This window comes from Haliotis rufescens, unplaced genomic scaffold (assembly GCF_023055435.1).
Source record: "Haliotis rufescens isolate VD_foot unplaced genomic scaffold, xgHalRufe1.0.p SCAF_16, whole genome shotgun sequence".
NCBI lineage: Eukaryota > Metazoa > Mollusca > Gastropoda > Lepetellida > Haliotidae > Haliotis > Haliotis rufescens.
The window spans coordinates 34763579-34835667 of NW_025963846.1; the positions used below are offsets into that span (position 1 = coordinate 34763579).

The 72089-nt window shown below is 40.0% G+C and overlaps 4 protein-coding genes across 8 annotated transcripts; 2 read left to right on the forward strand and 2 right to left on the reverse strand.

Moving 5' to 3' along the window:
• Window positions 1–4383: 4383 nt before the first annotated feature.
• On the reverse strand, window positions 4384–6096 carry LOC124122628 (elongation factor Tu, mitochondrial-like). Its single transcript, XM_046485724.2, has one exon. The coding sequence runs from the start codon at window positions 6051–6053 to the stop codon at window positions 4653–4655; it is 1401 nt and encodes a 466-aa protein (XP_046341680.1). The 5' UTR covers window positions 6054–6096; the 3' UTR covers window positions 4384–4652.
• Window positions 6097–7667: 1571 nt separating this feature from the next.
• LOC124122629 (leucine-rich repeat and guanylate kinase domain-containing protein-like) lies at window positions 7668–32625 on the forward strand. Its single transcript, XM_046485725.2, has 16 exons — window positions 7668–7892; window positions 9871–9978; window positions 14041–14122; window positions 16857–17039; window positions 17295–17419; window positions 17751–17804; window positions 18647–18736; window positions 19105–19272; window positions 20279–20385; window positions 20871–20990; window positions 23692–23788; window positions 24897–25010; window positions 26656–26857; window positions 28525–28787; window positions 29686–29774; window positions 31478–32625. The coding sequence occupies exons 1-16, from the start codon at window positions 7674–7676 to the stop codon at window positions 31911–31913; spliced, it is 2457 nt and encodes an 818-aa protein (XP_046341681.2). The 5' UTR covers window positions 7668–7673; the 3' UTR covers window positions 31914–32625.
• A 2854-nt stretch (window positions 32626–35479) lies between these two features.
• LOC124122644 (28S ribosomal protein S33, mitochondrial-like) lies at window positions 35480–40337 on the reverse strand. 2 transcript variants are annotated; one of them, XM_046485741.2, is made up of 3 exons: window positions 40259–40337; window positions 37347–37567; window positions 35480–36047 (listed from the first exon to the last, which is right to left on the reverse strand). In XM_046485741.2, exons 2-3 carry the CDS (start codon window positions 37553–37555, stop codon window positions 35942–35944), a joined length of 315 nt encoding a protein of 104 aa, XP_046341697.1. In that variant the 5' UTR covers window positions 37556–37567; window positions 40259–40337; the 3' UTR covers window positions 35480–35941. The 2 variants fall into 2 exon arrangements, with proteins under 2 accessions (XP_046341697.1, XP_046341698.1); XM_046485742.2 differs by having other exon boundaries at window positions 40263–40328.
• A 211-nt stretch (window positions 40338–40548) lies between these two features.
• LOC124122641 (5' exonuclease Apollo-like) lies at window positions 40549–49781 on the forward strand. 4 transcript variants are annotated; one of them, XM_048397175.1, is made up of 4 exons: window positions 40560–40659; window positions 45563–45966; window positions 47224–48505; window positions 48545–49781. In XM_048397175.1, the coding sequence occupies exons 2-4, from the start codon at window positions 45602–45604 to the stop codon at window positions 49241–49243; spliced, it is 2346 nt and encodes a 781-aa protein (XP_048253132.1). In that variant the 5' UTR covers window positions 40560–40659; window positions 45563–45601; the 3' UTR covers window positions 49244–49781. The 4 variants fall into 4 exon arrangements, with proteins under 4 accessions (XP_046341695.2, XP_048253132.1, XP_046341694.2 ...); XM_046485739.2 differs by having other exon boundaries at window positions 40549–40590; window positions 47224–49781; XM_046485738.2 differs by having other exon boundaries at window positions 47224–49781.
• The last annotated feature ends 22308 nt before the right edge of the window (window positions 49782–72089 follow it).

Genomic DNA, 72089 nt, shown 5'->3' on the forward strand with positions numbered 1-72089 from the left:
GATTTTATTTATCATCCATCATCATTCTTCCAACTTTTTAAGTTTGTAGAAAGTAATAGGCAGCGTCTTACCTGTAAAGAGTACTGCTAACAGCATCAGTAGCGGAGCCATTTGTGATGTCATTTGATTGTGACGTCAGGGTAACAATGATGTCACAATGGTCTGCAAAGCATTGATAGGCAATTTCACTGCACCGATACCTACAAAGTAGATACTAATGCCTCAATGCGGGCAGAATTTGATGCTCTGCAAAAACGATTCTTGTTGCAAATCTGCGGCCGTTTTCGGTTGAGGACGGTTCAGTCATATTCCAATCTCATTAAAATAAGATCTAAGTTCTCGCTAAATCAGATTTAAGTTCTCACTAAATCAGATCTAAGTTCTCGCTAAATCAGATCTAAGTTCTCACTTAATCAGATCTAAGTTCTCGCTATCGCTAAACAAAGATCTGAGGACATCCCATTACGGGTCACGTCAGAACGACCTTTCGCGAACTTTGACTAACAAGAAGTCGACATCAGCCAATTAGAAAACAGCTTTCTCGAGTTTTACGGCACTCGTTTCCACCTGGCGACTTCCATTTCAGACTACGCTTGAAAAATATGTTGACACAGTTCTCGATTAAAATTTTGAAAACTGAACAAACGAACATTCCGTAATGTCTACTATATGATTGAGATTGTATGGCAGTGCTTCCCACGAACTGTGCAACGCCTCCTCCGTTCAAATGTTTATCCCACGGAAGAGAGAGGTAGACGATAATTTTGACGCAATCAGTCGTACAGGCCGTAACTGTCGTTCGGAATACATCGTGTAACGCGTTCCGAGGTTGCATGATGAGAAAACGCTTTCCGACTGTCACTTTCATGATCTGGTAAGCGACGCTTTGATTGGTCGGATGAAAGGTTGTTCTGACGTAACCCGTAATGGGATGTGCTGAGATATTTATTCAGCGACAGCGAGAACTCAGACCTGATTTTAATTAGATTGAGTCATAATCCATTTCGAAATTCCCCATAGCAGTCAAAGGGAGATAACCAAAAAGGCAACATCGTCCTTTCTGATGTCGTGCAAGCGCCATACCTCTCTTTGAAATCCATAATAAATTATTAAAAAAAATTTTATCCAAATAATTTGAAAATTTAAGGGAAGAATTTTATTTTCTGTTTTAGTTTGTTCAAAGGGATACCCTTCTCCTCATAAAAGAACCCACAACAGTCTTTGTCCAGACGTCCCAAGAAGATCCCTCTTAGAATAGGTCTTCAGCAAAACATGCTTCTCGTAAGAGGCGACGAACGGGATCGGGTAGTCAGGCTCGCTGACTTGTTTGATCCATGTCATCGCATCCCAATTGCGTAGATCAATGTTCATGTCAATCACTGGATTGTCTGGTGCAGACTCAGTTATTTACAGACCGCCGTCATATTGCTGGAATATTGCTGAGTGCGGCGTTAGACAACAAACTTTGACTTTGTCCAGACCATTGTAATAAGGGTAGTGTGTAAAATTAGACATTGCCTTTGTAATTAGGTAAATCATTAAATGTCACAGTGACATGCATCATACAACTTGTGTAAGTAGACACACAAAGTGTGTTTTAACGACTTGAATTAAGTTAACTTCTTTAAGTGGCATTTAGAAGTTGGAATGGTAACTAAGACAAAATTGTTATGGATGTTATCATCATTTGCTTGATAACAGTGTTAGAATCTACACCGAAACGTCGCCCAATTGTAATAAAGAAGTTGCTCATCCATAACAATTTTGTCTTAGTTGAATTAAGTTAATGACAGTGAATTTGCCTGAACCTGGACCCCCGTTAAACAAACAGTGATTCACACAAGCATAAATGTATATGGCAGGTCCAGGAATATGCTCTTTCATCAAGCAAATAACCAATGAAACAGTTATTTTCTATTTCTGTAGGTACTGGGACAATATCATCATGTAAAGAGCCATGAAAATCCAGGGTGGAATAGGTCTTCAGCAAACCATGCTTGCCGACAATGCTTGTCGTAAGCGGTGACTATAGGACCCGGGTGGTCAGGCTTGCTGACTTGGTTGATGCATGTTGCAAGAGCCTGTCTACACAACAACAGCGTTGATGTTCTCCCCTGGCCCTCCCTTTTAACCTGATAGGGCACCTGTAGAATGAACGTCAACCACAACCCCATGCTCACGATGTCAGTCACTGGATTGTCTGGTCCAGACTTGATTATTTACAGATCTCTGTTATACAGCTGGAATATTGCTGAGTGCAGCTTTTATTAAATAACAAACAAACAAAACAAATGTGAGGCAGGGTTTGGTGGTGAGCAAATGGTGAAGCAGAGGGGGCTGACAATCTGTAATTAACAAAGCAAACCTAATGCTAATAGCTATTTATCAACTGGTCATTTGTAACTGACCGCCTCGTGGGTCCAGTGGTAAAGCCTTCGCCCGGATCCCTAGCAGCATCATACCAAAAGATGTTAAAAGACGGTACTTGTTGTTACCCTGTCTGGCGCTCGACATTAAGAGGCTGAAACAAGGACTGGTCGGCTCGGAGCCAGTATACTGTGTCTGAGTAGTGTATTCATGTTAAACTGCGGCATGGTATCTCAGTGAGCTAGCACTATAAATCGGTATCAGTACTAGTAGAAGCAGCCACACACACACAAACACACGTGCAGGCTATATAAGTGCAATAATATTGGACGTCACATTAAACCTCATCTCATATGTGACTGTGCTATATACATGGAAGTACAATCGAAATAAAAAGAATCATGTATTTTGGTTTTAATTTGCTTGCTAAGTTCAGTATTATTATCGAAGACATTTTATTCATGCAAATTAGTGTCAGTGAAACACATTGAACATGTTGAACCCTGTTTATCCAAACAGTAGGTGGGGGTGAGGTTGGATGTTGTTTAACACCACAATCAAGATTGTTGTACTTATATGGTGGCATGCATGTGTGGCTGCTTGTACTTATATATTGCTTGCCCACTGAATTACCATACTCATTGTTTGTTTGTTTGTTGTTTAACGCCGCACTCATCAATATTCCAGCTATATGACAGCGGTCTGTAAAATAATTGAGTCTTGACCAGACAATCCAGTGATCGACATCATGAGCATCAACCAAGTCTCACTGGTCAAGATATCAATCAGGGTATGACACTACTTTGTACTTCCTTGTTACTGGTTGCCACCTACGACCATGCGTAAAAGTACTCACAGGGTTAGAACTTAACACCAGCCTGGAAATAGTTCAAATTCCTGTGGGCTAGTATAAATTTCCTCAGGGCATATAATCTATACCTAGATAGTACAGCTTTTGAGTTTAGTTCAAACCCTGACTCAGACATGAGGATTTTACACAGATCTTCAGAATAATGCAGATTTTGTTACATCAAGGGTTGCTTTTGGATACATCATTACAATACATGCATAAATCATAGCCCCCCAGATCCCCCTCCAACTTAGTGTTTTTCTTATCCCAGAGTACTTGCCTTACAGTGAACGAATCAGATGCTGTCTTAAACAACAGTACAGCAAAATCATGTGCCAGCTTTATGTTGAAAGAAAGATAGAACATGCAGCAGGTATAAAGCTTACAAGGGGAATCTAGGATTCAAACCCGCATTTTTTCATAGATACGAGACCCGTGAAGATGCGGGGTAGAATAGGTCTTTAGCAACCCATTCTTGCCTTAACAGGCGACCATGCTTATCGTAAGAGGCGACTAACGGGATCAGGTGGTCAGGGTCGTTGACTTGGTTGATGCATGTCATCATATCCCAAATGCGTGGATCGATACTCAATCACCAGATTCTCTGGTCCAGACTCGATTATTTACAGACCGCCTTCACATAGCTGGAATATGCCGAGAGTGGCGTTAAACAATAAATAAACAAACAATCATAGATAGGATACTGGTAAACCTAAGGGATGCAACTCTGAACAGCTAACTGTGGTACATAAGACATCTTGGCCACCTTGATCCCATTTTTTACACTACAGTCCAGGGCCCCGTTCCACAAAGCCATCTTAGCGCTAAGGTGATCGTAACTCCCATACTTTAACACTGGCTTACGATAGTCGTGGCGCTAAGATCGCTTTGTGGAATGGGGCCCTGGAATCCTTGTCATGATTCTCAAGTAAAAATTGCAGCATTAGGGCCTTAGTTTATACTACAACTGACTCCTTTACATTTCTCAATAATCCACATTGCAATCACTTTAGTTCCTAATTCGCACAATGAACAAAATAATGGTAGACACTGAAGACTCAGTAAAACTGTATAAACAGATTTAAGTTTTTCTCAGCTTAATCAACAAAACATCTCCATGATTACTTCCTACCATGGTTACTGAATTGATAACATGAAACATTCAGTTCACATTTTCAGACACTTCTGGTTTATTTAGCACAGTTTTCATCAAGGAATAATAATGAAATGTTGACTTATTCATACACAATATAAAGAAAGCTCTTCAAACTATCATTGTAACATATGATGGCATCTTTTCAACAAAGTGATGCACAATAGTTTTTCCAAGGTCCTTTGCTCAAAGTTTTAACACATAATTGGCACACAACTGTTCTGCACATAATGCACTACAAATTTCTCAACATGATCGATAATGATATCTCTACACAAGGAGCTATGTTGTCTTCGTCTTCTTCTGTTCCTTTCTCTTAAGCACGCGCTCCTGTTCATAGGCTTCAACATCACCATCAGGCAAGATGTTTGTAACGACACCGTATCCCAGGGTTCCTCGTCCATCTCTGATGGTAAAGCGTTGACCCTTTTCCATAACCATCTTTTTCTTCAGGTTAAAAATGACTTTAGCATCCTCCCCTGGCATAACCATATCTTTGTCTGGGATTTTCAATGAAGCAGGAGCATCCCATGTTGTACAAAACATTTGGGCTTGGAAGAAATCAGTAAACGGTTTTGCACGCCCTCCTTCATCTTTGCTCAACAGGTAGATTTGTGACTCAAATCTGTTATGTTGTTTAATTGTCCCTGGTTTGGCTAACACATATCCTCTCTTCAGGTCATCCCTTTTGATGCTTCTTATCAAAGCTCCAACTTGGTCTCCGGCTTCAGAACGATCCAAGTTCTTGTGAAACATCTCAATGCCAGTGACTGTTGTTTTCAGGACTTTATCAAAGCCAATTAACTCACACTCATCACCCTTCTTGATGACGCCCCTTTCAAGCTTTCCTGAAACAACTGTTCCTCTACCAGGAATAGAAAACACAGAGTCTATGGGCAGAAAGAAGGGTTTTTCAAGCTCCCTAGAAGGGTTAGGGATGTAACTGTCAACATTTTCAAGAAGCTCTTTGATCTTCACAGCTCCAATTTCAGGCTTAACTCCATCTAGGGCACATAAAGCAGACCCAATGACAACAGGAGTGCCGTCCCCATCATACCCCATCTCTGTGAGTAGTTCTCGTACCTCCATTTCAACAAGCTCCAGCATCTCCTGGTCGGCAGCATCAGCCTTATTGATGAAGACAACAACCTTTTGTATACCAATCTGTTTAGCAAGCAACATATGTTCTCTAGTTTGTGGCATGGTTCCGTCAGTGGCTGCGACAACAAGAATGGCGCCGTCCATTTGAGCTGTTCCTGTGATCATGTTCTTTATGTAATCGGCGTGCCCCGGGCAGTCGACATGACCGTAATGACGATTCTCGGTTTCGTATTCCACCAATGCTGCATTGATTGTAATACCTCTGGCCTTTTCTTCTGGGGCATTATCGATGTCTTCATATCGTTTCAAGTCTGCTTTGGCTTCCTCGGACAGGACTCTTGTAATCGCTGCTGTCAAGGTTGTTTTCCCGTGGTCCACATGGCCGATTGTCCCAATATTTATGTGAGGTTTCTCTCGCGAAAATGTTTTTTTCTGGCCTGCCGGTTGTGCAAACCTCGCAAGGGAGAAGGAAAATGATCTCCGATTGCAATACAGCAGTTCTTTGGATATGTTAACGAACAGTTTGGAAGTGCCCGGCCCATTCTTAGGGGCAAGTACCTGACGAAACAGGAGCGACGCCATTTTGGAGCATGCGTGTTGTCATTCGGAATATCTCGGCGTTTTGCGTGGTACAGCGCAGTCAGTAATGATTTCCGAGTTAGCGAAGATTCCAAAATGAGATTCCGAATGATGTTTCTGCCGATGAAACCCGAGGGCGAAGTTGTCTCCCTTTTCATTGGTAGCGTGGACGTCCACCATCCTTCAAACACGTTTCATAAGTATCTTTTTTTACTCGAATTCATATTCATACGAGACTTGTACACACTACGCATATTCCCACTGCAATTTTCTGACTGTGACTTGTCATAATTTCAAGCTCCAAGAAACGTACAGCACGATCAGAATTCAAGTAGATCTATACCTCTCCTTTCATATATGTTATTCAGACATTATTAATTGGAAGTGTGTATATAACGATCACACGTGACATCTATATACCAAAATATTTTTTTTTAAACATGACGTAGATTTCACTAATTTAAAAAGTCTATTATATACCACTGAGCTCCAATTACACATATTATACTCAGTCTAACATTGGACTAACATCTCATGGATTTTTCAGATAAGTAGTTTAGGACCACGATCATAGGATTATGCAACTCTGCAGTGGGACTCGCCACTCGGCTCGGCTCAAGCTAATAGTGATAATACATAGGTGACGAAATTAGCCGAGTGGAGCCGAGTGAGCGACTTGAGGTTCACGAGACGCCTGTGCCCTCTGTCTGAGACTGTTGCAGATTATCGAATGTCGGACTTTATTCTCTAACTGGGCCTCCTGATAAACTCATAGAACATGTCCACGGTGTCTGGCAAACTAGAAACATAACCGAATAATTTTATTTACAAAATGTAATGGATATATGATTTAAATACGTTTTAAGTTGTTTCCTATAAGTGATAATGGAAAAACATAACTTAAATATTTGGAATAATGCTTAAAATTTTTAATAACGATTTTCTATTTCAAACATTTGACTCATTGAGAGGTAAGGTGAAATGGGGTTTAACGTCGCGTCCAAGATTATTGCACTTATATAGCGACGTGCATGTACGTGTGTGTGTTTGTGTGACTGCTTGTACTAGTCCGGACGGATGCCGATTTATAGTACTAGATGACTGAGATACCATGCCGCAGTTTAACATGAAACCCCTCTCAGACACAGTATACTGACTCCGAGCCGACCAGTCCTTGTTTTAGCCCCTAAATGCCGAGCGCCAGACAGGGTAACAACAAGTACCATATTTTAACGTCTTTTGGTATGACGCGGTCTGGGATCGAACTCCGGACCTTCCGCTCTCCGGGCGGACGCTCTACCACTTGACCACGGAGGCGGTCGACTCATTGAGAAATGAAAGGTAACTTTGATCCTAAATTGTTGTGAAACTTATATTCAACTCGATTACTCCAAACAATCAACAAAGTCGACCCATTTGTAATGGTCAGTGTGTTATTAAAATGAATTAAGGCTTTGTTCTATCCTTGTTCTATCTATATATTTTTAATATGTTTCTCATGCCATGTAACGCTACGTAAGTCCATTTCAATGTGAAACTGAGCAGAATCGATGCGGTTGAGAAAAGCGCACATAAAATTTCATTTGGTGCGGGCTTGCTGGTATCCATAGACACGCATTCAAAATGGCGGACCTAGCTGACAACATCCCCGATGCGGAATATTATTCCAATGTTGATGGTGAATATGTTGTTGTCAATGGAGAATCACATCTTATTAACACTGATACAGATATTCTGAAGCTAGACGATAACCCAGATCAACTAGACGAGCCGCTTGGTGATGAAATGGACGATAATATCGGAGTCGGACCTGCGGGCACTGACGACGAAGACGATGTCGAAGTAAGAATTCATCGTAATTTTTATGTGTTTCAGACTAACTGTCATTTCTTTTAGGTACGACTATGAGTTGAATCCCTGCTTTTTTCAATAATATGGAAACAGGGAAAATAAAATACATAAATCTGTCGGGAGTTTTCTGTTTGGATGATCTACAAAATGTTTAAAAACATTCGTATAAAAACTAACTTCAACAAACATTCTTGTATATAAGTCCATTCTATGAACTGCATCTTAAAACCTCTGCTCAGAGACAATCTATAGTGGAAATATATATAAAAAAATACTAAGGCATTTGAATATAGCAACTAACTACATAAACAGTCACCAACTACATAACAGGAAAGATTTACAAGTGCAGAACTATTAACAAACTCTACAATGTGTGTCCTGTCATACACTATTTTCGAACAGTTAAGATGGCATTGCTGATATTTCGAGAGATGAGTGAATCCAAACTCAAATTCTGCTTAAAACCAGTAGGTGATGTCTTCCAGAATAGAATTTAGCTACATTTCGAAAGAAAAAACCCCTTGATAAAAGGCGTCTCGTCTGTAAACTTCCGCTGCACTCGAGTGACATCACCTATTTTCAAAGACCTGATTGGTTTGGTACTTTAGCAGGGTTTTCATGAATGAACAGACGTGCTTTGGCACACAGTTCTCAACATGATTCAGCATTAAAACTTAAAAAATAAATGAAAGTTTGAAACTGATGAACAAAATATGAATATTTGTCAAATTAGAGTGGTCACACTATTTCACTCTTCCTCTTCATCATGACACGAACACCAAAATTCTGAATGATAATGGAATCTTCTGACAGGTGTACAGTAATTCACATGACTACAATGTTGACAGTCCAGACGCATGCATTCTCAAGTCGCCATCTTTGATGACATCACACCTCTCGTAATAATACGACAAGTTGATATCATATACGGCTGTTCGAAAATAGGCGTCGTTCGAAAATAGGGTACTCAACGATAATACCGCGAATCGATAGTGATGCCAGTATAGCAGGACACGGAACAATCATAGATGACATCCTTACCTTGTCAGCTTGCTGATGAGGTTAACCTCACTGGTCATGCGGACAAGGCGTTCCACCGCAGATTCAAATCCTGTTACGGGACTCAAAAGGTTTGTCACTGTTACACTAGGATTACAGGATCATGGGTTACTCAAAGATTTGCCTTGTTTATGACCCATGGTTTGTCTGGTACTACGGCTGCAACGAATACACTATGCGGCGAATATGATTCATATCACGAATATAGGTAAATGAATACGAATATTAATTCACGAATACAATAACAAGTCAGCAGCTGATGTATTATTTGTTATATTCAGTGAAACAATATCAACATAAATTATTTGACATGTTTTGTTTATTATTAATGTATTATACATTTATATACTGCACTTATCCAGGTACTAGTATCTGCTCAAATGCGACAATGACCAGTTACCACAATACTGTCAAAGTAAATAGTATAAGAGTGTTGTCTTTTGAAGAAATCTATGCATATATGTTCTTATGGGTATTTTTATGTAAATGCACATGCTTGCAGTTGCATATTCATTAATATTCAATTCTAGTGGCCATGAATAACGAATTCAATTCATGAATGCATACGGTTCGATTCACCGAATACACAAGTGAATCGTAACAGCCCTATCTGGTACCATTGTGCTTTCCTCCAAAACTTAGCTGACACACTGTGATTTATCTAAACAATGACTTCAGTACAGTTTCATGTGGCAATCTGAAGTCTGCGAATGACGTTGAAAATTTTCAAACTTGTATTGATAAATAATAATTATTATTCTTTTTAAGTCCATTACTCAGTCTAATTATATCCTCAAGTGAAATGCAATGTTTATATAAAAAATGTTATTATGTGCAACAATATCCTAATTTTATGCCAATTATCTTTTTCAAATTTGTTAGGGTAACTGTACAATGCTTCTTCTTTCAGCTTTCACCTGATGGTATCCTGGACGAGGAGACAGTTGGCCGTGGCTTGTCCAACCTTGGTCGATCCGCAGAAGGGGCTTATCAAGTGTATTTACACTGTACAGTGCCTGTAAGTATATAAATGGCCATCATATCTGTTGACAGTCTCATTCTGTCAGTACAATAAAAAATGGGGTCAGTGAAGAAGCGTAGGGGCACGGGTGGCCCAGTCGTCTAAGGCGCTGCGGTTCGCCAGAACCCTATGGTTGAGGGTTTGAATCCCGGTTCGCCTTGATTATGTTTCTAGGTTTGTCACCACCATACCCATGCTCATTGTTTTCACCGAAGTGGTAAACGTCTGAGACCTGCATCACTTCAGGCTATTCAAGACTCAGTTATTCATTCCATCTACACATACCAGTTCATGGATGGACATATGGTTGTTATAACCACAAGCACTCCCTCACCCAGGTCTGCCACTGGGTTGACTGCACAGTCTCACATATACCATATTTTCTTGAGTATAGTGCGCACCCAAGTATAATGCACAACCCCTCTAGTGGATTCAGTATTTCGGAAAAAAATTTGTTTTTGTTTTAATATTATGGGGGGCACGGGTGGCCCAGTCGTCTAGGGCGCCACGGTTCGCTGTGCAGAGTTGTGTCCTCTGGGCACGCCAGAACACTATGATTGAGGGTTTGAATCCCGGTTCGCCCTGATTATGTTTATAGGTTTGTCATCCCCATACCCGTGCTCGTGGGTTTCATCGAAGTGGTAAACGTCTGAGACCTGCATCACTTTGGGCTTTCCTCCCACATTAAGCTGACATGTTGCGATTTAACTGGAATACTGTTAAAAGCGGCATTAAACCCAACTCACTCTCTCACTTGTCACTCAGAAGGCCTGGCTTTGATTCACTCACTCAACAATGACATTTAAATTTAGTGCCTTTATCAATTATGAATATATGGTGAAACAGTTGCATTTAATGTGATTAACTGTACATATAAAATCTATGATATTTAAACCTGTGTCCAAATTAAATGCTTTGTGGGGCTTTAAGTGTGGTTAATAAATTGATAAATAAAGTTGCAACGACATCATCATGCCATCTTCTGGTTTTGGATTTACCAACTGCAGTGGAATTCTCAGCGCTCCAAGCTCCAGATAAGCTGCGTATCTGCGTAAAATACGCATCAGAAATGCAGAAATACGCAGTAAAATAAAATCCAAGCGTATCAAATACGCAACGAACATTACAGATACGCTACAAAAATAAAACTTGTGCATTTCATCAAAATATTGTGAAGTAACCCTGCGTATTCGATTAGCAAACCAGCAACTTATTTTGAAATTATAAACGGGCATTCCGTCAACCTTGCCCAACTCCACGATGTCAGTTACATCATGATCATTTGCCATCACACTTTCTTGTGGAAGTATCGTGGTATTTTTGAGTCCTATAAAGCTCTCGAACCCACAGGACACCAGTTTGCAGGGACTAGATGAATAGTGTTTTTAAATATTTAACTTACATACCACATGTGTAAAAACTAGTGGGTAACAGAAATTTGAATACCCAGATAGAATTACTGATACCCAATAATTTTAAAATGCATGGGTCAAATACCCACAACACCAAAAGCTTATCTAGAGCTCTGAGTGCTAAAGGTAGTACATAGGAACAGGACATGTTCCAATGAGATAAAATGTTTGAAAAATATGAATGAGATAATGAGCAATTATTCAGAATGCTTAGCATTTCAATTTACTCGTTTAAAGGGGAAGTGTACACACAAAAATCACTTTCTATCTTTTCTATTCGTTTCTATCAAAACGCAGTTTTAGAATTAGTTGGTATCTGTGTTTAAAAATATACACTCATTTTTTTCACAGTGAAAGTAGGAAGCTCACAATAGTGTGAAAATGATATGCCATTATGAGGCCTTCGTTTTTCGAGCTAAACAGGCCTGAGTTATCCCCCTTAGATTATGACGTAATTGGTGCCAATTCAACTGGGTCCCTGTCTATTCTCAACGCAAAAGATATCAAGTACCAGTTTGTGGTAAAACAACATGGCCTACGACACACTCCGGCGCAGTGGTGACTCAGCATAACACTATGCTGGCTGGCATCTGAGACGCTAGAATCACACACCTGTACCTACACCACGTGAAGCGGCTCTAACAAAGCATGATGACGTCATAATGTTTATCAATTGGCACCAATGACGTCATATTGTAAGGGGCATAAGCCATGGTGTTTTTGTTATGTAAATAGAACACTTGGTAAATGTGAAAAATATAAATCATTTAAATGCCAAAAAAATGTCAATTATTAGTGATATTTTTATATTTTTGTCTATGACACTTCTAGGTTAACACTTTTAGTGTGGAAAAAGTACAAGAAAAATAGGTTCATTTCCGTGTGAAATTGCCCTTTAAGGACTTGAATTTTCAAGGTTTGTACTTTCTCATAGCTATTTCATGGTGATGATACCTAGTACTGGGACGATACTCTGAGTATTTACTTCTCGATACAAGTTGGTTTGGTTGTTGTTTAACGCCGCACTCAGCATTATTCAAGCTATATGATGGAGGTCTGTAAATAATCGAGTCTTGGCCAGACAATCCAGTGATTGATATCATGAGCATCAAGCCACGCAATTGGGATCGATGACATGAATCGACCAAGTCAGCGAGTCTGACCACCCGATCTCTTACGACAAGCATAGTCGCCTTTTACGGCAAGCATGGGTTGCTGAAGACCTATTCTACCCCAGATCTTCACGGGTTCTCAATACAAGTATCTATTACAGTTGCTCACTAAGTAAGAAATATCATTTCTGACCTCGAATGTTTTCTTTAATAACTGTTGCACCAAACACTTACTAGTGGTAAACATTAGTACTAAAAACGTAAATATTTTCTTCTATTGCACCATGATTGACACTGCTAACTGTAAGTCGTCAGCGCACCAGGCATTTGGCCATCCTGTCTATGAAAAATATGGCTTACACACCACAGATAAGAGCATACCGTATCGACGTAATAAGCGCCCAGAGCGCTCTGAAAAATTAAAAATATAGGGCTCTTATTAAAATATTATTTTGGTGAAAAAAAAAAGATTTGAAAGATAAATATCGTTATTTATGGTGAAATATTTATGTACGACAGATATATTTTTCCATAATTTAATTTTCCATAATTATGGGTGCATATAACACAGGAGTGCGTTATACACGAATAAATAAGTCTTGTGTACATTGATCAATCGGAAGGGGTGCTAATTGAGATTGGTCACTAGCCTATATATAAGCAAAAGTCACCGTGGGCGCTTATTAGAGCGGGGCGCTAATTACGTCGAATACGGTATGTATGTATCGTGATATGTGTTTGATAGTGAGAACGGTATCATGATATGTAAAAGGATTGCACAGTTGGTGTATTGTCCCAGCCCTGATGTAACTATTGTCATTATTCCTACAAAGACCTGCCTGTTGGGTTTCCGGGCAAGTCTGTGGGTCCCCAGTAATAGTTAGGTGACTTATCGGAAAGGGTGATTACTTGCGTGGATTGATGCTCATGATGTCAATCACCAGATTACCTGGTCCCAATCTCATGAAAACCCAACCTTAGTTCTCACAACCTCTAAACAAAGATCTGAAGACATCCCATTAGGGGTCACGTCAGAACGATTTTTCAATCAGAACGTTGCTTACCAGATCATGAAAGTGACAGTCGGAATGTGATTTCTAATCATACAATCTCGAAAACTTTAACACAGGGTATTCCGAACAATAGTTACGGGTTTAACGACTGAATCCATACAACCTAGACCATCTATTAGCCATTCCAGAATGTTCTTTTGTTTAGGTTTCAAATTTGTAATCGAGAATTTGTCAAAATTAGTGCCATAAAGCACGAGAAAGCTGCCTTCTGATTGGTCATTCAATTGGTTGGTCAAAGTTCGCGCAAGGTCGGTCAGACGTGACCCGTAATGGGATGTCCTCAGATCTTTGTTTAGTGGTAGCGAGAACTAAGATCTGATTTTAATGAGATTGACCTGGTCCAGACTTTTTTTCACCGACCACTGTCATATAGCTGGAGTATTGTTGAGTGCATCCTGACACAACAAAACAACAAACAACAAAACAACAAACTCCTTATAAAAACTAATATCTGTGTTGCAGGGCTTCAACTTGACAGACATCAGCATCTTGGCAGAATATGTCCATTTACAAAAAGTGGAGATTCCTTACAACGAAATTACAGGTAAGGACACAGACAAAATATGAATTATGAATGTGATTCAAAATGAAGAGTTGATAAAAACCAATGTGAAGCACGTATGTTGACATGATTTCCCAGGCTCAGCAGCTTTACTGACATAATACCAATACCATTGTGGACATTTTACAGTCAGTATTGTTGGTATATTACAGACCGTGTTGCTGGTATATTACAGACTGTATTGCTGGTATATTACAGACCGTGTTGCTGGTATATTACAGACTGTATTGCTGGTATATTACAGACCGTATTGTTGACAATTTACAGACAGTATTGTTGGTATATTACAGACAGTATTGTTGATATACTGTAAATCTTGTTATTAATGCGAGTGTGAATACAATGCTAAAAATGCGAGTGGTCTTTGCTCGCATTATTAAACATCGCATTTATATCAACAATAAGACATTTTGGATAGCAGAAATACCAACTTAGACATACGCTGAAAACAAACAACTATGTATTCCACATCACTGTTTATTGAGCAGCACTTGTTACAAGTATATAAACAATGTCATTCAAACACTAATTACATCCTGTGAATTATCGATGCTGGGGTAAAGACAAGCGTTCTACTCACTCATGTCATCACTGATCACACCTGCAAGTCCAGACAGACGCCACCCAACACAGTGTCTTTGCTCTTTGCGACTGCGTCAAAGGCCGACACGAGCCAGCGTGCACGTATTGTTTTAGCTGAAGTACTCAAATCAGCGCTCATAAGCAGTGCTATTTGGTATGTGATTGGATTAATGTAAGGTTGGATTAAGGTGAGGGTTCTCCTGTAAACCTGACAGAGGACATTTTGTTTAGATATAAATCCACTGATGCTTGAGAGGAGGGGGTGTCGCATTCATATTGAGTCGCATTTTTGGCTAGGGGCCAGCGGTCACATTCTTTTGGAGAGGCATTAATTTCACGTTTTACAGTATATTATTTAATGATGTCAAAATAATAATCAGTTCAAAATTGCATGAAACTACCACTCACTAGGTTGGATGTACGGAATCAATAAGTAACAATACCACAATCGACAAATGAATATCAAATTTTGTTTTCAAGGTGATGTTTTCCACATTTAATGTTTCTAGAGATGTTATGTGGGTTGGAGTAATGTAGTGCTGGGATAAATGTATTCTTCAAAGAAAACAGTTATTGCAAGTGCGGATCCAGGATGTCTTAAAAAAGGGTTCCATTATTTGGGACCTGTTCATTAATTTGGGGTTGGGAGTGTGATAATTGTTACTACAGTGTTCAAAACTGAGCATGGAACTCAGGAATCCTTGCAATGACCCCAGTGTTAGGCTAAAACAAAATAATAGTCTTGGTTCTCAGGCACCACTCGCATCATCATAAAATCTGCCGCACGTTTTGTTTTTATTTCCATTTTCAAAAAAATATAAAAATCCTAATACTTAAACACAATGCACAAACAAAAATTGAAATGGAAACAAAAACGAAATGTGCATTGAACTTTATGATGATGTGGGCAGTGCCTGAGAACCAAGACTATTATTTTTTTTAGCCTTATAGGTAAACATGTAGAAGGTCCCTTCGTTCAAATACTATAGAAGCAAACCTATTAGATTCAAAGGCACTGCAACATCATTTGACATTGACATGACATTTGACAGCTTCTGTTTTTGCCAGTTATTCAAGAGTCTTTCTTGCCTTCAATTTCACCCATCTACACATACCAGTTCATGGATGGACATTTGGTTGTTATAAACACAAGCACTCCCTCACCCAGGTCTGCCACTGGGTTGACTGCACAGTCTCATATATATATACCATATTTTCTTGAGTATAGTGCGCACCCAAGCATAATGCACAACCCCTCTAGTGGATTCAGTATTTTGGAAAAAGTTTGTTTTTTGTTTTAATATTATGGGGGGCACGGGTGGCCCAGTCGTCTAAGGCGCCACGGTTCGCTGTGCAGAGTTGTGTCCTCTGGGCACGCCAGAAACCTATGATTGTGGGTTCGAATCCTGGTTCGCCACGATTATGTTTCTAGGTTTGTCAGCACCATACCTGTGCCTGTGGATTTCACCGTAGTGGTCAGCGTCTGAGACCTGCATCACTTCGGACTTTCCTCCAACATTAAGCTGACACGCAGCGATATAACTGGAATACTGTTAAAAGCGGCAATAAGCCCAACTCACTCACTGACTCACTCGAATATTATGCACAGAAAAAAAATTACACCGTCCCCCTTCTGCGAATTCCGGTAAACAAACGGATGCTAACACTTGGTCAGTACAAATTTGAAATTTGAGATAAAAAATCGCCAGACATGTTGATTTACCGTTTAATTTTATTTTTTGTTCTGCAAGGCATTGTTTTACATGCAGGGATTTAGATTACCTTGTGGACCCGTGAAGATTCCGGGGTAGAATAGGTCTTCAGCAACCCATGCTTGCCGCAAAAGGTGTCTATGCTTGTTGTAAAAGGCGACTAACGGGATCGGGTGGTCAGGCTCACTGACGTGGTTGATGCATGTCATCGTATCCCAATTGCATGGATCGATGCTCATGATATCAATCACTGGATTGTCTGGTCCAGACTTGATTATTTACAGACCGCCGTCATATAGCTCGAATACTGCTGAGTGCGGCGTTAAACAACAAACAAACAAAAAAGAAAAAAGATTACCTTGTGTATTTTCTCGTACACTAAGCTGCAAATCAGATGTACACACGTATGTTCATGTATCTAGACCTGTCCCCACTGAGCAATCTGGAGCACCTGCTGATACTGGACGCCTCCCACAACCAGATCCCCAGGGTCCTGGACTTCACCCCTCCTAAGAACCTGATGCTAGTTGACCTCTCCTTCAACCAGATCGAGGAGATGAATGACCTCTCTGCTCACCACTTCCTGAAGAAACTCAACCTTGACAGTGAGATTGGCTCATTAACGTTTGTGTTGTCATCTTATTTTTACCAAATGTATGCTTTGCTGTCAATGCAGCTTTAAAAAGGACGAAACTGGAATAAATCATGAACAGTTTTGATGAATAGATGCCATTTTAGACGCCATACACTGTGGTGCAAAGTTTATTAAAGGCTTCATAATAGAACTCTTTTTTTTTTAAATATAATAATTTAATCATGATAAAAAAAACTGACCCTAATTAGTAACCTTTGTTTTTCAGACAACAAGATTCATGAACTGAAGGGATTGAACAACTGTAAAAGACTCTCATTTCTTAGCATGGCACACAACAAGATTGAAAACCTGCAGGGTTTAGAGGGCTTGCCTATTCAGCATCTAAATATGGTAAGACTTTGTTCATGTGTGATTACAGTGTTAATTTTCTTTAATGCTTCACAGGGGCGGTCGGGTAGCCTGGTGGTTAAAGTGTTCGCTCGTCCTGCTGAAGACCCGGGTTCGATTCCCGACTTGGGTACAATGTGTGAAAGCCCATTTCTGGTGTCCCCCGCCATGATATTGCTGGAATATTCCTAAAAGCGGCGTAAAACCATACTCACTCACACACTTTAATGCTTCACACACTATTGTTTGTTTGTGTGAACATATACCTATAAATGCTGATGTTGGAAATGATATGATGAAAGGTTTCAGCATTCTTCCATTTCTTTGATTACAGTGTCACAACTCCTTAACAAGGATTGAGAATATAGAATCTCTCACATACCTAAGGGTAAGTATGTTGGAAGGAAAATGGTTCATACAATGGATATAAACTCATTGTTAACTTGTCCTCTGGCAGCTGCCAATCTTTATAAAGTTACCGTATTCGACATAATAAGCACCCAGGGCGCTCTCAAAATTAGAAATAGGGGGCTCTTATTAGAATATATATTTTTGAGTTCAAAGAGCGTAAATTTCGTGGTTTATGCTGAATTGTTTATAAACGAGAGATACATTTTTCCAGAATTTAATTGCCCATAATTAAGGGTGCATATAACAAACGTATTATGCTCGAATAAATAGCCTTGTGTACATTTATCAATCAGAAGGGGTGCTAATTGGGATTGTTCACTAGCCAGTATATTAGCAAATATCGCCGTGGGCGCTTACTAGAGCGGGGCGCTTATAACGTCGAATACGGTATATACTTACTCTGTTTTGATGCCTCTTTCCTACAAAAGGTATCAAATTTGGGTAAAGGATTTATGCATTTGGCAGAATGGGAAACTAGTTTTGACATTTGATTCTTGCCATAAAAGGAGACAATGTTTGTCGTAAGAGGCGACTAACGGGATTGGGTGGTCAGGCTCGTTGACTTGGTTGATGCATGTCATCGTATTCCAGTTGCGTGGATCGATGCTTATGGTGTCAATCAGTGGACTGTCTGGTCCAGACTAGATCATTTACAGACTGCAGTCATATAGCTGGAATATTGCTGAGTGCAGCGTTAAACAACAAACAAACAAAAGGGATGTGATAGAGCTCCAGTTATCTTACCCCTGTGGTTTGGGCATTTAGGGCTGACCTGTGCAAGTCACTTCATATCATGGAGTGTTTGATTGTGTATTGTAGCACCTGAACCTGTCCGGGAACAAGATCCGCAGTCTCTCTGGTCTGGAAGGTCACGACATGTTAGAGTACATTGACCTGGAAAACAATGAGGTTTGTATGGCCACTGCCACCTTGATTAATCCCCACCCACTGTATAAATAAACTAAATAAATAAATGATTCCTTTAAACACTTGTTCGATCAATTCCTTTTACTAAAACTGCTCTTTTTCTTTTTTATTTCTTCCATATATTTTTAAATTATAAAACAGAACAATTTCCCTTTCATTTTCTTGGAAATATTCTGCTGAGGAATGTGAGTGCAATTTATGAATACATCAATGTTGTGTATTGAAATTCTGATTAATGCTTAGTTTATGAAAATAAGAATTTTATATTTGTATTTTTTATCTGTACAGCTGCAATGCCATGTTTGTGCTTGTGTGTCAGAATAGCAGTACATGTATGTGTAACTTGTCAGGTGATCGACATCAGTGAGATGAAGTACTTGATGAAGTTGAGGATGTTGCGACAACTGAACCTGCTGCAGAACCCGGTACAGGAGTTGCCTGACTACCGACTCTCCATCCTCTTCAGGCTCCAGAGTCTCACCGACCTCGACAGGATGAGAGTTGAAGTGGAGGAGAAGGTACATTCACCCCTCCCATGTACAGTCTGTGTCATTAGGTTGGTTGGTTTGTTGTTTAACGCCGCACACAGCAATATTCCAGCTATATGACGGCGGTCTGTAAGTATTGAGTCTGGACCAGACAATCCAGTTATTAATATCACAAGCATCGATCCACGTAATTGGGATCAATGACATGCATCAACCAAGTCAGCGAGCCTGACCACCCGACCCCGTTAGTCGCCTCTTACGACAAGCATAGCCGCCTTTTACAGCAAGCATGGGTTGCTGAAGACCCATTCTACCCCGTGACATTAAACTGTGTGGGAGATCAGGGTTAGAATAGGTTCCCAGCAACCTACGCTGGACGTAAGGGGCAGCTAAATCAGAGCTCAAGATAAGCTGCGTATCTGCGTAAAATACGCATCAGAAATGCAGAGATACGCAGTAAAATAAAATCCAAGCGTATCAAATACGCAACGAACATTACAGATACGCTACAAAAATAATACTTGTGCTTATCATCAAAATATTGTGAAGTAACCCTGCGTATTCGATTAGCAAATCAGCAACTTGTTTTGAAATTATAAACTGGCATTCCGTCAACCTTGCCAAACTCCACGATGACAGTTACATCATGATCATTTGCCATCACACTTCCTTGTGGAAGTATCGTGGTATTTTTGAGTCCAATAAAGCTCTCGAACCCACACGACACCAGTTTGCAGGGACTAGATGAATAGTGTTTTTAAATATTTAACTTAAATACCCTAATGTGTAAAAACTAGTGGGTAACAGAAATTTGAATACCCAGATAGAGTTACTGATACCCAATGATTTTTAAATGCATGGGTAAAATACCCACAACACCAAAAGCTTATCTGGAGCTCTGTAAATGGATTGGGGGTCAGACTCAGTGATTTGGTAGATGACGTGTCATTGTACGCTAATGGCATTGGTCGTCACTATATCAATCACTGGTTTGTTGAGACTCTGTGGTTCACTAAGTGTTTGACTATGTCCACAGGTTGCAGCCAGGAACATGTTTGACCCTCCGCCAGAGGTCGTGGCAGCCGGGGATCACATGATGCATGTGGTGTACAACTTCCTGCAGCCAAGCAGAGTGTGGGACAGGTTAGTCGAGCTTCTCAAAATGAAAAGAAAAAGAAAATGTGACACTTTGTCAAACCTTTTATATTTTTTACCATTTTTAACGATCCAATAATTATCTATAATTCATTACTACCTAGTTTACAGACATTTTGCAAACCAACTTTGATAGATTAGAAAAAAAGTTTGAAAAGAACTCGTGAAGTTCAATAGTTTTAATTTGGCATGAAGTTGTCTGGGGGGCAGTTTTGAGTGAAATATTAATTCTGATTAAAGTGCAGGATGTTTCATATTTTGTCAGTTATCTATATGTATATTTACATCTGTCAGAGAAGGTGGTGGTCTTTTTATTGTGCTGAAACCCATCCAACAAAGAAAGAGATCGGGTAAATAATAATAAAATGTAACTATTTTTGTTTTATTGTCTGATTGAGGCATTGGCTCTGGTCATTCAAATGTTTACCAAAAAATAACAGTGTGTTGTCCAACAGGTAACTTTGTATTTGCAGTACTTTACCAAACATTGAGACTGTGTACCCTATGCTGGTCCTCGTGGGTCCTCAGGGTTCAGGGAAGAAAGACCTTGCTCTCAAACTTACAGAAGAATTTTCTGATTACTTTGGTTATGGGTAAGTACTTAATGGATCAAACATAAAATATAGTCTTGCAGGGTGTGTTTTTGCTGCGGTAACCATATCTCTGTGCTGCTTCATAAGAACAGGTTTGGTATTGACTTGTTGCTGCACAGAGCTAGAGGCTGTTCCACAGTGCTTTCCTGCTAGACCTCCAGTTCGGAACATACCACACTCACAACTCTGCCATAATGTACATCGTTATCCCACAAAAACTGCCTTCAAATCTGTGTACATATGTTTTTAATCATGCAACTTTGTACTTATTGGGTTGGAGTCAACGAGAAGGTAGGGATTTTGGGTTGCCGTTGTTGAGCTCGAAGTTGTGTTCTTGATCCAAGTAAGAAGTATGTGACCATCATTAGTTTTACCTCGGAACATACTTGATCATCAAATGTATCGTAACCCCATCAGTTATGATCACTCACTACCCACTCACTCACGAACTCACTCTCTCTCTTTCTCTCACTCACTCACTTACTCTCTCTCTCTCACACTCTCTCTCACTCACTCACTCACTTACTCTCTCTCTCTCACTCACTCGCGAACTCACTCACAAACTCACTCTCTCTTTCTCTCACTCACTTACTCTCTCTCACACTCTCTCACTCACTCACTCACTCTCTTTCTCGTACTCACTCTCTCTCTCTCACTCACTCACTCACTCTCTCTCTCACACTCTCTCACTCACTCACTCACTCACTCACAACGGGATCAGGTGGTCAGATGAGGATTAGTATTACAATCCAATCTAGGTGGGGTTCATAAATAATCACTGTCATTACGAGACTGGCCTCATGGTAATGTTGTTTTTGGGAAGCATCGCTTCATCAAGTGGATTCCAGTGTTTGAATAAACTGTGTGTCCTTTATCAGTTGGCTTGTATTTCGCACGGTGTTGTTCCACCTGTGAAGATCTGGGGTAGAATAGGTCTCCAGCAAACCATGTTTGCCGTAAAAGACTACTATGCTTAACGGGATCGGGTGGTCAGACTCGCTGATTTGGTTTGTGCATGTCATCTCTAGAGGTGTAACGATACGGGAGGGTACGATATGTATCGCGATACAGGGGTCGCGATACGATACGTATCACGATACAGTGTTTACTGGTACAAGCTAAGCCAAGTTGATGTCTTTCTGCTCTCTAAAAGATGTGACAAGTACAGTTGAAAAAGATATAAGGTGTTATTTACTGTTATAGCATCTTGTCAGAAATACAGCATGTTTTACTGAAACAACAAACTGGCTTTGAAACTGTTAAACGTATTTCATGTTTAAAAGTACTGTATTTTCTTGAGTATAGTGCGCACCCCCCTCTAGCGGGTTCAATATTTTGGAGAAAAAATAGAAATTTGAATATTATGCGCAGAAAAACATTACACCGTTAGTCACCGTACCCCTTCAGCGAAGTCCGGCAAACGAACGTGTGATGAGAAACTTCGTCAGTACAAATTCGAAATTTTAAATAAAAAATCACCAGACATGTTTATTGACCGTTTAAATTGTATTTTTTGTTCAGCTAGGCATTGTTTAATATCCAGGGATTAAGATTACCTTGTGTATTTTATCGTAAACTAAGCCGGACACAGCAATCAGCTATACACACGTTTTCTTGGAATCTACCGGTGATTCGGTCAAGACACACCCAATGATATAACTTAACAGGATTTTAATGCAAGGATCGGCAAAAGTTGTATCTGAAACTATTTTTTTTATCAGGAATAATATATTCCAATATCTTGTTAATTTAGATGCGGCTTTTACTAAACATATTTAAAATAATAATAACCCTAAGCAAAGCAGCTGATCGCTATTGCCGGGTATTATTTTTTACATGGAACCAGTCTGACCAGTCACCGTCAAGGCTCCCGTGCACGTGATCGCGTGATCGCAAGAATTACGTGTTGACATAGAATCGTCCAACAAAAACAAATATGACTTTTAACGAATCAAAGTATGGCATTTATGATATATGTATCCATTCTCTGTCAACTAGAGTTTGTTTCACGGCGTCAATAGCGGTAACCTGACCGTGGTTGCTGTTAATAACGGTGAGTTGTGCGATCTTCCGATCGCTTCACACACGATTTCGCCGAAATTAATTAAAACAATATTAAAAGGATTTTGAATAAAATTAATGAAATTAGTTACAAACATAAGTCCAGATATACAAAGAACACTTTTTCTAGCCAGACAGTGTAATTACATGAATAATTTGCGAACTTCAGTATGGATTTGTTGACATGGTATTTCCGGTGTTATGGCTCACGGTAATGTCTTTCCATGGGGGAAAAAACATCAAAACTCATTTATTCGTGTATAATGCGCACCCCCTTCTACACAGCTGTTTTTCGGAGAGAGAAAAGTGCGCACTATACTCAAGAAAATACGTAAGTAAAACTGTGTTATGAAAATATCGTATGTATCGCGATACATGCTTCCCAAATCGATGCATCGTATCGTGGGCTGTACATTGGAAAACAATACTGTATCGCCGTATCGTTACACCACTAGTCATCTCATCCCAATTTGATCGATGCTCATGATGTCAATCACTGGATTATCTGTACAAGACTTGATTATTTACGGACCGCCATCATATAGCAGGAACATTGCTGAGTGTGGCGTTAAACAACAAACAAACACTTTAATGTACCGCATATCCATGACCGACTCACTTCAAGCCCCTCTGTTGACAGCATGCCAGACACAACAAGGAAGCCCTACGCTGATGAAGTCCATGAGAAAGACTACAACTTTGTCTCCATTGAAAAGTTTGAGATAGATATCAAAATGGTAAGGCACTTTGTAAATCACTCTGCTTGTTTTGTCAACAAATGCCTGTCTCCCCTCAAAACTATTCAAAACACAATTACTTTCAATAAACTTGAATACAGAAACACATGCATTAAATGGAAAACTCAATTGTTCGAAAACAGCATGCATAAATACCCAATGAAGCTTTTTCAGCATGCGTACATCGGAGCTAATTTCACAAACACAATTATGAGCTACTTTACTTTCCGAGTCAAGCCTATAGTTAGAACCGTTATATACACCTAAAACATTATTTCATTTTTTTAAATCTCAAAATGCATACTCATTTTTGAGAAAAACCCAGTAGAGTGATGAATACCCAATTAAAAATGCAATAACCCAATTAAAGTACAAACTTTCGAGTAAAAACTCAATTGCTCAAAATCAAAAAGTTATCTGGAGCTCTGGTCCCTCATGGCTTCTGTGATCATGGGTTCCAGGCCCCCTTTTGCTCTAGACACCTTAAGTGTCAACTGCGCCCTCGGTCAAGTCATTTTATGACCCCTCCCAATTTTTCAAAATCATGGATCTGCCCCTTCACCATATGCATCCAACATCAAATACGGTAAACCCTGCTGCGATAGGCCTAAAACTTGTATATTGTTCAAAGTGACTTTCAACCAAACTCACTCACTGTCTGATACACAGCATTACTTCAGTGTGAATGAATATGTAAATTAACCCAGGGGTCCGGAAACCGTCATATGCGCCGGACATGTCCGATTGGGAATCATAAATGTCCAGTTTAAAATATTGCTTACCGGACATTTAAATTTCTCTGTCCGGACATTTTAAAAAGTATTGTCCGGACATTCTTAAATTTTGACCAGACATGATCAACAGTTAAGACTGAGCAGTTTCTGTCTGCAGTTGTAACACAATGAAGATTATCTACGCTTTGTTTGTTTTGATTGCTGTAAATACATCATACCTACATGATAGTCCAAGCGGTCAATCACTGTAATAGGCAATAAACTGAGTTGACACTGATTAATCGAGGATTAATTACCCCGGTACTAAATGCAAATGTCCGATTGGGATTTTAAATTTTCCGGACCCCTGTATTAACCACTTCTGCTTGACCCAGGGTCAGTTCATCCAGTCCAACGAATACCATGGTGACTGGTATGGTCTCCAGATGGAGTCTGTAGAGGGTGTGGCCAGGGAGGGGCTGGCTTGTGTGGTCCAAATGGAGCTGGAGGTAAGTCATGATAAGATAGCATACCGTATTCGACGTAATAAGCGCCCCGCTCTAATAAGCGCCCACGGCGACATTTGCTAAGAAATTGGTTTGTGAACAATCCCAATGAGCACCCCTTCCTATTGATCAATGTACACAACACTTATTTATTCGCGTATAATACGCTCTGGTGTGTTATATGCACCCTTAATTATGGGCATTTAATTCTGGAAAAATATATCTGTCGTACATAAATATTTCAGGCTGTCAGCATAAACCACGAAATGTATCTTTCAACTCTGTTTTTTTCCACCAAAATAACATTTTAATAAGAGTCCCCTATTCCTAATTTTGAGAGCGCCCTGGGCGCTTATTACGTCGAATACGGTACATCTGAAGTAAGTACCTTTCGTAGTTACTTTCTTGTCCATAAAAGGCATTTAAGAAAAGACATATTTTAACAGAGACTGATCTTCCATCAGGGGATTCACTGAGAAGAATACATTTACTGCAGACTAGGGCTGGGACGAGTCCAAATTAACTACCTGGGTACCCAACACCCAGGTGACCCTATTACCCGACCCTACCCGTGTACCCGCTGTAGATATTTAGAGATAGGTACAAAACTGTCCGATTTGGAAAAGTTTTACCGGAGCCCCAGGAAAATGTATTTACAAACACGTGTAAAACGATCTGGTCATGCATACACTGAAGTTTACTGCATGAAGTTTTATCTTTATTCAAACATATAAAAGTCAGAAGGAATGGGTGCATTGTCAGAAAGAAATGGGAACATTAGTGACTTGTAGTGTAACCATAGAGTTTTGGATAATTTTTTTCATTAAACAATATGCATGTATCACGTGACAAACCACGGGTCCGGGTAGTCCTGTGGGTACCCGGGTCCTACTCAGGACCCACCCGACCCGAGTACCCGAGTTACCTGTCCCAGCTCCACTGCAGACATTTCAGTTTATTTTGTTATCTGAATACACTGCAGTGTGTGCAGTATGTGTCTCATCTCTTGAACTATTGGACCAGTGAAGATCCGGGGTAGAATAGGTCTTCAGCAACCCATGCTTGCCGTAAAAGGCGACTATGCTTGTCGAAAGGTGACTAAAAGGATCAGGTGGTCAGGCTCGCTGATTTGGTTGATGCATGTCATCGTTTCCCAATTGCGTGGATTGATGCTCATGATGTCCATCACTGGATTGTCTGGTCCATCATTAAGCTGGAATACTGCTGAGTGCGACATTAAATAACAAACAAACAAACAAACAAACAAACAAACAAACTTAAACCATTGTCTTGCAGTTGACCTTTTTTGGAAAAATAGTACTTTTTAGATATATTTTACTTTCTCTTTTCATTTTTTTAGGTTCAGTGGTATCCTTAAAAACAATTTATTCATAAATTCTAACCTAATACATGTAGGTAACAAAATGCTAGTGTCGAGGAATAAAATAATCATATAATCATTTGTTTTAAAGTGAAAGGATGAAAGAGACCATCAATAACTGACTTCAGGCAACCTGTGGTTCGTAATCAACCACACCCTGTCATTGCCATTATATTACTTCTAGCAACTGAACTGCAAACTTTTCTAACATTTAGAGATAATTTCTTGTAATGGAAGGGATGAGTTATCTTGGAATGTTGCCTTCAGGGGGTACTGTCGCTGAAGAACACTTACTTTGAGCCGAGGTACGTGCTGATCCTTCCACTGAACCATGAGGCTCACGAGCGCCGACTCCGAGAGAGGGGCGTGTACTCTGAGCAGCAGATCAAGGACACTCTGAAGAGAGCCGAGATGTACAAGGACTACAACCAGGAACATCCAGGCTTCTTTGACATGCTGATCAACAGTGGTAAGTGAGCACTGGTCTAACACAGGTGGCGGTGGGGTAGCCTAGTGGTTAAAGCGATCACTCGTCCCGCTGAAGGCCTGGGTTCGTTTCCCCACATGGGTACAATGTGTAAAGCGCATTTCTGGTGTCCCACTGCTGGAATATTGCTAAAAGCAATGTAAAACCATACTCACTCACTCACTCTAACACAGGTGCTTGCTTGAGATGTGACAATGTGGTGCATGATTTGATGTGTGTCAAACTACACTTTTTGCAATGGATGCATTGCATACTATATGTCTTGATATATGGTTTGGAATATCATTCGGGTTTTTAGCCTATCTGAGATTTGGCATCTCCAAACCTACATGCGAGCCCACTAGCTTGAAATACTTGATAACTAGATATACATCAAGGGTATGCATCAATGCTCTCTGTATTCATCATCATTTCCATTTATCCATAATATCTTATCCTTACGTTTCCATTTAGATAAATTATGGGGTAGAATAGGTCTTCAGCAACCCATGCTTGCCGTAAAAGGGGACTATGCTTGTCGTAAAAGGCGACTAACGGGATCGGGTGGTCAGGCTCGCTGACTTGGTTGATGCATGTCATCGATCCCAATTGCGTGGATCGATGCTCATCATATTAATCACTGGATTGTCTGGTCCAGACTCGATTATTTACAGACCGCCGTCATAAAGCTGGCATATTGCTGAGTGCGGCGTTAAACAACAAACCAACCAACCAACCATTTAGATTAAAAAGTTCAAGATGAAACCTAATTAACAAGATCCATTTGCTGGATCTAGTGTATTCCATTGTTGAGGCTATATTGGTGGACTGGCATTATAGTTAGGGTAGACAGCCCTTAATTTCTAACATCCACAAAGGGGTGGTTAAAGTTTCCAATCATCACGCAAAGGCCCAGGTTCGATTACAACAGGAGAAGCCCATTTCTGGTGTCCCCAACAATGACAATACTGGAATGTTGCTGAGGGCGGCGTAAAACCCAACACACTCACTCACTAATGCCAGACAAACCATAATATGTTCAGCCTACAGATTATTACTTTCTCAAAGCTCCAGATAAGCTTTTGGTGTTGTGGGTATTTGACCGATGCATTTAAAAATCATTGGGTATCAGTAATTCTATCTGGGTATTCAAATTTCTGTTACCCACTAGTTTTTACACATTAGGGTATTTAAGTTAAATATTTAAAAACACTATTCATCTAGGCACTGCAAACTGGTTTTCGTGTGGGTTCGAGAGCTTTATAGAACTAAAAAATACCACGATACTTCCACAAGAAAGTGTGATGGCAAATGATCATGATGTAACTGTCATCGTGGAGTTGGGCAAGGTTGACGGAATGCCCGTTTATAATTTCAAAATAAGTTGCTGATTTGCTAATCGAATACGCAGGGTTACTTCACAATAGTTTGATGATACGCACATGTTTTATTTTTGTAGCATATCTGTAATGTTCCTTGCGTATTTGATACGCTTGGATTTTATTTTACTGCGTATTTTTGCATTTCTGATGCGTATTTTACGCAGATACACAGTTTATCTGGAGCTCTGTTTCAATTGACATCCACAAGCAGCAGCTGATTTGCCTCATAGTTGGATTATCTTTCTCCCTTAAGTTGAATTGCGGACTAACTGTACCTCTTGTCTCTAGATGACATCCAAGATGGCTACCGTCGCCTGCGTCATCTGGTGATGGACTACCTGGGCATTGGCTCCATGTCGCCCAACATGATGACCGACCCCACCAACAACTATGAGGAGGCCCATGGGGAGACTGATATGTACCCTCTGCCAGGTGCTGCTTCTGCCACCATGATGGGGGCACGCACCTGGTCGAAACCAAGCCTTCCCGACAGCATGTCACAGACCAGAGGCAAAGTTACCTCCCCTGCTACAACAGGAAGAGGGATAGTGGTGAGTTTGAAAGATATATATAAAAGTAACTGTTTCTAGACTAACGGGGTCAAGACTTACAGTTCCTGATGAACAGGGTCCTGACAGGGTCAAGATGAACTGTTTCCTGATGAAGAGGGGCCAGACTAACTGTTTCCTGATGAAGACGATCCTAACAGGGTCCAGACTAACTGTTCCCTGATGAACAGGGTCCTAATGGGGTCCAGACCAACTGTTTCCTGATGAACAGGGTCCAGACTAACTGTTCCCTGATGAACAGGGTCCTAACAGGGTCCAGACTAACTGTTTCCTGATAAACAGGGTCCAGACTAACTGTTCCCTGATGAACAGGGTCCTAACGGGGTCCAGACTAACTGTTTCCTGATAAACAGGGTCCAGACTAACTGTTCCCTGATGAACAGGGTCCAGACTAACTGTTTCCTGATGAACAGGGTCCAGACTAACTGCTCCCTGATGAACAGGGTCCTAATGGGGTCCAGACTAACTGTTTCCTGATAAACAGGGTCCAGACTAACTGTTCCCTGATGAACAGGGTCCTAACGGGGTCCAGACTAACTGTTTCCTGATAAACAGGGTCCAGACTAACTGTTCCCTGATGAACAGGGTCCAGACTAACTGTTTCCTGATGAACAGGGTCCAGACTAACTGCTCCCTGATGAACAGGGTCCTAATGGGGTCCAGACTAACTGTTTCCTGATGAACAGGGTCCTAATGGGGTCCAGACTAACTGTTTCTTGATGAACAGGGTCCAGACTAACCATTTCCTGATGAACAGGGTCCTAACAGGGTCCGGTAGAACTGTTACCTGATTAACTGTTTCCAGACTAACTGTGTCCTGATTAACGGGGTCCAGACTAAAGCAATTTCATCACAGCTCTCACTCCCTTATGCATTTCAGGAGGAGGAGTCACTGCGGAGGAGACACAGTGCAGCTAAGGGGGTAGTGGCGGGCTATGTGCCACCCCTGTATGAACAGCTGCTCACTGGGTACGTACCAAACAAACTGACATTCAAATATACTGTTATGATTCCGATGGGGGACTTGATGTCTTGTAGTTTGACTTACTGTTGAGATAGTGTAGTCAGAAGGTAATGTGTGCTGGAATTATTAATCAGCTTACTAAAAGAGTGAAAATCGTGTACCAGTAAACTCTTGTCATCCCCTGCAACACATTTTGGAGGGGGTATTAACTTGGCACTTAAATAAGTCTAATGGTGAACTGGTGCCTTTTGATAGTTTGGGGTTTGCGCCAAAAATATTTTTCAAGTTTCCATGGCAACAGCCTTAACTTTGGCTGGAAATGGGGGTAGTGCTTATTTCCGGAGCAGATATTGAAAAACGTAAAATATATTTTCAACAAACTTGGAACACAGATAGGTCTAGTTGTGAATTGGTGCCTTTTGATTGTCTGGGATTTTTGGCAACAAAATATTAGGTATATTTTCATATTACTTGTTGACATATTCACGACAAGTATTTTCTATTGTGGGGGATATCAATGACTTTGTCCTCTTGGAGCACATTTCCAGACCATGAGTTGCACTGATGTTTCATGCTGAATGGCATTATTTGTCTGTGCTGTAAGCAACATGTTACCCATGCTTGTATATCCAGATCCAGAGGGTGGCACTGGGACAAGCATCCCTTGTACGTGTGGTACTTTTTATGTGAACATTTACACACCTGGCACTTTTTATATAAACCTTTTACACATCTCTGGAAGTTTTGTATTTAATCGCAGAGCTACAGATAAGCAGCATATTTGCGTAAAATACCTCCAAAATATATTCCAAACCCAATTACTTTCAATTAACTTGCATACAGAGTCGCATGCATTAAACAAAGAACTCAAATGTATAAAATCAGCTCTTGTAAATGCCTAATGAAGCTTTTTCAGCATGCGTACAAAGGAGCTTATTTCCGAAACACAATTATGAGCTAAGGTATTCCGAGCCAAGCCTATATATTTGGAACAGACATATATATCTAAAACATTATTTCTTTTTTTTTTTAAATCTTAAAATGTTCACTAATTTTGGGAAAAACCCAATAGAGTGATGAATAGAGGATGAATATTGGTTACCCAATGAAAATTGTAATAACCAAATTAAAAACGAAACCCTAGAGTAAAAACTCAATTGTTCAAAAAGTAATCTGGAGCTCTGTAATCGGGTAAACCATACATGGGTACAGATGGGGTTTCGCACAACCCACACAAAACATTGCTTCAAGGATTATTTCTGTCATCTAGCAGTTGTTTAACAATACTATTACCGTATTCGACGTAATAAGCGCCCACGGCGATATTTGCTAATAGTGAACAAATCCAATTAGCACCTCTTCTGATTGATCAATGTACACAAGACTTATTTATTCATGTATAATACGCACTCGTGTGTTATATGCACCCTTAATTATGGGCAATTAAATTCTGGAAAAATATATCTGTCGTATATAAACAGTTCAGGCCATCAGCATAAACCACGAAATTTATCTTTCAACAAATAATATTCTAATAAGAGCCCCCTATTTCTAATTTTGAGAGCGCCCTGGGTGCTTATTACGTTGAATACGGTACTTGCAAATGCATCAGACAGCAGTCAGATGAAGTACACCGTGGTCTGACCTTTTCCCATTTCCCATGTTGAGGTATGTTTGAACTCACACCACTCCATTCCCTGTTGTACAGATATCCCAAGACAGCCCCTCAAGCTGTGGACGACCAGGTAGGTCTGGGTGATGAGATGGACCCTCGGGCCTTCTCCGCCCCCGTCAACACCATCAACGTGGGGAACAGCGGCGCCCTTCCGCCTGCATCACCCGACTCCAGCACTGATGATGCAAGTTCCGGCTCGGGGTTCTCGGACTTAGACTCTGCAACAGAGCTACAAAGAGGCAGCACCCCACCCAGTCAAAACGATGCTGCTAAAGGCCTCTTGCCTACGGAAACTGTTAACCCACTTGAACTGATTTCTGAGCAGGGATATAAATCTGCCTCCAACACTGAGCTCCCTGCTCCACGACCACCCTCCGCACCTCGACCCGACTCACGGAACAGACCGGGTTCAGATCGACATAAAATCTTGCCACCCATCAACCAAACACAAACAGTTCCTGTGTCATAGCAACCTGTTGAAGTAGTCAAGCTTGTCTGTGATTTATAACAAAAACATGATTGTTCATATATTGATTTGATTAAGAAATTGGAATTATGATTACTTGATCTCTGATAACTGGAAATGAACAATAAAGCCCAAATCCTGTTAATGTCTCATCATGTGACTTTCTATCAGATTGTCTTTCAAAATATTATCGAAATTCTTAAAGTATGAAACTTATTGAAGTTGTTTTAAGTTAAGTTTCCGATGTCAACCATGATCCATACCACTGTATTGAAATCCAATTGAGTTGCTCTATGATCTGTATATCTACTGTCAGTTAATATATGTTCCTGATTATTTCATGTCATAAAACAAGTGGTTACATGTTGAAATATTGTTTAATTTATTCCAAGTTGATGTGTAAAGTTTCAGATATTGACAGCCGAGAACCATGCCGTAGGATTTAATTCAGATTTCATTTATCTATAACTGAGAATTGCAATTTAGTTAATTTCCACATCATTGTCATGTTATGTTACATGCACCCATGTGTAACCATGCTTGGGTGTAAATGACACCTCTAAGTGTACATAGAAGGGTAGATGATAGATCTTTTCATATGATCCATGTTCTTTATGATCCACTGTTCTGCGATACTTTGCTTGTTTTGTAAATAATATATGTAATGTTCATATTGTGCTTTTGGAATGTGAAATTATTAAATGTATACTTTGAAGAATTATTTAGTTTTTTGTAAACATGCATATAGCATGCAACATCATCATCATCTTCATCATCATCAAGCGTCATACCAAAAGACGTTAAAAAATGGTACTTGTTGTTACCATGTCTGGCGCTCGGCATTAAGGGGCTAAAACAAGGACTGGTGGGCTCGGAGTCGGTATACTGTGTCTGAGTGGCGTACAAGAATACAATGATTTTGAATTGAAATCCCAGATACATCCTGATAATGATCTTTGGTTTATCAGCACCATACCCAGGCATGTGAGTTTGGCCAAATTTGTAAACAACCGGTACCTGCATCAGTAAAAGCCTTCCTCCCACATTAGTTGGTTGGTTAGTTGGTTTGTTGTTCAACGCTGCACTCAGCAATATTCCAGCTATATGACTGCGGTCTGTAAATAAACCAGTCTGGACAAGACAATCCAGTGATCGACATCATGAGCATCGATCCACGCAATTGGGATCGATGACATGCGTCAGCCGAGTCAGCGAGCCTGACCACCCGATCCTGTTAGTCGCCTCTTGCGACCAGCGTAGTCACCTTTTATGGCAAGCATGGGTTGCTGAAGACCTATTCTACCCCGGATCTTCGCGGGTCTCCTCCCACATTAAGCAGACCCGCCATGATACATGTATTGTACAACATGCCATTAAACCAAACTATAAACCATACTAACTCAATCATTTCAACATAAACTGAGTTGCCTTGTTCTGACATTCTGTTGGAAACTATCACTAATGACTAAATCCAACACACAAAATCTGGTACAAGTTTATTCTTTCATTAACAACCTTTAGACAAGACATTTGCAACGAGTCCATGAAATAGCTCATTCAGAATCTTCAACCTATTCAAATCATATACCAAAACACAATGAAAATGCCAAATCAACTTTAACTCAAATTTTGTGCTGACGTTCATCTTCAAACACATCAAATGAGATCTGAACCTGTACAACAACCTTGTTGTTTCGTTACCTCATGCCTAAACACCCAAAACAACCTACCGTATTCGATGTAATATGCGCCCTGCTCCAACAAGCGCCCACGGCGATATTTGCTAATGTATTGGCTAGTGAACAATCTCAATTAGCACCCCTTCCAATTGTTTAATGTACACAAGACTTATTTATTCGTGTATAATATGCACTGGTATGTTATATGCACCCTTAATTATGGGCAATTAAATCCTGGAAAAATATATCTGTCGTATATAAACATTTCAGGCTGTCAGCATAAACCACGAAATTTAAGATCTTTCAACTCAAAATAATATTCTAATTAGAGCTACCTATTTCTAATTTTGAGAGCGCCCCGGGCACTTATTACGTTGAATACGGTAATTTGATTTTTGTGGCCATTTGGTCAATATTACAAATAATTGAATAAGCTTCAGTGTTTCAGTATATGTAAATAATATTAATATCCATTCATAAAATACAAATTCATCACACACACACTCACCAAATATGGTACATAATCTGTTGTCGAAACTAAGCATGAAACTCATGGCTTCCTTGCCGTAACACTGATGCTAAAAATAATAGATTTAGGTGATCTCTAGATTCCAATACTATAACAACTTTCAAGGATGCCACGACTCCCATTTACTTTGAACACTACAAAATGCAGGGGTAGATACAGCCACTAGCTCATTGGTTCAAGGCAATTGAAAATTTAGACGAACCAGTTATTTTTTCAAAAATCTAGTTACAAAATGTATTTTGCTTTTGTACCAGTCAAAAATGAGCAGTAGGCATGTTGGATATTTTACATGGCGTCTACTGCTGATAATGCAACAGCTGGAACTGGGTATCACATGTTACTTGTCTTACACGTTTATATAGTCTGGAAGGTAATTTAAGGTACCGACGTTTACTACAGTATCTGAAAAACTATCGGACCTACTCCAGTCAAAGTTGGTATGAGATTATTAAACAGTCATACATAACTGGATATTACATTTAAAGACAATCGGTGCATGAATAAATAATCTGTCTATTTAGCTATCACTATATTTCATCAACAACCAGACCTATTCGTCATGGGTGGAACGAGCATTCATTGAAACAGCCATCTGCATAATGCTACCCCTGCGTCACAGGGCCATATGAGACAGTTGAACCAATCAACACAACTCGAAAGGTTGCACGGGAATCACGCACGTTGAGACGCCCAACGCTAACACTGTATTCGTGCGTGCGTGATTCCCATGCACCCTTTCAGTTTTTCAGATATTGTAGTAAACGTTGGTACCTTAAATTACCTCCCAGACTATAAGTTAATATAACAGCACTGCAATGATCCTGACTCTTAGCTAGTTCTGAATACTATTTGTCTCTGTGTCTGAATAGATGAGATGGGGTGAGCACTTGGGACATCCCTCAAAGAGACACAGCAGAGATTGCTTGATAAATGCCATACTGGACTCATCTTCCCAAGGCAAGGGAGTTAACTGACTTGGAAAGTCCAGTTTCCACCCTTTCCGAACTAGGCTGAAATTGCTGGGCTCGATCGTAGCGCCTCCAGTGGCTATTACCAGTTATGTCCCTTCTAAGCCTCTCCTATGGACCAATCATAATCCACCTCTCGTATCACTTGCGTTTGCTTCACACAAAATGGTGGTGCCCAGTCAGGACGATCTGATCGATAATCAAGATCTATATTGTGATAAAACGGGTCTTACATCGCGAAATACATCAAATCATGTGAGCACCTTGATTAAAAACATGAAAAGGTTTGAAAAATATCTGCTGACGAGTTGGCGGTGCACATGCTTTGCAAATCCTGCAATCGACCGAAATCTGCACGACAGTTTACGAACCGGATTTCAATTTAGGTGTGCAATTTTGATTGGACTATGCATAGACTCCTTAGTGCAGCCAAAACGTAACTCCATAATACCAGCCTAGTTCGGCAAGGGTGAAACTGGACTTTTATAGTCAGTTAACTCTCTTGCCTCAGGAAGATGTACTGGACTGGGCTCAAATGACACGTTAAAGGACAAAACGACCACTTTCAAGCTCACAGTCGAGGGATCCAGATACGTGTCTGTACCTACAGTTCTGTTTATCATGATGACATCTTGGTAAGTATCCGATGGCTACATTCACCGATAACCTGCTGACAGAGAATGGTATGACAGAATGAACAAGAACAATTCACTCTGATGACGATCATAATGCCTTGGTCGAGGATTGTACAAATATTGAACTGAGGATGTTGATTTCTGTCATCTCATCAATCAGACACTAGAACACATTTCACACGCTGATATACATAAGTCTTCATCATGTTCATTACACATGTCACTTCCTCTTCATGGCTCTCTTTCCTTCTCCCTTCTTTGGCTTCACTTTTCCCCTCAAAGCTCTTAACCTTACCATCTCTTCTTGAAAGTCTAAATGCTCATCCCTGCAAAAAGAATATGATTATGATGGTTTAGTAGTGTGTTACACAATTGTTACGTGTGGTATGAATGGCAGGGGTTCCCGCTGATACCACAAATAACAATTACAAGAATCACACAACAATCTCTGAAGTTTAAAGCTAGATTTAATAATTAAAACAAAGATAAGTATATAACAATTCTCAGTTACTGGGCAAGGCACTCATACACATCTATTTAGGCAAAGCAATATGGCAAATGTGCAATATAGATAATAGTCACCTCAGATTTCTTGACATCACATTCCCAATGAATACATGATTTCAGCTTTTATAGAAAAGATAGGCTCTGTACCTCTACTGTTTAACGCTGCAGTGCACTAAGCATTATTTAAGCTGTATGTTTTTTGTTTGTTTGTTGTTTAACGCCGCACTCAGCAATATTCCGGCTATATGACGGTGGTCTGTAAAATAATTGAGTCTGGACCAGACAATCCAGTGATTGACATCATGAGCATCGATCCACGCAATTGGGATCGATGACATGTATCAACCAAGTCAGCGAGCCTGACCACTCGATCCCGTTAGTCGCATTTTACGACAAGTATAGTCGCCTTTTACGGATAGTATGGGTTGCTGAAGACCTATTCTTTCCTGGAATAAGCTGTATGTCTTGACCAGATAAGTTGAGAGAGTGATCGACACCTCTAACGACAAGAATGGGTTGCTGAAGACCAATTCTAACCCGGATCTTTAACGGGTTTTGATTCCCCACACAAGTGAGAAGTCTATTTCTGGTGTCCCACGCCTTGATATCGTAAAACTAATAGTAATACCAAACGAGGCGTAAACCCCAACTCACTCACTCAAATCTTTGTCATATAGTTCAAGTTGTTGAAACTTCCAGAAACCCTTGCCTCTTTTATTTTCAGTCATCTGACTTAAAGGTTAAAATGGGATATTGAGATAAGAATGCATGTTAAAACTGATTTTATGTTAATTGATTGATTTTTTTTGTGGTGTAACGCCACACTCAGCATATTCCAGCTATATGATGGCAGTCTGTAAATAACTGAGTCTGGACCTGACAATCCAGTGATTGTCATCATGAGCATCAATCCACGTAATACAATGACAGTCATCAACAGATTCAGTGAGCCTGACCATCCTGTCAGTCGCCGCTTATGACAAGCACAGGTCGTCAAAGACCAATTCTATCATTATCTTCATGTGTCTGCTGCATGAGCATTGTCTGATCACTGTATTAACTTTTCATACATTTCATCATGAAAAATCATCGGTTAGGGCATGCAGAGAATACTTTACCTAAACAAGCCATGTTTTCTGAGTTTGATCATGAGGCCATTGGTATCCTTGTATCGTGGGTAATAGTTGACGACCTCTGGATTCAGATTGGGAGGGAGTTCACTCATCAGCTTCACCACCTTCATGGAGCGCTGACTGGTGGGACGAGCTACTTCTCCAAAAATGCGAGCTGCCAAGTGACCCATTCGCTTTGCATAATTGGATGCCATCAGGGTCAACACCTTTGAAGAAGAATCACAAGATCAAATACGTTATCATACCTGAAAGGGGATAAATAGCTGTAGTGTTTTATGCAACGCAGAAATGTGCATCCACAAATGTATAGAATGAATGTGGAATAAAATATATGTTGCATCTCGAGGGATGCACATTATTCATTAAACTAAATTATTGACAAGAAATAGTTCAAGTGATTAAGGTTATTATTAAATCTTACAGTACAGTACACTACGCCATTTTTTTTAATTTTCAGGACCCTTATATTTCCTGAAATGACCATTGAAATTAGTAATTGGGGGTCCTCTGGACTCTTTGTTTTGTAGGTCAAGGTAAAACCTTGTACCTGTCACCATGGTTTAACCCCTACAAACATATTATGTTTTGGGGCAAAGGCAACAGTGCAGTTTACTGGGCACAGCCTGAGCTCTACCATCCAGTCACTTTCTTGCTATACTGTTACCGTGCCTCACGCTCTACGATCAAACACCCGTTTTCAGTCTTAGGGAAACTTACACGTCTTTACGATCCAACACCCCTTTTCGGTCTTAGGGGAACTTACACGTCTTTACGATCAAACACCCCTTTTCGGTCTTAGGGAAACTTACACGTCTTTACGATCCAACACCCCTTTTCAGTCTTAGGGAAACTTACACGTCTTTACGATCCAACACCCCTTTTCAGTCTTAGGGAAACTTACACGTCTTTACGATCCAACACCCCTTTTCGGTCTTAGGGAAACTTACACGTCTTTACGATCCAACACCCCTTTTCAGTCTTAGGGCAACTTACACGTCTTTACGATCCAACACCCCTTTTCAGTCTTAGGGAAACTTACACGTCTTTACGATCCAACACCCCTTTTCAGTCTTAGGGAAACTTACACGTCTTAACAATCCATCACCCCTTTTCGGTCTTAGGGAAACTTACACGTCTTTACGATCCAACACCCCTTTTCAGTCTTAGGGGAACTTACATGTCTTTACGATCCAACACCCCTTTTTGGTCTTAGGGAAACTTACACGTCTTTACGATCCAACACCCCTTTTCGGTCTTAGGGGAACTTACACGTCTTTACGATCAAACACCCCTTTTCGGTCTTAGGGAAACTTACACGTCTTTACGATCCAACACCCCTTTTCAGTCTTAGGGCAACTTACACGTCTTTACGATCCAACACCCCTTTTCAGTCTTAGGGAAACTTACACGTCTTTACGATCCAACACCCCTTTTCAGTCTTAGGGAAACTTACACGTCTTAACAATCCATCACCCCTTTTCAGTCTTAGGGGAACTTACACGTCTTTACGATCCAACACCCCTTTTCAGTCTTAGGGGAACTTACATGTCTTTACGATCCAACACCCCTTTTCGGTCTTAGGGAAACTTACACGTCTTTACGATCCAACACCCCTTTTCAGTCTTAGGGAAACTTACACGTCTTAACAATCCATCACCCCTTTTCGGTCTTAGGGAAACTTACACGTCTTTACGATCCAACACCCCTTTTCAGTCTTAGGGGAACTTACATGTCTTTACGATCCAACACCCCTTTTCGGTCCTTAGGGTTAGCTTGCTTTGGGCAAGAGTTAGCCATAATTTCTTACCTTTTCAAGCGTTAATCTAGTTATTCTGATTGGTCGGTCATGTTGACATAAACAGTGGCGGGTGTGGTTTCAAGAAAAAATTATTGGGAGAGTAGACAGTGACGTCACACGCATGTGCAATTCATTGTTTCCTGAATTATGCATGCTTGTTTATGGGGTGCTAATGACCCGTTAAACGAGCACTGATTACATGTGATAGCGCTCGTGGTCCAGTGGTAGAAGGACTGGCTAATTAACGCATTAATTAGCCAAGCCGGTGAGACGGCTAGGCGCGTTAGAGCCCCCACAGAGCTAATTGGATCTGAAAAAGTGGTGGATTCTGGAAGCACCATGGCCTATATCCGAGAGATTACATTAACAGTTTTAAAAATTCATGTTTGTCGGAGACTCTGAAATTGTGCTGACGAGAAGTAAAAATCCAGTAAAGATAGTATTCATTGACTTGTAGCAGTACATCGATAGTTCTGTGTTTTTAAATCATGCATGAAATAATTTCTGAATGTGATGTCAACAGTATCTGGTCAATCATTTTACAAGTAACATCCTACCATGTACAATAATGTATACCCTTTGTAATTCGGTTTATAAGTTGAAAGAGGTGAGACAGATAACCCTAACATTAACTCACAAGTAACCCTGAGGGTCCTCAAAGTGTAAGGATCGTAAAGGGTGTGCTTGATCGTAAAGGGTGTGCTTGATCGAAAAGGGTGTGCTTGATCGAAAAGGGTGTGCTTGATCGAAAAGAGCCTTCACAGTTAGGGGTAGCCTGCCCTATTTTAAACATCAAAACACAACTTTAATAAACCCTAAGTATCGAAGTGCCACGTGATGTCAGTCGCACACAACAAGATTGAGATCAACAGTCGGAATCGATTAGATATATATTTCGGCACCCGGTTCATCTGATATAATGTCAGCCTTCGCAACATTCCACTTGGAAAGAACACAAGATGTTGACATTGACAGAGGAAGGGGTTTCCTTCGCTACATCTACATGTCACGTAACACTTGATGTCTGGAAGTCTGTCAACAACTCATAGGCTAAGGGAGAAAATAGATTGAATTGCAATAAACGTATTAAGTAACATACACACACTGTGAATTTCCAAAAGGTCAGAAAATATCAGCTCAAGTCTTCGTCTGCAGACATGCTACCCGGAAGCGGAAATGCTAAAGTACTACATTTCGCTATACCTCTCGAAATATGATTCCTGTGCATATTACGTAGAGCCATAAATAACATTAATTTTTGTCATTTTCCTCTTTATAATGATAACTAACAAATTAAAGAGCCATAGCAAAATACCAGTGAATTCATTGTCTTGTTTAATTGTCTGAAAATTGACTGGTTTCGTTTCGTTTTTTATGAATAACAAGGCCGAGAGACACAGGGGAGATAAACCGATTTTACTCCAAGAGCGGGTAAATCAACACATTTGAAATGTTAGAACAAATGTTCAAATTTGTAACATTGCTTGCTTTCACTGAAAGGTATAAAGTATAACAATGTTTGTTTATAACCGAAAATTGTAACAAAATCTATAAATAGCGTAACTAACTCTCTTCAAATCGTACAAATGAATTTTATTGACACTGTCAGTGATATGTCTTCAGCTTGCTTCAACAATTGCTTCTACGTACGCATTGATATAACCAGTCTGACATGCAGAAGTTGACCTTTTCTTTTATCTCTGAATAAGTTGCTTTAATAAGGCAGGGTAATAGATGTGATATCAGGGACCATCTATTATATGGTCTCTGGTGATATTGGGAATTGGATGACTGGCATTTAATGTTATCAAGGTAACAAGTATGATGAAACATGTTATAAAAAAAATCGGCAACAATGCAGTTAACAGAATATTAAATTTTACTATCTGATAGTTCAATTTAACTGCAAATATTTGAAAAACAGACAATTATATGTGTTGTCCGATATTTTGTTAGGCTGAGAAAACATCATAGGGATTTGTATGCTCATGTATATAGAGGTTATCATGCAAGTGTGTTTGGGGATGGTAAATATATTTATCCTGCATTAGGAATAAACATTGTATTAAGCGAGCCTTGAAGAGCTAAATACATAGTGTTTATTCCTAATACAGGATATTTTTCATCCCCAAACACACATTGTGATAACCTCATAATCATATAATGTCAATATTTGATTCTTGAAAATCGATTCCCCTCTCTCACAAACATTACCGAAACATTGCAAGTTTTCCTGGAATGTGCACATTAATATTTATTATGTCACAGGGTAAGTGGGGGCGGTCGGGTAGCCTAGTGGTTAAAGCGTTCGCTCGTCACGCCGAAGACCCGGATTCGATCTCCGACATGGGTACAATGTGTGAAGCCCATTTGTGGTGTCCCCCGCCGTGATATTGCTGGAATATTGCTAAAATCGGCGTAAAACCATACTCACTCACTCACAGGGTAAGTGATGTGTCAGTCGGACAGTGACAGTAGCCAATATAGTTCCAGCTGAAATCTGTTTTTTATACAGTGGTGGAGCAACATATACAAAAACAACAATTGTTTTTACTTGCCTTTCGCGGCAATCCATCAGTCTGTCCGCTAGAGTAACCTTTGTCAAAGGGAAGCTACTATAACCCTAGTCAATGAGATATCACGGCCAACGTTCAGACGTTGTTGACAGTCGGCCTAGCTGTTCTGTCATAACGTTTGGAAGTGCAGTCAGATGTACACACAGCGCCAAAACGAAACAAGGTAACAAGGTTACAATTCAGACATATTTCGGCTAAATCCAACTATTTTAATTTGTGGAAAAGGTTTTAAGCCGCAGAGGCCTACAAAGCACAGATATGGCTACTGATCCCGCTTGGCTAGGCCTAGTGCCCTCGGAAAATTTGTTTTGAATTTTATATCTCCAAAGTTGCCAAAACTTATAAAATGCCTTAGCTACGTCACAGTTAGACACTGATTTTCAGTATATTAGACTGTTCTTTTGATAATATGGTAGCAATTATGCCTGTAGTTTATCCAGATTCCCGATGGTAAATTCTGACTCGATCGCCGAATGACAAGTGCGACGCCATGTTTGTTTAAAAACACTGAAAGTAGTCCCTACTTGACCTTTGATATTTGCATCTCTATCCGCATATGGGGGGCACGGGTGGCCCAGTCGTCTAAGGCGTGCGATTCGCTGTGCAGAGTTGCGTCCCTTCGGCACGCCAGAAACATATGATTGTGGGTTCGAATCCCAGTTCGCCCCGATTATGTTTCTAGGTTTGTCAGCACCATACCCATGCTAGTGGGTTTCACCGAAGTGGTAAAAGTCTGAGACATGCATCACTTCGAGCTTTCCTCCAACATTAAGCTGACACGCTGTGATATGACTGGAATACTGTTAAAAGCGGCATTAAACCCAACTCACTCACTCACTATCCGCATATGACCCCAACGGATATTGTTTTTATCCGTTGGCTTTATCCTGCCGAGAAACCTACCCATGATATGATAAACTTTTATACGTTTAATAAAAAATAGCTTGCTTTATAAATTATTGAAGAAAATTGATCAACCTCTTGGATGTAAGGTAATACACATGCCCAAAAAAGGGAGCATAACTCCACTATTGTGACACAGGCCATTGTGACACAGCTAACTTGGTGTGAATTTGCTGTGGATAAGGACAATATATTTTCATATCATTTTGTTCTCAAGGAACCAAGCGATGCCAACAGAAATAACGATATTGAATCTATAAACATTTTGTATTACCGTATTCGACGTAATAAGCGCGCAGAGCGCTCTCAAAATAAGAAATAGGGGGCTCTTATTAGAATGTTATTTTGGTGGAAAAAACAGAGTTGAAAGATAAATTTTGTGGTTTATGCCGACAGCCTGAAATGTTTATGTACAACAGATATATTTTTCCAGAATTAAATGCCCATAATTAAGGGTGCATAAACCACACAAGTGCATATTATACGCGAAAAAATAAGTCTTGTGTAAATTGATCACTCGGAAGGGGTTCTGATTGGGATTGTTCAATAGCCGATATCTTAGCAAATGTCGTCATGGGCGCTTATTAGAGTGGGGCGCTTATTACGTCAAATACGGTATCACAAATCATGAAACGATGAAAGCGTACTACATTAAAAGGAAGTAGTAGTAAACTGGATGGCCCTGTCTAACCTGTATGTTATTCCTTACATTCCAACATTCACCTAATTGTATAAGTGTCATTTGACTAGTGTTGCACACACTAACCTTATCATATGTAACAGTAAAGGTGAGGTGAAATGGGGTTTAACGTCGCGTCCAAGATTATTATAGAGACGTCATATGTAGCAGGGTTTTTCATGACGCAAATTCGGTGTCCACTATGCACAAATGTATATAATGGTTATCGAAAAATATATAGTGTAAATCTTGAAATTAATGCATCTCCAAATTAATACGACTGCTGACTCCAAGCCAAAAATGTGAATCCCTCCAACCCCACCCCCACCCCCACCCCATCCCCAGTTGAATGATATGTATCCTTATCCAATCAAACAACAAATAGCATCGCTTATTAGCACTCCCGTAATAACAATAAACAGTGTTTTCCTAAAAACAACAGGTACAATGTGTGAAGCCCATTTCTGGTGTCCCCCGCCGTGATATTGCTGGAATATTGCTAAAAGCGGCGTAAAACCATACTCACTCACTCACTCACTCACTCACTCACTAAAAACAACACTCAGTTTATATGTTTATTCTGTTGACTGGCATTAAGGAAGTTCAAAGGCAAAATAAAATGATTGAACCAACAACAACTGTGGTCAATGATGCCTAGTTTGACACGAATGGGTAGAACTCTTGACCCCAGCAGCGATAACTCACTGGATGCCTATTGTGTAATTCCTGTTCTTTAATTTATATTGTTATGGACTTGCAACTGCTGCTTAATATACTGTGTTGTTGTTGATATTCAAGTTGGTATTTCTGCTATCCAAAGTGTGCAGTGAGGCCGTCTTATTGTTGATAGTCATTTTGGAGACATAAATGTGAAGTTTCATTAATGCGAACAAAGAACACTCACATTTTTCACATTTAATTCACTCTCACATTAATTTCAAGATTTACAGTATTGCATCCCGTGGGTTACACAGTGTTGTTCATTTTACTAAATTCGTAACTAGAAATAGAGCGGTCATCTAGTTAAAGTAAATATCTAATCTTACATCCCCAAAAGGGGCAGTCAGGTAGCCTAGTGGTTAAAGCGTTCGCTCGTCACGCCAAAGACCCGGGTTCGAATCCCAACATGGGTACAATGTGTGAAGCCCATTTCTGCTGTCCCCCGCCGTGATATTGCTGGAATATTGCTAAAAGCGGCCTAAAACCATACTCACTCACTCACTCACTACTTTACAGGGACTGCATATTTTCTGTAAGGACCCTTAAGATTAATTATTGGGGGCCCCTCGACCCCTTTAATAAATTACTGAATATATCACACAGTTTTGTTTGATGTCATTGCTTGTTTATGTCTTTGGCAATGTCGAAGAAAGACGACATTCATATATTGATTAGGATATATATCTCACCTAATTTTCAATCAAAGTATGAGCATTAGCGATTTGTAAAACAAAATTAGACACAACATACAATGACTGTTATTACCATGTAAATTATGTCTTCAATAGATAAAAAACTAGATAGGTTGATTGTGCAACTTGTTTGGAAACTATGCAATGGTAAGGCATCAATTTTACATATATGAAATATTGTTTATGTTTTCAAATAAGTACAGTTTTCCGAGCACAGCATTCCTTATCACACCTGATTTATTATCCTCCGCCCAACAAAGTTGGCGGGGGGTATAGAAACAGGCTCCGTCCATCTTGTTTCGTTTCCCGAGCATAACTCAGAAACCGTTCAATATTTTTCATGAAACTTTGCAGGTCTGTCAAGTACATGCTGAGCTGGTGCCTTATGCTATTTAGAAATTTTAGAAATTTTTATTTTTTACATTTCCTTGGCAATTAGACATTGTTAGATGGACTTAGGTTCCAAACTCTTCTTTTTTTTACAATTTCCATGACAAGTTCCACCTCGGTTAGAAAAGGTTAGGGTTTGTTTAGATTTAATTATGTCATATATTCTGCAACAGGGGGGGGGGATATAGCCCCGTTAGTGGCAAACTCTTGTTTTGCTTGATTTCGTCTGGACCATTTGGAAGAATGACATATATAATGTCATTTGACTCTAAAATGTATGATGAATCCAGGGATGTATGTATCACAGCTTGAAATATATTTGATATAATAGTGGCACCATGCACCAGCAATTATATCTGCCTTTTTTATGTTGATTATGTATTGATGGAAACTATATTAATTTCTCTCAGGAAAGTAAACTAAGGTACTCTCTTATCTTACAGACTGCCAACTGGATAAGGTGAATACAATGACAAGTCACAATGAATGGCTGTATCATCCCTGGGACTGACATTGCAGTGGATTTTTGGAAGATTAGGAAAGAACCTACCTCACATCTCACCTTTTTTCTCACCCATCTCCATGGGGACCATATTGTAGGTTTGACATCCTCCTGGTCTCGTCCAATCTACTGTACAGAGGTGACTGCTCAGTTGCTAGAGAAGCGACATGGCCTTCACCCCAAGTACCTACGGCCTCTGGAGGTGGGGGAATGTCACATGATCACAACCGGTGGGGAAATGGAGACAGTTTCAGTGACAGTCATCGATGCCAACCACTGCCCTGGTGCAGCCATGTTTTTGTTTGAGGGAGTTTTTGGAAAGATTCTACATACAGGGGATTTCAGGTAATCAGTCAAGATTGCCTTGTGTTACTCACCCGTGAAGACCCGGGTTAGAATAGGTCTTCAGCAACCCATGCTTGCCGTAAAAGGCGACTAACGGGATCGGGTGGTCAGGTTCGCTGACTTGGCCGATACATGTCATCGATCACAATTGCACGGATCGATGCTCATGATTTCAATCACTGGATTGTCTGGTCCAGACTCGATTATTTACAGACGGCTGTCATATAGCTGGAATTTTGCTGAGTGTGGCGTTAAACAACAAACCAACCAAAGCCTTGTGTTACTTGATGATGGAAGTAGTTCAACACATCATGTTTGGTTTTAGCTATAACATAACAAAAACATTTTTTTTCTCTCGTGTTTGCGAAAACTCAGCATAGATGTTAGTCACCACATCAGGTTAAAAAAATTATGGAAAAATTTAGAAAGTTCATAGTGGAATACTGATGGGCATGGCAACTATTGAAGATGGCTGCTTTAGTTTCGTTCCCCACATTGTGAAATGTGTGAAGCCCATTTCTGATGCCAACTACCGTGATAATGCTGGAATATTGCTAAAAACTGCATTAAACCACACTCACCATTTTGGTATTTGCAACATATCCCAGTAACTCATCATCCTCCCCGAGGCAAGATTGTTAACTGACTATAAAAGTCCAGTTTCCACCTTTGCCGAACTAGGCTGGTATTATGGAGTTACATTTTGGCTGGACTAACGAGTCTTTGCATAGTCCAATCAAAATCGCACACCGAAATCGAAATCCGGTTTGTAAACTGTCATGCAGATTTCGATCGATTTCAGGATTTGCAAAGCATGTGCACCGCCAACTTGTTGTCAGCAGATATTTTCCAAATCTTGTATTTAATCAAGGTGCTCACATATTTTGATGCATTTCGTGATGTAAGACCTGTTTTATCACAATATAGATCTTGATTATCGATCAGATCGTCCTGACTGGGCGCCACCATTTTGTGTGAAGCAAACGCAAGTGATACGAGAGGTTGAATCTGATTGGTCCATAGGAGAGGCTTAGAGAAGACATAAATGGTAATAGCCACTGGTGGCGCTACGACCGAGCACAGTAATTCCAGCCTCGTTCATTAAGGGTGAAAACTTGACTTTTAAAGTCAGTTAACTCTCTTGCCTCGGGAAGACGGTAACTCGTAATATGCTTTAATCATTTAAGTACAGAAACCAGTTGTTGCCTGTTTTCATTTTTGCTGACATTATAATTTTGCATCATGTTCACATTACAGATACCACCCCACCATGTTTTGCAAAACAAGCCCCCTATCACCTCACATTGAAACTATTGACGTCCTCTACATGGACAACACCTTCTGCAGCCCTGAATGCATGTTCCCATCCCGTGAAGAAGCCCGAGAACAGATCCTGGACATCATCAGACAACATCCCGATCATGACATCGTCATCGGCATGAGGAAGCTGGGCAAGGAGGATCTCCTGGTGTGGTTGGCAGAACAACTCCAGGAATGGATCTCCGTCAGTGGAGATACATTTGTTATGACCGAGATCCTTAACCTACCAAGAGTGTTCCTTGTTCAGGATTCAACCTGCAGGATCAGAACTGTACCTTTCCAGATGATCTGTAAGAGAAAGATGCAGAAATGGAATGCTATCAAACAGACCCTTGCAATCCTGCCTACTTCTATCTACACTGGCATAGGTGGACAACCGTATGTGAATCAAGAAAATGTGTTTGTCGTGCCATATTCTGACCACAGTTCCTACAGAGAACTAGTGGAGTTTGTATCCAAGTTGAAACCTGCTTCAGTGGTGCCAGTCGTTCATGGAGATTCTAAAGGACCATTCAATGTTTCTTTGAAATCCAGAGCAGATATGTCTGTATTTGATAAATATTGTCAAGGACAGTGTAACCAAAGGAGTTCAAGAATGAGAGAAGTGCACGTGAATGAGATGGCTAATGTTGATCTTCATCATCAGGCAAGAAAACCAAGACTTAGGAAATCAAGGTCTAATCCTCGTTTTAAGAAGAGCATACCGAGAGGTGTAGAGTTTCAATCATTAGAACTAGAAATATCAGATTCCACTTCTGGAACCAGTGCTGCCAAGAATTGTGCACCCACTTCAGAGGCAGGGAACACAGACAAACTCAATGATGCAAGGGATGTAGCAAAAGAAAACTTCAGCCCAAAGAATACAGAATCAGATATTGGTTTGACGGATGGTGAAGGTTTGTGCAGTGAGGATGAACTAGAAGTTCAGCAGTCACAGGGGTTTGGAGTTTGTCATGTTATGTACCTTCAACATATGAAGGGTAGGTCAGAACAGAGAGGTGACACACAGGTGCTGGATGTAGGTCAACCTGGTGGTTGTCAAGGAGGAGTGAGAGGTACTGATAACATGGTTGATGAGACAAATGAAAGCAAAGAGGTTGTACATAAGGAAAGATGCATAGAGATGTTGAAAGCTGAACCTTCTCCAGGATATGAGACATCATGTGGCGGTGATGTCACAGATTGCTTTGCATCTGAGAGTGACTTAGATGAAGCTCAGGAAACTGACCTTTATGATGATGTAAGTTTTGGTAATACAGACTTGGTTGAGAAGAACCTTCATAAAGGTCTTGATAGTGATACACAAGGGCATTGCAACCTTGGTAAAGTTTTGAGTGAGAATGTCTCACATGAAGGTGAGAGTGACCTTCGTAAAGATGTGAGTCTGGATGACTCTGGGAATGACCGTAACAAGGATGTGGTTGAAAGTGGCTGTTATGAAGCAAAGTGTGACGCAGTGTCTGTGTCAGAGTCGTCACCAGACAGTAAATCAGACTCTGGTGACGCCTCTGGAGAGCAGAGTGAATGTGATGATCACTCCACCCCCAGCTCACACCAAGAACATCTTTTCTCAGTGAACACTTGCAAAGAATGGAATCCACCTGTCTTGTCACAGACTGAATCTCAAACCGTGAGTGGCAACAAGAGACGAAGATGTAACATCTACAGAATCAAAAGAAAACATTCTCTCTGTCACACTTCTGATGATGAGATGAGAGACAGGGTTGAGGAGTTATGTGAGGATCAGTTTGAAACTCCTTCATCATTCTCAAAAAGACGAAGATGTAGCATTAGCAGTGATACTGAAAGGTCATTTTCGATGGATGTGCAGCTGAGTTTGTCAGTGAAACGTGTACTGTGTCACCCTCGTGATGCTGTAGCTCAGTCTAAATACAACACTGTTCTATGTATACAGAAGTGGTTGGATCGTCACGGCTCACCAGCTGATGATAGATGAACCATCTAATATATACTACCCAACATTTGATAGAGATATTTTGAAGGGTCCAGGTGGGGAATAGATTGATTGCGATTTGGGCTGGACCTGTCGCATGTTGGCTTGTCCGATCGTTGCTCATGCTGTCAACCACTGGTTTGTCTGGCCAGACATCTGTATTAACACGCCATCACAGTATAGATGGAGTGTTGTTGGCTTCAGTGTAAAACAATGTTCACTCATTGGTAACCAACCTCAAAAAGCTTATCTCTTCAGGGTGGTGTTTGTGGGCTCAGATGATCAATATTTTGTATGATTTTGTATTTTGATGCTATGTTGGCTTTTATCATATATTCTGTGCAGTATTCTTGGTTTTACCTCAACAGCAATGTCTCAGGAAAAACAATGTAATTCTTTGTCCACATGTACTGCACCAGTATCATAACGTTATTGTCAAATTGTATATGTTTACTCGCCAGAACAGAAGATGTCTTTAACAACAAAATAAAAAAACATGTAATGCCTTTCAAGCTTGTTTTGTTCATCAATTTATCAGTTACAGGTGTTGGTTCTAGAGGTTTCCTTTCTGCATCAACTGTATATATGTTACTTTGCCAGAAATCTGACATGATATGACTGAAATACTGTTCAATGCAGCCTGGACTCACTCAGAGATAATTCCTGCATTTACAAGTATAAAATCTGTACAATTTACGGTTACTTTGAATTATTAATTGCAAATAAGCTTGTGTCATGGCTTGTTTGTCTTGTAGTGGTCATCCCATGGAACACTTTTCTAAGTGACTACTGCATCAATAAAGGCAAGCTAGCCTCAGTTTTTCAACTTACTGAGGAGCACAAGTCCAAGGTTGTGTAAGTTGTGTCTTAGGCACCGAATATTTGCTTTTCATAGTTGCATCCCTCAGGCATGTTCAGAATACTAAAACCTACAGCACCATTCCCTAGTCCATATGTTTCACTAAGTTAGGGGGGGCACGGGTGGCCCAGTCGTCTAAGGCGCCGCGATTCGCTGTGCAGAGTTGCGTCCCTTGGGCACGCCAGAAACCTATGATTGTGGGTTCGAATCCCGGTTCGCCCCGATTATGTTTCTAGGTTTGTCAGCACCATACCCGTGCTCGTGGGTTTCACCGAAGTGGTAAACGTCTGAGACCTGCATCACTTCGGGCTTTCCTCCCACATTAAGCTGACACGCCGCGATATAACTGGAATAATGTTAAAAGCGGCGTTAAACCCAACTCACTCACTCACTCACTCACTAAGTTAGGACCCGTGAAGATCCGCGGTAGAATAGGTCTTCAGCAACCCATGCTTGCTGTAAAAGGCGACTATGCTTGTCGCAATAGGCAACTAACGGGATCGGGTGGTCAGGCTTGCTGACATGGTTGAAGCATGTCATCGATCCTAATTGAGTGGATCGATACTCATGATATCAATCACTGGATTGTCTGGTTGAGACTCGATTATTTACAGACCGCAGTCATATAGCTGGAATATTGCTGAGTGCAGCGTTAAACAACAAACCAACCAACCAACCAACCAACCTCTTTAGTTTAAGACATGTATCACTTTGGGCTTTCCTCCCACCAAGCTGATGGTGACATCGGTGGCCAAGGGATAATTCCCATCATGTTGTTTAAGATGGGGGTCATCTCAAAATCTGTAGAGGACCAGTGGATACTTGTGACACAATGATAACAATTTACAACACAAAAGTACACGAAAGACGCGTTTTCCCTTCACATCACAATTTTGTTCCAATAAATTTTGTTACTTGTACAAAATTAAAAACATCATTTAACATACATCCAGCATTTGTTTACTTTAGAATATAAAATAAACAATTGATAAAAAGAATGAACACTTTTCAAAATATTGTCTTATTTTTCGTCCAATTTCGCATTAAACATTTACATAATTCACAGTCCAGCTAGATGTGAAAACAGCGTTGTGATAAGTGTTCACTGGTTTCTGGTTGGCAAGGAGTTGTCTCCTTTTTCCTCTCAAGGGCATGGTCAAGGTTTTGATACTTATTGATCTGTGTGTCTGAACCAAACTGATGTTCCTGGGTTATGGGGAAGTGGTGAGGACTTTCTCTCCCACTTATAGCTGACAGGACATGACTGAAATACTGTTCAAAGACACCCAACTCTTGTATATACTTATAAACCTCCGGTGACGTCATCCTATTGTTCTCCAGTCGGGTTAAATCTCATAAACAGGGACGTTGTAATGTCCCTGGAATTTTATAGGATATTCAAGTCATATGTGCTATATAATGTGTTATAATATCCCAGGTATTTTATATAGTGTCCTGGGTATTTTATTAATATAACTTCCGTTCAGATTGTAACATTTAATAAAATGTAAAATCAAATGACAAAATGTTTTCTTTATATACCCAAGGATCGAACTTGCAACCTTCAGATCTGTAGCCCAGTGAGTGTACCACATAAGGCTACAAACTAACATCATGGTTAAGCCCTTTGTCACATATCCATCATTTTCTAAGTATTTGACAAAGGGCTTAACCATAATGTTAGTTTGTAGCCTTATGTATTTTATAAAAGGGGCACTGATCTAAAGCAATTCCCCAGGACTGGTTGTTGCCTTTGTTATTGTTTTTTCCCAGTGAGTACCCGGATGTATAGCAGAAATCTAGACTAGTTCGCGACCTCTGCTGCGCCATTCGTAAGCGCATTAGTCACTTTTATGGGTAGTAATAAGGGCGTATGGTCACATTGATCAACAAAATGAAATACAGTTTTCGAGATAATAAGGAAATGTAGGTATATTTGTGGGTAGCATCGGTAATGGTGACGAAGTTTTGATAAGTCACTTGCTTGGTAATTTTGCGATTTTCGTTTACACTATTTTTACTTGCAAAACAACGTAAATATTTCACCTGAGCATTGCTTTTTTATAGTGTGTATATTTTTTTACAGTAAAAATGTGTAACATTTTAAAATTTATTAAACGCCTCAATATTCAGTTATTTTACAAAGTGACTGAAAAACATTTCCATCTGTATTATTATGATAACGAATTCCAAACATGTTGATGTTTAATATGTCATCACCAAGAGACTGAAAATGTTACGTTGAAAAGTGCATTTCTATGTTCTTTGGCTTCTAATCCAACATAATAATCTGTTGTGATGTTTTTAGGCCCTTTTGATCGTCTTAATCAATTTTAGTCAATCTGGACAGATTTTTCAGTCAAATTTGAATGAAATATTTACACATTTTATAACTTGCCTGAGAGAATCACATTTTACAATTGACGGTAATATATACACGCTTACAAAGGAAAAGACTTGTGAAAACAACGTATATTGCGCATTGAAGAATTTCCCAACCAAGACGTAGAGATACAAGAATGAATCTGTCCAATGCTACAGCAAATGAAGGAAAACAAAATGCAAATACCATAATAACAACCTACCAATCTTATGTGTATAAATGTTAGGCAGCTTCCTTGTTCGAGGAATGTATCCGTGAATATCCACACAAAGGAACAATATCCCACTTGTCTGCAGCTGTACAAAGAAACTTATTCGATGTCACGTGTCTCTGTAGGGCAGAGTCGGCCTTGTAATCTAAGTCCGACAAACTTGCTGTGATGAGTTTTGTCCCTTGTACGACTAGAAACCTATTATCATGAGTTCGGAAGACCGATTCGTCATGTTTATGGTTCTTGGTTTTTCAGCACCATGCCTGCGTTTTGCAGGTTTTGCCACAGCCAAAAGTCAAACTAAACCTGTGTTACGTTGAGATCTTGCAATATCATCTCTTAACAAAATATAGGGGGCGATCGGGTAACCTCGTGGTTAAAGGGTTTGCTCGTACTGTCGAAGACAACGGTTCGATTCCCGACATGGGTACCTTGTGTGAAGCCCATTTCTGGTGTCCCCTACTGTGATATTGCTGGAATGTTGCTAAAAGCGGCGTAAACCCATACTCACTCACTTAACAGAATATAGGACAAGGCATTCTGATGTTATGTTTGGTTGAGTAACAGTGCGAGTGAGTATGGTTTTACGCCGCTTTTAGCAATATTCCAGCAATATCACGGCGGGGGACACCAGAAATGGGCTTCACACATTGTACCCATGTCGGGAATCGAACCCGGGTTTTCGGCGTGACGAGCGAACGCTTTAACCACTAGGCTACCCGACCGCCCCGGTTGAGTAACATGAGAGAGAGCATGGACGTAAGACTTGACCAATGTAATGTCAATTTTTCACTTGCAACACAAGATTCTTTTGACGCCAACAAGCTGACAGCTATTTCGTTCTTCCAAGTAAAACAACTCCAGTGGAAGTATGGGCTTTGTTTTAAGAAAACAAGTACTTACCGGTAACTATGTTGTTTGTTTGTTTGTTGAAAGTCGCACTCTGCAATATTCCAGTTATATGATGGCGATCTGTAAATAATCAAGTCTGCACCAGACAATCTAGTGATTGACATCATGAGCATTGATCCCCGCAGTTGCGATACAATGACATGCATCAACCAAGTCAGCCAGCCTGACCACCTGATCCTGTTGGCCGCCTAATTGACAAGAATAGTCGCCTCTTACGGCAAGCATGGATTGCTGAAGACCTATTCTACCCTGCCGTGATATTGCTGGAATATTGCTAAAAGCGGCGTAAAACCGTACTCACTCACTCACTAATATAGATAATATCATATATATCAGTAGATGATATCACAGGAGGTTTCCAAGTGGACTGTATATGAAACATATCCTACTGAGTCTTTGATCACAGGAATAACAGTTGAAAAGTGACTACATGGATTCTGGTTTATAACTACATGGATTCTAGTTATGACTACATGGATTCTGGTTTATAACTACATGGATTCTAGTCATGCCTTCATGGATTCTAGTCATGACTACATGGATTCTGGTTTATAACTACATGGATTCTGGTTTATAACTACATGGATTCTAGTTTATATCTACATGGATTCAGGTTTATATCTACATGGATTCTAGTCATGACTATATGGGTTCTGGTTTATAACTACATGGATTCTGGTTATATCTACATGGATTCAGGTTTATATCTACATGGATTCTAGTCATGACTATATGGATTCTGGTTTATAACTACATGATTCTGGTTGATATCTACATGGATTCTAGTTATGACTACATGGATTCTGGTTTATATCTACATGGATTCTGGTTTATATCTACATAGATTCTAGGTATTACATGGATTCTGTTTTAAAACTACATGGATTCTAGTTACGACTACATGGATTCTGGTTTATAACTATATGGATTCTGGTTTATAACTCAATAGATTCTAGTTATTACTACAGGGATTCTGGTTTATAACTACATGGTCTATTAATTAATGGATTCATGTTTGTCACTTCATGGATTCTGGCTTATAACTTTGAGAGTTCTGCTTTAGAACTATGCAGCTTAAAACAATTATAGCAACACCTTATATTTTAACAGTACTATTATGTTACCAACCACAATATCAAATGTACATATTCAAGCGTCAATTTACTGCACTATATTCGTTTGCTGATGTTTCCTGACCAATCGGGGCGGTCGGGTAGCCTAGTGGTTAAAGCGTTCGCTCGTCACGCCGAAGACCCGGGTTCGATTCCCGACGTGGGTACAATGTGTGAAGCCCATTTCTGGTGTCCTACGCCGTGATATTGCTGGAATATTGCTGGAATATTGCTAAAAGCGGCGTAAAACCAAACTCACTCACTCACTCCTGACCAATCAGCTTAAGGCGGATGGATGAAGGCCTTACAATCGCTCGGAGAGACATTACCGACATTACGTTCCACTAATTTGCCATGTTTCTGCCAATGTAAGTTCCGGGGGCTCCATCGTGAGTTCTCAACACTGAAATCAATTGCTTTGTCAACTTATCAAACTAATGAAGGTATCTTCAAACTTGATTTCTACCACAATAAGGGTACACGTATTACACGTGCAGCAATCCTACAATCACGGCACGTCTGTCACTATGACACGTGCAGGCCTGAAGATCATAATTATTCTCCTAAGATCCTAAATGTACCAAGATCAAAGTCCAAAGGGCGGCGGGGTAGCCGTCACGCCGAAGACCCGGGTTCGATTCCCCACATGGGGGACAATATGTGGAGCCTGTTTCTGATGTCCTCCGCCTTCATTTTGCTGGAATATTGCTGAAAGCGGCGTAAAAACATACTCACTCAAAGTGAAAATGAGAGTAAAAATATAGGGAGGTTGCATACTTATTTCCATGTGCATATACGGAATCAGGCTTATACCTAGGGGATTCTGGTTTATAACTACAGAGATATATGGTCATTTCGGCATCAAGTACAAACTTTTCACCAAAATTAGTTTTATTTATAAATACTCCATACCAACTCGAAACATTCGAAAAAACGATAATTAAGGATTTTTGGTTGCTGAAATTGAGAGGTGGGTTAGTGGATCCGGTGGTCAGGCCCGGTGTCCTGGTTGATAATGTGTCAGCGTACCCCGACAGCATTTGTCACGGTTCACAACATCGACCATTCAACTGGTAGGTCCAGACTCAATTAAATATATGCCGCGGTCTCATACCTGGCATATTGTGAACTCTGGCGTTAAACAAACCCATATAACACCGTATGGGAAGCTGATGTGGAGCATTCTCAAAGCACATGGTATGAGGTGAGGTGAAGTTGGGTTTAACGTCGCGTCCAAGATTATTGCTCTTATATAGCGACGTGCATGTACGTGTGTGTGTGTGTGTGTGTGTGTGTGTCTGGCTGCTTGTACTAGTCCGGACTGATGCCGATTGATAGTGCTAGCTCACTGAGATACCATGCCGCAGTTTAACATGAATACCCCACTCAGACACAGTATAGTGACTCCGAGCCGACCAGTCCTTGTTTTAGCCCCTTAATGCCGAGCGCCAGACAGAGTAACAACAAGTACCATCTTTTAACGTCTTTTGGTATGACGCGGCCGGGATCGAACCCCGGACCTTCCGCTCTCCGGGCGGACGCTCTACCACAAGACCACGGAGGCGGCGCACATGGTATGAACAGGACAGGACGGGCACACCATGACACAATATTAATGAATGCAACCTAACAAAAATCTTTTCAAGATGCTTTTCTTCGCATAACTTAAGGTGACAATTTACAATGTGTTTTGATCAATTTTCGTTTTATGAGGAGAAAGGCATGAAAAATGCCTTTTTGGGTGAGATAGGCATGTGGAATCTTAACGAATATTAAAGAGATAAATTGTGTCCATCTTGCAAATCGAACATATCAACAGTATTCCGACTAATAGAGTGAGTGAGTGAGTATGGTTTTACGCCGCTTTTAGCAATATTCCAGCAATATCACGGCGGGGGACACCACAAATGGGCTTCACACATTGTACCCATGTCGGGAATGGAACCCGGGTCTTCGGCGTGACGAGCGAACGCTTTAACCACTAGGCTACCCGACAACCCCCCGACTAATAGAAGAGATACGAAAGGTTATGATGAGACCGTGGCACTAGTCCCTGTTCCACAAGTATTTGTGAAGTTAACTCACTCCCATACTTTAACATGAGCTTACGATGGTAGTAGCCCTCAGATCGACTTGTGGAACGGGGGCGGTCGGGTAGCCTAGTGGTTAAAGCGTTGGCTCGTCACGCCGAAGACCCAGGTTCGATTCCCGACATGGGTACAATGTGTAAAGCCCATTTCTGGTGTCCTCCGCCGTGATATTGCTGGAATAATGCTAAAAGCGGCGTAAAAGCATACTCACTCACTCACTCACTTACGGAACGAGACCCAGGACGACATGGGTAGTTGCTCATGCTTTCAATATATGGTTTACCCTGGCCCAGATCTAACTATCTGCAGGTCGTCGTCATACATCTGGAATATTGATAACTGCGTCGTAAACAATACTCCCATTCACGTTTTCCAAATAAAATACGAGTTAACCAGTGACGTCACAGCATCAACGTGCAGACCGCAAGGCAACGTACAGTCTGTTATCTAAGAAGTCTCAAATCTTTCAAAAATATAAGTAAAGATAATACACGGATAACATTAGGTTGTCACATTCAGATTCACTTTATTTCTCAACACCAACACGGGGGTACAAGAGCGACGTAGTACACAGTATCCATTGACAGAATAAGCATCAAAATGATAGTTATGTACATTACTGTTTTGATGAAGCGGTAGTTTAGTCAAATATAGATTTATATACAATGAATATCTGTACACGAGAAAACTTACGGCCATCCATTTGTATGTCTTTCTCATTCCCAACGTCAACCAGCATGAAAGCGGGCAGGTGGAAATAAATGAAATACAAATCTAAAATAACTCATTTTATTAATTTTAAAATTTCGAAAATTTCGCACCAGTCTTTTTATATACTAATGTTTCACGTAGATCGAGTCGCTATGCTTCGGAAATGAATTTTGAATAAATATATCTGAAAAAAGATGACGCTGACCTAGGTGTGCAATGGTAAGAGTTTTATTTATCACATCGGGGTATACATTTCCACAGCGGTAGGGAAAGCTGAGATCGGATGTTTTAATTGTTTCAAGTTGGAAGGAAAAGTCAGGGCTGGTTGGAGACGGGAAACATTCAAATAACAATATATCGGATGGTATTAGCACTATATAGCTACCAGACAGGTCTTTGGAATGTTCATGATCACTGTTGTCACTTTTCCAGTAAGCCCGGGCTGGTTTCGAGCACCATGTACATGACGTCATTGATGTAGTTCTGCAGTCGCCTGTTCTTTTCTCGTTCCAGTTGGAGTTTCAGCTTCAGCTTCGCTCGTGCGATGTCGTGTATTCCTAGTGCTGATGATCGCGGGGTGCTAGTAACAATGTCCTCGTGGTGTGTAAGGCTGGTGTCACTTGTGGAATACACACCTCCTAGACAAGTTTTGATTGCATTACGTTTATGTACGTTTCGCGGTCCGAGTTTGGACAGTTTTTGTCGGAGAACCTTGTTTTCAACACAAAGTCTCTCAATCTCAGTCTCAAATTGACTGGACACGTACAAAATTTCATCTTCCTGGCTTGAAGAGTTGTTTGAGTCAGTCGAACATATAGAAGATCCGATTCCTGACGATAGATTAGTCATAGAGGAAGAGTCTTTGGTGGTTTGAGTCTCGTCTATTGCGTCCTTGCGAGACGTCCGTTTGTGCAGATACGACTTTCCGTTGTCCTTGACCGCATGATTCTGATCTTTGCCTCTTTTCTTCAGAAGCATCAGGATCAGCTTCAATATAACGATAAGTATCGCCTTCAAATATGCTTGTATCTTAGCCATCGTGTAATAAAGTGCGGAATGAATTTTTCAAATTCCCAATGTTAATATATACACCTCGGGTAAAAGGATCATCTCAAACCACGCTAAATGTCATCGGCATCTTTACTTCATGGTAATTAGAAGTGTATAATGAGGCGTAATTACCGGGTCTCATTTACACGACATGTGCTCCGCGTTGACCCGCCATCTCCACGTGTTTATACAACAGATTGGGGTCAGCATCCCCATTCTCGGGTAGGTGTAATTTACATTGTCTGGCACATTGTCTGACTGACTGAAACACAAACACGATCATGATCCTGCTGCATCCATCACAGGATTATCTATGTCTCGGGTTATTAGGAGATTCCGGTGCTCTATGCTTTAATAGCATAATGACAACGTAAGGCGATTAAAGGATGTGCTTGACACCTCCATGTTCCTCGGCTTACTTGAAATGAGGAGTCCTACGACTTAAATGGTATCTAATTGCAATTGTGGGAAATCAATTTAACAGAATGCTAACACTGATCGTTACAGAAATGAAGCGCTTGGTTTATTATAAGCAGTGCCGATATATTTTATCTTTCTTATTCATATATAATCTGGACCCTTCTCCGAAATTGGCCTCGCCACAAGGGGAAGTATAACTCAACATGAACATAATTTCTATTATTCTGTCTTTCAACATCTTATTATAAGCAGCACATATTTTATTGATATATATTCCTATCATAATCTGGTTCCTTTCCTGACATTGGGCTCGCCAGAAAGGGAAGTAAAAACGTAAAGGAACATGGTATCTCTTTCAAACGGAAGAAAGGAAAGAGAAATGCAAAATCCATAACACATGAAAACATCCAGTATATTGGTGAAAATAAATGATTAGAATACTGACACCTCCACGTCTAGACTAACATTTAGTCTCTGAAATCTTATATTACACAATATCCTTCTTGACTCTAAAAATAAAAATAAAATTCCCTATGCTGATTTCAGGAATAGAGCTAGCTTGAGCTGGCTAGACTTGCTTTTGTATGCATTTCTAGATTATGTTTTTTTTCATAAAATAAATATATTCCACGGTCATGGTGAAGGACTACTCCACGTCCAATCAGTTTACTTGAAACGCTGAGTCCCATTGTTTCAATGTGTACATAATTGCAATTACTGGAGATTCTAGAAACACAGCAAACTAGATATAATGATGTGATGACAAACTTAACATCATAAAAATATTTTTGTAAAATAATGTGGAAACGTAACCATAGTTATTATTGGGGAGACATGGTTAAATATTATTTCAGAAAATAGTAGATTCTTCCATTGTAGAGTGTTAGCTGCAATATGCATGTTCAACGTCGGCAGATATGAAAACCATTCCAGTAATTGTATGGCCTTGCCCGCGTCTTTGTTAACATATTCTCTTTCAATGTTCGCCTGGTTATTAATAACACCTTGTTGTATGCTTACGCACACGTGTTTTCTTTTAAAATTTCCCCATAATAATTATATATTCATATCGCATATATAACTAGTTTAACTGACTTCTTAAAATCGAAATAGAAAACGAAAGTAATTTGTGTCCCGCCTGGCCCCAAGGTGATGGGGCAAGGTCGCCTGGGTGAGAGAGAGTGACTGAATGTTGTTTTACGTCACAGTCAACAATATTCCACCTTCGTGTTCTTAATGGGTATAATGTACAATGAAACCCATTCTTTATGTTGCTCGCCATGACGTGACTCAAATAATGCTAAGACCTGCGTAAAAACACGCGAAATTTAGTATTTTTACGTTTTATAAATTGTATACCAGTAACAAGCAGCAGAGACTGGAAAAAGAACAAATGTTTATCCAAATGATGAAACCGAAATTGAACTGTAGAATGTATTAATACATTTTTCATTTCAATCGAAAATGTTACACTGCTACTTTACAAATACTGTATATTTTAAATCAAATGTCTCCCTACAATTGTTAAATTACTTGGTAACGTCGCTGGAGTGTGTAAATACATACATACATACATACATACATACATACATACATACATACATACATACATACATACATACATACATACATACATACATACATACATACACAACAGACTTGGTATATATATATACCACGTCTTTGATAAGTATTTAGAAGTTGAAAGAACATAAAGACATGAAACTTTTTATGGATAACAATTCTTTGTAAATATAAAACGTCAAGGCCAGAGGATAACTAGTCTCGATTTTCCACCGAAACAGATTCCATTCGACTTAAAAGTGAAAATTATATGAATAGATTACAGAAAATCAGTGATGGCAACAGGTGTTTGTGAAAGGGCCTAGGGTAAGCATGCCCTGTCCTACCGGTAGCATCTGCATGGGATATCTACATCGTTTCACTTAAGTCATTAAAACTCTTAAACCTTGATGTTTGATGTGTTAAACCCGAATGTTTTATTGATATATACTGCTTATTAAATTGTTTATTCCCCATTTAGGAGGTTATTGTGAATATCACTGGGCCGCGTTCTTTATGTATGTGATCTTATCAATATGTGACCGGTGAAGATCCAGGTGAGAATTGGTCTTCAACAACCCACGCATGCGAAAGAGGCGACTTGGGGGATCGGGTGGTCAGGCTCGCTGAGTTGGTTGATGCATGTCCTCGTATCCCATTTGCGTAGATCGATGCCACTCTCTGGATTGTTTGGTCCAGACTCGATTATTTCAACAACTTTAAACAAACAACAAACAAACAATTTATATTTACTACTTCACGTTTGACATAAGATCGGAAGACAACTTTCAATCTGAACTTCTTTGTGCGTGAAAAACATTAACACCACGCCAGAAGTGCAAAATCGGCTCAACTGGAAGTCGTTCGTCAAGCCTGGTTAAAGCACATTTTCATGTTTTTGGTGGAAATTGTTCGGCAGACAAGCTATTATAACCATTTTGGTTGATTAAATCTACCAGATTCTGAGGTAAATGTATGTACAGAATAGTTTCTATGTTTTCCTGTATAGATAACATTATCATGTAAAACTGTTTTTACACCACATCCATTTATATCATGAAACAGTTTGCATCTAATAATGGTGTAATTTGGACACTCAAATAAATAATGAACGTTTTTTTCATAAGTAGCGTCACAAGAGTAGGATTAGTCATTTGAAATGATCTATCAGTCTTATGTGAATTAAAATCGCTGAAATCTCGAGTCGAGAATGTATTACTTGGAATAATCTGTTTCCAAAATTGATATCGAAACTAAATTATGTTAAACAGCCTTAAAAATATTGTTCATAACATACCTATTGATGTACACTTACTTTTACACGGCAATGCAGATCACGTTGTTACAGAAAATGAAGCTATATTTAAGGCAGTACAACATTATATATGTACAACTAAAAGATTCGTGTAAAGAACTGTTCATTCAACAATGTGTCTCTCTCTCTCTCTCTCTCTCTCTCTCTCTCTCTCTCTCTCTCTCTCATCTATAGTGTTTTATGTTTTATGCATATATATTGAATTTGAAATTGTGAATATTTTGTAAATACCAGGGAGAGGGCATTCTAAGTTGGAAGAACTTGTCCCCCAATCCCGTTCACTCCTTGTGAATAAATATGTTTAAATCTAAAAAATCTAAAATCGAATCTAAATATATGATTTTGTCTACTAGAGGATTGTGTTCCTTTATTATCTCCTGGAAAAGAGATCCAAAGTTGAACAGTTCTAGGTGGGACAGATTTTCCATAAGATGTCCTTGCTTTGGTAGGTTTCAATTCTGAAGAATTTGTTAAATTCTAAGGGTTACATAATCAGGTGAAAAAAATACGCAGGAGCTTTATCGTAGACCATTCTATGGAAGATGTTACACTTCTGTACACGTCTACTGTCATCCAGGGATGCAAATTCCGAATTTTATCATTTAAGTCTATTATAAAGATAGCTATCAATCCAGTTCAGTAGATTAGCACCAACTCTATATGAGGGCAACTTATTCAAAAGTCCCTTTTGCCAAACTCTATCAAATGCCTTGCTTACGTCACAGGACACTTCTCCAACGTCTTTGCTTTATCGAGGGCACTTGAAATAAAATTATAGAAATCCATCAAACGGTACCCTGTCGATTCTCCAGGGTAAAACCCGTTTGCATTCTGCATTTAAACCACTACAGCCGATCCTATTTGGATTGTTTGGCACGATCTAATTTCAAAATTTTAATCTTTATTTGTGCTTAGTTCAAAATTTGTTTTAAATATAATTCTTACTATAAAATAATAATTAATTTTTGGACTCCTCAATTACGTTATCTTCACCACTATCAACCAAATTGGACTTGTGAAGTTTGTAACTTTCAAAACCTCACTGAAGGGTCGGTATATTCTAAGTATTCATTTTCAGAAATGTTTCCTAATATTTCTTGTCTGACATGAATTTGCTTATTACATTCCATAGAAACAGAGTTGATATGACAGCTTCTAAAGTGCCTCTTCAAGATATCACTGCATAATACAATACAATCAATTAATGAAATGTTCATACAAACCCATTCTAGTAAAACTGGCTCAGTTCTGTAAAAAAAGGTTTAACATTATTTACATAATTAAATATCATAGGATCGTCGATCTATGGCTGGAAAATTGCCCTTGCGACGTTAAAATTTGTGAATTTCACTCTACAATATAACATATGTGTATATTTTATGTGTTCACGTGTGTAGTTATGCAGATCATACATGTATTATAGAAATGCATTATGCGTGATTGGGTGCATGTATGTATTCATATATGTATATATTATTAGATATTATTGTTGGTGTGGTTGTGTATATATTCAACCTCATGTATGCTCTGTAATCACTCTGTGTGATTTTCTTTCGAGCAATAAACTTCTGTTTTGTTCTGTTCATAAGAGATAACATGTTAATAATGAGCTTTTACTTCCCCTCGTGGCGAGGGCAGGTTGGGGAAGGGGATAGATTATACGTGTAAATGTGAAGGGTGTGAATAATAATGGCCTGCTTCTAATACAGCAAAACATACTGTTCAGATAAATGATAGCCATTCTATTGATTTGATTTCCCACAATTACAATTAGATACCACTTAAGTCGTAAGACTCCTCATTTCAAGTAAGCCGTGAAACGAGGACTCCAGGCGTCAGACCTATTCTCTAATCGCCTTACGTTGTCATTATGCTATCAGGTGATAGGTGCAGCAAGAGCATGGTCGTGTTTGTGTTTCAGTCCGTCAGACAATGTGCCAGACAATGTAAATTACACCTACCCGACAATGGAGATGCTGGCCCCAATCTGTTGTACAAACACCCGTTAATTACGCCTCATTACACACCTCTAATTACGACGGAGTAAAGATGCCGATGACATTTAGCGTGGTTTGAGATGACCCTTTTACCCGAGGGGTGTATATATATTCACAAAGATATTGCCGTACATCCATTCTTCTTTGAAATCGTCAAACAGAAAGACAGATAATTTTATTTGAGTCTCAGCTCGTTACATCATGGGAAAGTTGTTTGAATATGCGAAGGCGATTCTTGTCGTTGTCGTGAAGCTAATCCTGATGCTGCTGAAGAAGAGAGTAAAATCTGAAATGGACGGGGTCAAGGATGATCGGAAGTCGTGTCTGCGCAAGCGCACTTCACGGAAATACGTATCGTCAACAGACAAGGATGAAACCACCGACGACTCATCCTCCTCCATCACCTCGGCGTCCAAACTCTCCGTGTCGTCAGGAATCGGATCTTCCATTTGTTCGATTGACTCACACAGCGCCTCAACTCAGGGAGATGAACTGTTTGACTTCGAGTCCCCTGAAATCTGTTCATTTGCAGCTGAGATTGAGCGACTCCGTACTGAAAACAAGGTCCTCCGGGAAAAACTGTCACAGAAGCAAGTCGGGTCACGAAACTCACAACCTACTGAACCTACAGATTTGGCAGAAAGAAGCCTTGAGGACAAGAGAGGGAGCTCGTCAGTGTGCCAGGCGAGGAGCAGTACCCCACTGACAACGACATCAGAAGACTACACGGGCGACGACATGGACGACGTTGTATTGGAGGAGCTGAAGCTGAAACACAAACTAGAAAAAGAAGAAAACAGCCGTCTGCAGAACTACATCAATGACGTCATGTACATGGTGCTCGAAACCAGACCGAACTTACTGGAAAAGTGACAACAGTGAACAGAGCCCGACACCACACCCCTGTCTCCTATCCCCTCCCTTCCCCATGCCTTGCAGCTAGTGCTAATAATATACTAGATGTTTTAATGGAACTGGTTCAGATTATGGTTAATTTCTCTCATTGATATACAGGTTGAGTGAAACCTCCGTCCCTTTAGTCCGGAAGCCCCTTCTGCTGGGACTATCCACATCTATACAAGGGGCATTACTGCAAATATTTGGCGGATTTACTGCAACTGCAACTGCCAGAATTAAAAGTGTTTTATGGTGTTTTTGCTATCATGTGCTCGAAAAAAGGTGATAAATGAAAATAATTACCAATAGATCTGTTAATTCCTTATGATCACATTGCCAACTATCTGCAGCGAAACGTTACCATAAAGACATCTATTTGGTCGAATTATTACATGTATAGTTAGTGCTCGTTTTATGGACGTCACGTCGTTAATGTTAAACATGTTTGTATAATAGATTTCATGTATGGATCCACTTACTTTTAGTTGAAGTACAGAAAGTAACGGTGTCATGTTGACCTTATAATAAATTTCGAAAACGTTTTTTGTGTTTTCTCTTTATTTCCCTCTTACATATTATTCATGCTTCATGGGTCAAACCCATTTCCGGTGTATTTTAAATTATGCAATAGTATTGTGCATCTTATATTGTGTGGCACACTATCCATAACAGCAAGTCGCCGTGCAGAGGTGAGTCCTTTGGGCAAGCCAGAAACCTATGCTCGTGGAGTGAGTGAGTGAGTGAGTTGGGTTTAACGCCGCTTTTAACAGTATTCCAGTTATATCGCGGCGTGTCAGCTTGATGTGGGAGGAAAGCCCGAAGTGATGCAGGTCTCAAGACGTTTACCACTTCGGTGAAACCCACGAGCACGGGTATGGTGCTGACAAACCTAGAAACATAATCGGGGCGAACCGGAATTCGAACCCACAATCATAGGTTTCTGGCGTGTCCAAGGGACGCAACTCTGCACAGCGAATCGCGGCGCCCTAGACGACTGGGCCACCCGTGCCCCCCCCCCCCCCCCCCCTTGCTCGTGGGTTCGCCCCGATTGGTTCTAGATATTAGCACCATACCCGCGCTCATGACTATCACAAAAGTGGCCCACAGTAAGCTGACACTCCGTGAATACTACGCAGAGCGGCGTTAAAACCAACTAACTCATTCATAGGTTTGGGAAAGAACCGTCTCCTTTCTAGAGAACCCATATGGATTCTGTTTAAAATACCCCTTTTATGGGTATTTATTATAGGTATTGTTGTGATATGTTGAAGATAGAGAATGGTTCCGTCTCTATTCGCCTTCAGTAAAGCTGGTTTTAAGTGCAGTATGCCTACACTATAAAAATGCACCCCTTACATTAATTGTGGACTGGTCCTCTTTACTCTCCGCAGACAAACGTGTGAGTTCCTTTGAAACATGTTGTTGTTTAGATAGTTCCTCTATCAACACCTAGTAGATGAAAGGGGAACTCTACGCGTTTTCGAAAGTTATTCATCCTTGGCAGAATGACTGGAATAGTTGTGTTTATAGTCAAGCCAGTGAGCAAGCTAATTATGGACCAAATTGAACAACAATAAGAGGAACTTCAAACTTAGTAAGAGATAAGGCAATAAGATTAACTGACCGACCTAGATTAACTACTCAAAACCCGTAACAAAACAAAATTAATATGGTTATGGTTATGTAGTGGTGATAGCTAACCCACAGCTTGAGGGCGGCACGGGTGGCCCAGTCGTCTAAGGCGCCGCGATTCCCTGTGCAGAGTTGCGCCCCGTGGACACGCCAGAAACCTATGATTGTGGGTTCGAATCCCGGTTCGCCCCGATTATGTTTCTAGTTTTGTCAGCACCATACCCGTGCTCGTGGGTTTCACCGAAGTGATAAACGTCTGAGACCTGCATCACTTCGGGCTTTCCTCCCACATTAAGCTGACACGCCGCCTTATAACTGGAATACTGTTAAAAGCGTCGTTAAACCCAACTCACCCACAGCGTGTGGAGAGACAGGTCTTGAAAGCTTCATGTATAGACTGAAAAACAGACGGCTTACATGCATCCACAGGAAGTGTGTTACTGCTGGCTGTCCTAGCAAATGCCCTACTGCAGGAACAAGTCTCCGTACAATGTCTAAATATCTTTCCCCAAAATTGTTACATAGATGTTATCATTGAGGAAGATCAGCATTTGACATATTGTTTTCTCGGTAAACTTCAGATGGCATTTACTTTCATTTCAATTTGACGAATTGTCCTGAACCTTTGCAGATAGATATGCAACTGTATCCATGGTCAAAACGTTTTGTAACCAAAACGCCATGGATCAAAGACTTCCTGAAGTTTGTCATGTTGGAATGTGGTGTACAAAGTTGAAAACTCAAATGTTTTGACAGGGAATTGAACAGGGTTCTTTTCTGAGATGTAAATACTCAGGCAAATCCTTTGAGTTTGAGAAGTGTAAAATATATCATTTTTTATAAATGTTATATATAAAATAAAGAACAAGCATAAACGTATTCCTTGTTTGTTGACAATGGTATTGCATGGATATGTTCATTACAGTGTAGGGATGAAGGTTTGGATATTGTATGCTCTGAACCATGACGTTTTTGATGAGTGAGACAGGTGATGTTCCTGGAACTTCTTACTCCCTCCCTTGTTCCAGTTCTTCATCTTCTTCTTCGCTGGACTATCTGCCCATATACACACATCTCTGTTGATTCGACTGTTCTCCATGTTCACGAGACGTCTTACTGTCTGGACACGGCCTTTCCCTGTCTAACAATAGGTGGAGACAACGGCAGCGTTCGGAGTATAGCTCCCAACGCCAAGGAAATACCGCATTGCTCTGTGCTGAAAGGTGTTCACCGATGGCCGGTCCTATGTCCCTAAAATAGCTGCACCATACTCCAGTGCTTGCTGTTTGAGGACTTATTTCCACAACAGTTGTATTTATAACAACAGTTTTTGGAACTGGTGGAATCCTAAAACGAACTATTTTCTCATTTGTCTTGATTGATTTCCAATCTGTTTTCGATGTACACAAGGTATTCAGTATGTCCAGCGTGAGAGATAGAGTATCATCTGATTCCGCTAATAGAACGAAATCATCTGCACAGCCAAGAATCTCAGGTTTCTGTAATTTAAAGAGAGGACATAACTTATTACACTGATTAATGCGGGACTTCAGTCAGTACCGGTATTGTACAAGATTCATGCTAATGCTGTCAATCACTGGATTGTCTTGTCAGACTCGATTATTTACAGACTGCCGTCATACAGTTGGTTGGTTGGTTTGTTGTTTAACGCCGCACTCAGCAATATTCCAGCTATATGACGGCGGTCTGTAAATAATCGAGTCTGGACCAGACAATCCAGTGATTAATAGCATGAGCATCGATCCACGCAAGTGGGATCGATGACATGCATCAACCAAGTCAGCGAGTCTGACCACCCGATCCCGTTAGTCGCCTTTTACGACAAGCATAGTCACCTTTTACGGCAAGCATGGGTTGCTGAAGACCTATTCTACCCCGGAATCTTCACGGGTTGCCGCCATACAGCTTGAATATTACTGAGTGCGACGTTAAACAACAAACAAACAAACACAATCATATACATTGTTGACATTAAATTGCTCCTTGCTAGCTTTCAAAAAATTAACCTGTTATCCCATTTAAAGTTCATGTCAATCCCCATAGGACATTTTTCTTCTATCATACAACATTTCCCTTACTTCGCATCCTTCATCCTCTGTTTTGAATTGGAAATGACGCCTCACTCAGCAATATTCCATCTATATGTGGTCGGTATGTAGATAATCAAGTCTGTACCAAACAAAGATCAGTGACTGACATCATGGGCATCGATCAACGCAACTGGGATACAATGATATGTACAACGTCATTCGTCTCTTAAGACAAACATAGTAACTTCTTACAGTAAGTGAGTGAGTGAGTTTTGTTTTAACGCCGCTTTTAACAATATTCCAGATACAGCGTGTCAGCTTAATGTGGGAGGAAAGCCCGAAGTGATGCAGGTCTCAGACGTTTACCACTTCGGTGAAACCCACCAGCACGGGTATGGTGCTGACAAACCTAGAAACATAATCGGGGCGAATCGGGATTCGAACCCAGAATCATAGGTTTCTGGCGTGCCGAAGGGACGCAACTCTGCACAGCGAATCGCGGCGCCTTAGACGACTGGGCCACCCGTGACCCCCACTTCTTACGAGCATGGGTTGCTGAAGACCAATTCTAACCAGGATCCTCTTCACAAAATGATGCTCATACAACAGTCATTTCTAATCTACAGGGGCGGTCGGATAGCCTAGTGGTTAAAGCGTTTGCTCGTCACGCCGAAGACCCGGGTTCGATTCCCGACATGGGTACAATGTGTGAAGCTCATTTCTGGTGTCCCCCGCCGTGAGATTTCTAGAATATTGCTAAAAGCGCCGTAAAACCATACTCACTCACTCACTCACTCTAATCTACATACATATAAACACATGTATATTTACAAATGGTTTTACATACTAGTATTCAATAGATACTTAAAAACTCTTGGCTGTATCTAATTATGCATATATAAACAAAAAATTGTACTTATATACCAACATATTAAATATAGTTGCGCGTTAGATAGTAATTACATATTACAAATGAATATCATAACACCCATGGTTCTCCTTTTAAACTTTGCATGAACCTTACTAATAACTGTATTTGACTGTTGTGGTTTTGCATTAAAAAGATATATTTTAGCACTGAACACTGTGTTTTCATAAACGTGTAGTCAAGAAAATCTTAAAATGTCTAAATAAATGTGAACAATCAATAATAAAATGAGTTTCTTCTTCAAAAGATGAAGGACTAAAACGGCAGAAACTATTTTCATGAGCTAGGCTGCTCACTTATCTCCCGTCGAGATCTGACGTTGTACTGTATGAGTGAGTGAGTGTACCCATGTACTGTACGAAGTAATTCATTTACAAAGTGACCTCATTCAGTTTGACTTGAATCAGCTTCGAGAATCACTAATTGCACATTGTGCAAATGTCAAAAAGAAATTGCACAGGGTCTTTTTCATCCGTAGTGTAATCATAAAAGATAACTCGAAAAGACAAACGAAAAGGTTAGATTGCATAACACTTTTGTATATGTTTGCATGTAAGTAGTGAGACTTTATCAGCGATCAACGATCAGAATTCAGTGATCGGACATAGTTCGTTTTTCACTTCAAAAGTTGTGTGAATGATCCAAAGTAACATCATCTTCTATCATCTGGGGTTACAAACTCCTTTGCAATGTCACTGAAGGACAATACATCTGAAGTGTGCTCATGCCTATGCAACAGCAAGACGTTGTTCAGTCGCTCCTGTGTCACTGTCAATCCTTGGTTGAAGGGTGTTATAGTAAAATATTATCTCTGTGTTTGGGACACGGGATTTATTGCTGAAACATAATATAAGAATAGCATAAAGTGCGAGACGAGTTTGCTATATCAAATGATTTCATCGTTTAGAGAAGTGTTGTGCTGCCAAAATATATGCAATTTCAGTCCTTCAAATAAATTTATCGAAAACATGTTCAAAGTCAAATAACTTGAACAATTGACCCTGGCATATTTTTGCATTTACTTTACATAAAATACACACCTTTTCAATTTGTAAATTCTTCTTCAACGGACGTTTAAAAACTTTATGAACATAAATCTAATAGGTTGAGACAAATTCCGAGTGTTTCAATCGGATAACGGTCCACGTGCACGTTGTTTGTATACTGCATACAGCTGGATGCCATGCTTACCTATGGCATAGAGTAACAATATTGACATTCCTTGTTCATTTTGCAATCCATTTTTTACGCAAACTCCCAAGCTATGCCTTGGTAAATTTTAGTATTTGTTACTACCAACTGGTTTTTAAACGATAACTAATGTGCGTTTGTAAACAGTATGTTATGAAATGAACACATTGTTGACATCATGCAGGATGTATAGTGAACCTACCGCTTCGAAGTCATAAATTTGTCTCTAAGGACGCCGCAACTTTCGCTGTTGGCCCTTTACAGTCAGTTTACAAATTCACGGCATTGGAAATAAACGAAGTGTTGGTGTATGAACTTATTGGCGATTCTCATAAATAAGTACGCTTTTATTGTTCTTGGATTTATTTTAATACGAAGCGAATTATATTATATTACTTTATAAGACCTTTGACTTGTCGCAGTTGGTCTGCAGTCTCCAATCAAACATCTTTTGTAGGTTTTGCTTTATGGAGGAGCTATACGAGGATCACGTTATCATCTGCATAGAACAAGATGCTAATGTTAGTGTCATCAACATATATACCACAGTTTAAATTATTGATATCCCGTGAGAGATCATTATTGTAATTCAGAGCTACAGATAAGCTGCCTATTTGCGTAACCCCCCCCCCCCCCCCCCCAAAAAAAAAAATAATAAAAAATAAAAAATAAAAAATAAATAAATATTCAAACCAATTACTTTCAATTAACTTGCGTACAGAAACGCATGCATTAAATGAAAAACACAAATGTATAAGAACCCAATAAAGCTTTTCCAGCATGCGTACAAAGGACCTAATTTCCGAAACACAATTACGAGCTTATTTACTTTCCGACTCAAGCCTATATATTTAGAACAGTTTTTATTTCATTTATTTTAATTCTAAAATTGTTCACTAATTTTGGGAAAAACCCAATAGAGTGATGAACAGATGAGTGAACAAATATTGGTTACCCAATAAAAAATGTAATAACCCAATTAAAATAGAAACCTGGAGCAAAAACTCAATTGCTCAAAAAGTTATCTGGAGCTCTGTGTACAAGTACATTGCAAATAAGGTCGGCGACATCAAGCATCCTTGCTTTACTCCATTTGGTATTTCAACAGCTTCGCATATTCTTGTTCTTTATTTCACCACAGCCACTCACAGCGGTACACAGAATATATTAATATTATGAAGATAATAGTGTGATTCAATGCCAATGTAAAGGTGATAACTATGAACAGAAAATCGTATGGACATACATTTGTTGACTTTTCGTTATGAGCGTTTTAACGGATCAAATATGTATATGTTAAATTTGTTCAGGCGACATAATAGTTTAGTGTTACTGGTTGCAAGCAAACTATAAAAAAATTAAAAGTTGGGACGACTATGACAGTAACTAAGTAAGAATAAAACAGGTGATTAACAATTACACCATAAAACACAACGCAGTTGGTATGATGTGACATCAAATAGAATAGATACCTGTCAATGTAGGTTGTAAAAACAACCAATCATCCGATGCCACGTCACTTTATCA

Coding starts and splice junctions, on each gene's coding strand:
- LOC124122628 (XM_046485724.2), bottom strand. CDS start 6,053: ATGGCGTCGCTCCTGTTTCGTCAGGTACTTGCCCCTAAGAATGGGCCG.
- LOC124122629 (XM_046485725.2), top strand. CDS start 7,674: ATGGCGGACCTAGCTGACAACATCCCCGATGCGGAATATTATTCCAAT. Junction 17,420..17,750: donor CTATTCAGCATCTAAATATG/GTAAGACTTTGT, acceptor CTTTGATTACAG/TGTCACAACTCCTTAACAAG. Junction 19,273..20,278: donor GAGTTGAAGTGGAGGAGAAG/GTACATTCACCC, acceptor CTATGTCCACAG/GTTGCAGCCAGGAACATGTT.
- LOC124122641 (XM_046485739.2), top strand. CDS start 45,602: ATGAATGGCTGTATCATCCCTGGGACTGACATTGCAGTGGATTTTTGG. Junction 45,967..47,223: donor CTACATACAGGGGATTTCAG/GTAATCAGTCAA, acceptor TTCACATTACAG/ATACCACCCCACCATGTTTT.
- LOC124122644 (XM_046485741.2), bottom strand. CDS start 37,555: ATGGCATCCAATTATGCAAAGCGAATGGGTCACTTGGCAGCTCGCATT. Junction 36,048..37,346: donor AGAAAACATGGCTTGTTTAG/GTAAAGTATTCT, acceptor TTCTTTTTGCAG/GGATGAGCATTTAGACTTTC.